Source organism: Phoenix dactylifera, chromosome 14 (genome assembly GCF_051530095.1).
Source record: "Phoenix dactylifera cultivar Ajwa chromosome 14, Ajwa_hap1_PhDact_Kaust_v1.1, whole genome shotgun sequence".
NCBI classification, from domain to species: domain Eukaryota; kingdom Viridiplantae; phylum Streptophyta; class Magnoliopsida; order Arecales; family Arecaceae; genus Phoenix; species Phoenix dactylifera.
In genome coordinates, this window is record NC_143203.1 from 7,179,140 (window position 1) to 7,251,228 (window position 72,089).

The following is a 72,089-nucleotide window of genomic DNA, read 5'->3' on the forward strand; positions in this document are numbered from 1 at the left end:
TCGAGGGGGAGATCTCCAGGCATCTGCTTCATACTGATACATACACTGCACGATCACTTATTCGCATGGGCTATGAGAAAGTGAACGGGCAGTGGGTTCATATTGGAGCAGGGATTCAGGGTGATGCACCAGATATTGGAGACCCTATCCCTGAGAATGAGGAGCATATGGATCATCCTACTGCACCTTCAGAGGCTGGACCATCGTCATCTGTTCCTGCGGGAGATACAGATGAGTTCTGGAGTAGGATGACAGAGCTTATGTCAGCTCAGGCGAGGACTATCACTGATGGGCTGACGAGCAGATTAGACATCATGTCTGCTGAGATCAGTGATCTGAGGGAGCAGATAGGAGCTCTACGGAGAGAGAGAGACTCATGGACCATCTGTGCCACAGGCTGCTGAGTCAGAGATTTCGGCACAGAGTCATCCAGCTCATCGTGCTCCACGCCAGACTCAGTCTCATCAGGCTCGACCTCCCCTCGCCACGTACGCTAGGAGGATGAGGACTAGATCCCAGCCATTAGATACTCCCTAGGCTGATATTAGTATTTCTGTTTAGAGCCTAGGATAGGTATCTAGTTCTCATATGTATTTTGTGTTTATCATGTATTTTGAACTTTGATTGAGGAACATTGTATTTACTTTTGTTTTTGGCATTATTGTACTAAAATGTTCCTATTTTGATCAATGAAGTTTGAATGTTTGTTACTTATCATATCTATTCCCATGCACCTATTTGATGATAACAAAAAGGGGGAGAAGTAAAGAAAGAGAAATAAGAAGTTGTGTAAGAAAAGAGAAATAACTTGTAAAACAAATTGAAAATTATAAAGGAAAGCATATACATTTAAGGGAGAGCAATTTGTAACAATGAAAATGATCAAATCAAAAATTTCTATCAAATTTCAGAATTTGGCACATAGAATTTCAGAATTTGGCACGCACCTTTCACACCTCGATACATAACCTGAAACTCATGCTTTATCTCAAATTTTTGGAGTTTCATCTTCAATGAAATATAAATGGAAGGGGGAGCAATTCAAAAAGTCAAATTGGAAACATTTGAATGACATAGGGGGAGACTTCACTCTCATATTTGAAAAGCTGAAATTCAGCAACTTGAGCCCTTTTAAAAACTGATTTTAAGATAAGTATCAATAGGCTCATACTCTATATTTTGTAATCATCAAAAAGGGGGAGATTGAGGATGATAGTGTTATTTTGATGATTAACAAGCAATAATCGAGAGTATGTTATAAGTTAATTCGATACTTCATTTATAAGTCTGTTACTCTCAGTATATTTGTATAATAAGTTAAAGATGCATTTCATTGTTTACTTGGATGAATCTAACCTTGAGTTGCAACAAAGTGTGGATTGAGTCGACCCAAAGGATGATTGAGTCGATCTCGGCACATCAAGAAAGCATTTGGCACACTTCTGCAAAAATGGCACAGATGAACAGTAAGTTGGGTCGACCCAAGGAAAGCATGAGTCGACCCAAACTTCAAGCTTCTCAACAACTCAGAAAATGGTTCTCTGGAAATACTGAGAGGGTCGACCCAAGATGAAGTTGAGTCGACCCAAGCTTGAGTCGACCCAAATCCTGAGAGGGTTGACCCAAAGGCAAGACAGAACAGATGACAGAAAAGGTTCTCTGGAAATCCTGAGAGGGTCGACCCAAGAAGAAGTTGAGTCGACCCAACTGAACCTTGAGTCGACCCAAAGAAATGTTGGGTCGACCCAAGTGAAGGAAAGCTGAATTGCAAGTTTCTGTGTTTCTGAGAGGGTCGACCCAAGGAAAGTTTGAGTCGACCCAAGTGAAAGTTGGGTCGACCCAAGGACAGGTTGAGCCGACCTAAACACGGACAGAAGCATAACGGCTAGTTCTGCAGAAGTACTTTTTGTCCTTCCAACGGTGAGTAACGGCTAGTTTTTGAATTCTAACCATTGGGGCTTGTCCAATGGATGAAGAAAAATATTTAAAGTGGCACTATTCATCAGAGAGAATATCCTTTTGCAAGAATATCAAAGAGTACACAAGAAAGACAAAGTGCCCTAATCTTCTTCATCGAAGTGCTTCATTCAAGAGTCAAAAGAAAGTGGTTGAGCAGATTCAAAGAGTCATTAAGAGCTCCATCCACCCGTGAAGAGTGAAGCATCCTTGACAAAGAAGAGAGAAGTCACATCAAGCGATAACTATTCTCTAAACTCTTCTTTGTAGATTATATTGTTATATTTGCTCATCTAGGAGCTTAAATCTTCTTCCTTTGTTTATTAAACTACTTGTAAAGGTGGGTTGGTTAGCCCGCAAAACCAACGGAATAGGTTGATTGGTGAACCCGGAAAACCAATTGTAAAGGTTCGTTGGTGAGCCCGTAAAACCAACATAGGTTCGTTGGTGAGCCCGTAAAACCAACATAGGTTTTTGGTGAACCCGGAAAACCAAAGTATAAAGGTTTTTGGATTGTGAGCCCGGAAAACAATCCAACTGTAATCCGCGGGATTATAGTGAATTCCCAAGGGGTCGCTTGGGGAGTGGACGTAGGTGCTAAGGAGAGCACCGAACCACTATACTTCTTGTTGTTTGCATTGTGATTTGTTTAAGTTCACTAACTCATCATTTAACACAAGTAAGATAGTTAAAATTAAAAGAAATCAATTCACCCCCCCCCTCTTGGCTTGTCACCTTGGGCAACAGGGCTCTGATACCACTGATGGTGTGCGTGCAGAGGGCTAAGCATGAATTTCAGAAAATTTTTATGCGGAAAGAATGGGTTAAACATTTTAACCCAAAACATGCTTGATATTTTAGATATTTTGACTCTGGTACCAGTCGAAGACAGTCTTCAACTGCACATCACATGTGGTGCGGGCTCAGTCCCAATACATAGGGTGACACCCGCGCGTGCCTATCAAAACACTCATCATATGAGCCCCCGGGTGGAGAGCCACACTTCGTCACACGATCACGCGTGAGAGTTTCCAGAAATTGGATAGTCTCCACTAATCCTTTGCTTTGACACCAAATATCACAAAGCCCTCAGATCCTGAGGATTGTATGATTCAAATAAATATGCATAAATCACAACTTCTTGTGATTTGAAGATTGAGATCATATCTCAATCGTAAAAGAGATCAGATCTCTTACCTTTAGAAGGTGGTTCCTTCAAGGATGCTTCGCAGCCGCACAAGCGTCCGGCCTCGATGACTCGTCCACACGAAGCTCCAGAATGATCAGCTTTCCGGGGAGTGCTAGCTCGCAGGAAGGCAGAAGGTTGGCTGAAAGGGAGAAGAAGGAAGAAGATGGACCTTCACAGCTCAAGAACTCCTTCTTGGGCTTTCACCTTCAGAACTACTCTCTCCTCTCACTCTCTTTCTCTGGTGCTCTTCATGTGTTCGAGAAGAAGGATGAGGGGTGGCCTATTTATAGGCCAAGAAGAGGGTGAGATGTCCCCATGAGGTGTCCGATGGGTGTCCTGCCAGGACACATGTCACACATGCAAGAAAAAGAGGTGTCCTGCTCCGCCACGTGTCACGCATGCAAAGGGGTGAGGTGGCCTGGAGGGTGATGTCATAGATGACCTCATGAGGCAGATGAGGTCATGGATGACATCAGGAGGAGTGTAAGGTGTCCAGGCCCGCCACATGTCACACATGCAAGCAAAAGAGGTGCCCTGCTCCGCCACGTGTCACGCATGCAAGCAAAAGAGGTGTCCTGCTCCGCCACGTGTCATGCATGCAAAGGGGTAAGGTGGCCTGGAGGGCGATCGGGATGTGGGTCCCACCTAGGCGGGACGTGGATCCCACATACAGTATGTGGGTCCCACCTAGGCGGGACGTGGGTCCCACATACAGTATGTGGGTCCCACATAGGGAAGGAAGTCCTAGTTATACTAGGATCATAATTGATTTTAATCCAATTTGACTCAAGCCAAATCTGATTTAGTTGGGGGCAAATTAGATATTTTCACCAAACCAATTTTGATGTCAATTACAGTTTTACCAATTTCAAATCATATTTGAATTTGGTCAAGCCCATTCTCTATTACTCAATCAAATTGAGTCTAATCAGTGATCCAATCACCAATTAACTTCTTCAAGTAACAATTGCATAGGGCAATCAGTCAATCACATTGACAATTTTACCTCTAGACGATTTTCAATCATCAATCAGCCATTTGATCAATGTAGAAACTTCTAAGCGTGTGACCTCACAGGTTCGAACCTAAGCTGGTAGTACAAGAACACATTCTGCACTAATCGAAGTAACCATCTAGCAATGGAACCCGACGACCGGATAGGCCGAATAGATGCAAAGCAACATTCTAGAACCTATGGACTATGATTACTGCATAATTCATCCTCTTGACCAGAAAATGCCCAAGATGGGTTCAGAGTCTGTCTACCCTGAAACGATCCATCCGGAAATATGTTTCAATTCAATAAGTCAAGTGATAGAGATTTGACTTTTCCTGGCCAGGGTACTACTTAATTGAAAACACAAGGCATTCATCCTTATTCCTAAGGAAGGTCAATCCCATCTTGATCTGCAACTGACTACCACAAGTACTTGACTGGACCCAGAAATCTTCCGTCGCTAGATTAGAAATTCAGGTAGTCCGGCACCAAAGTACAGTGAGTTGCTCGCAAGCCACCGGTTGCAATCTCAGGTCTAAAGGATACATATACCCATATCCACTCGGAACAACTTTTGACAAGAGAGAGTCCGTCAATTGGTCACGTTCAGTGAACGTACACTACCATTCACCCGTATATCATACTAGTATCTCTATACTCTTTGGTTTGGAAGACAACCAACAAATATGATACACAATGGCCTACGCCCGATAATACTATCGTCCTATTAATAATATATTATACGGTCATGAACATTGAAGGACTTGTGTGACAAAATCATATTTCATTACACAAAGCAGTCATAAGAACTTCATCACATCGAAGTTTGTGAAGATGTTCTGGTGATGAATAAATACCATGTTATTTATAATTGATTCAAATACATTTACAATCAACAATTGATTGGATTTAGGACACAATTCCCAACATCAACATGCTAGTGTTTTGGCTTTTAGGTGTTCGAATTTCAAATTCCAGGCATCCAGGCATTTGAGGCTTAGAATGAAGAGTTTTGATGTTCTCATTCCTTGGCTCTGATCAAGTTTTTGACATATATATGCTCTCACACCACTTTCTACCATCCATACCGAATCTGAAATTTTGTGCCCTCAAAATTGCCCACATTCTTGTGAAATAGTCTGACAAAATTCTAGTACTCGAATGCTAACTTAGGTATCCAAACCTTCAAACACTAGTCATTTGACATCTAATATGATATTCAAATTTTCAATTTTGGTGCACTCAGAGTTTTTCATGATTTCATGGGATGATGTAATGGCATTCAAGTTCTTGGATGAAAGAGGTTGGATGTTTAGATGTTTAGATGCTAGGGTTTTGACAGCAAGGCCTTCGTATCTCATATGCTTCGATTGCACTAATTTTTAAAATTTGAACAGAGAATAGAGCTTATCTAATCCCCTAAAGCCTCTATAAATAGCCTACAAATAGCCTTCCACTCCTCCCCTCTTGGGAGTAAAGAGGCAAATGGTTAGTCACTCTCCAATACTCCATTCCTATTCTTTTTAGACTCTTGGGAGACTCTCAAAGGATCGTGCTACAATGCCAAGAGGGCTGAACCATAAAGAAGGCCTATTTTCTATTGGTGGGTCAAGTGAGGTACATGGGCTTTATCTTTATCTAAGCTAGACTCTATAGGCCTTCACTCTCTCTCTCTCTCTCTCTCTCTCTCTCTCTCTCTCTCTCTCTTCTCAATTTCTCTTCATATGTATATCTTATTCACACCTCCCATGCAAGCATTAGAATAGGACATTTCGTCTACCTATAATATTTTTTAAAAAGGGACAAAGTGTGTCTTATGTTCTATTCCTCCTCCACCATCCCTTATGCCTTTGTAGTCTAATATTGGATCAACTTCTTTTCTTTTGCAACCATTTCCTCAAAGATCTCTGTGCTGAGCATGCTTTGACTCAAGGAGAAATAACCCACATCGATGACTACTGCAATTGACATATGCATCTTGACAATCAACAATTGACTGGCAATCACACATTTTAGTAGAGTAAGGCCTTGCACTAGAATCGGAGTATCATATAAGACCCAACTTTCCATCAAGCACAAAGGGCTACATACCAATCTCTATAGATGCCATGGCAATCATGGTGGCACACTCGAAATTTGCTCATGGGAATAGTTATACCATTCTAAACTTTCACATCTTTCTCGCGTAAGCATATATATGTAGCTTAGTAACTTTTATTTGTCTATTTAATTTGGGGTTAAGCTTGGGTTATATCTAGATTGAGACCAAAAAGGGAGGACTCATGAAAATAGGCAATATTAGTGTAACCATCTCTCAAGTTGGATAATATTAGTGTGACTATCCCAAGTTTCCTCTAGTCTCAACTAGATGAACCCATACCCTTCTTCCTAGATTTACTAACTTTGTAAGCACCCACCCTACTCCTAAGGACCCTATTGAAAGTGGGATATACTCTAAAAGCTCTCTGCATATTTAATATACTCGAGAAATTATGTCTATCTCCTCTTATAGTCATGTTTAATATAAGATATATGTCATACATTGACTATAAAGCCAGAAAAGAGACTATGAGCATTATAGGGATAAATCCAAGTGGATGGGTGTTATCCGTAAGGAGGATTGGATAGATCTACATATTTGAAACTCACTTATAACTAATGGGTGAGATTAGGCATTATACCTATAAGGTTGCCGAGGTAGAGAGTGACAAAGTAGAGTTTCTTCTTCACCATGGTCAGACCTTGCACTTACAATACACATGTGATATTACGTTGAGTGGTCAACAATGGTAATCCATGTTGATGAGAGCACAAAAGTGTGATCTACACATCACTTAAATTAGTAAATTGCTAACAAATAATGATAAAAGTGCTGTATTAATATTATATTTTTGTGGGGTGCAAGTGATCGTAAATTAAAGCTAAAACGCGTATTGGGTCCAAAAAGATGCATCACCACATGTGACCAGCCAACCGTATTGGTCAATCCCAATTGCATACTAGAAGGAGGTCAAGTTCAGCCGTCCACTTCGTCGCAGCTTTATTCTTCTGCAAGCCGGCATTTATCCCATGTGTCCACCCGCATGGAAGAAACGAGCATCCTCCGTGTCCCAGCTTCCACCCAGCATCCCGCATCATCTGAATCCTAGCATCCCGAGCCCAACATCCAGCCGTCCGTGGCGATTATCCCGCGACCAAGGCCCTGTTCCCAGCTCCATCTCCTCCTTCAGTTCGCAAGCGTCCGCATTGGATCTGTCCGCGTGCAATCTCCCGGATTCCCAGCACTCGTCCGTGCCCCATCTCCCGCGCTCGATCCAGTCATCCGAATCCGAAGCGCCAGCAGTCCAATCATCCCACGATCAGCCTTCCTCCCAGCCGAGATTAGCATCCAAGCCTTCCGCGATGGAACAACAGTGGATTCCGGACTCGCGATCATCCTAGCATCTCGTTCTTCAGCCAATCCAGCATCCAGATCAACGTCCGCGAGCATCCCGCATCTCTTCTCCTGCGTATGGATCTTCCAAGCCTCACCTATCCGCTTCTTTCGCTTCCGCGTCCATCTGAGCCCCAGCAAAGATCCTTTTCTTTCGTGCCTCCCAGCATCCCAACAAGCCTCCCGCGATGCAAGTGATCGCAATCAACTCCCGAGCGTCTCTGTGCATCCATTTGAAGAAGATCAGGATCCCACGTATCTCAGGCGCTTCATCTTCAGCGTCCGCATGTAATATTCTGAATCCCAGCCGTGTGAAGGTATTCATCCCATGCGCGTAACAGAGGGAATGGAGGGATGAAGTCGTATGGGAGTATATATATATATCATCATCTTCCTCGGAAGAGTAGTCCTCATTCGAAAAAAAATAGAGCTTCAGCCGTTTTGGAAAGAAAAAAAGAGAGAGGAAGAAACAGGGCATCCCCTGGTTTTTTTCCGAAAAGAAAAGAAAAAAAATGATGAGAGGGAGGATAATGTTTTTAATGGAAGGCTAAAGTCCTAGGTGATGGGTGAAGGAAGATCCTTTGATGTACCGAGTTCATGATGTAAATTCTAATCCTTTGCCTTATACGATTTATCTTTTGATTATGTCATGATTCTTATATGTTGAAATTTTTTTTATGATTTATGCTTATTGATACATGTCTTCCTCGATTATTTAATTCATCATTGACGTTATAAGGCACGTTGAATACTTAGAAAGAGAATTCGTGTTATCAAGAACATACTCCATAATTAAATTTTATCTGCTTATAATTCTTAAAGAAAATAAAAGAATCATAGAATTTATCGCATGAATTTGATATTATCAAAGGAGATTCTGGATCCCTACACCATCTTAATCTATCCAAACTTCGATTCTCTATTTACTGATTTATTTTCTATTTGCAAAACATCATCTTAATCTACAAATTTATTGAATTAATTAATCTAAAATTATACTAAATAATCTCATATATATTTCGTTCCCTGAGGATTCGATCTCGGACTTCCGAGTTATATTACTTGTGCGATTCTCCTATACTTGGGAGATTAGTTTCGCGAAAGCATTTTTGCGAACGCGTCACATGTCATAAAGCATTATAAGAGGTAGAGGTGTAAATTAAGTGCTGGAGAGTGGAGATTGCAAGTGGTCTCTTGACCTGCAGAACAGGATACCTTACTATATTCAAAGACCAGTAAAATTACAACCAAACTTATGTTTTGACTATGGCATCTTGAATATACCCTTGATAGATGCCAATGGTCTACTGGATTCAGATGTGAATGAGGGCTACATTGTCCAACATTGAAACTACCATAATGGCATAGTATCCATATTAGAATGGAATACAGTCAATGGTCAAACATATTAGACATTGCTAGGCAGTAATTTGAAAAATTTGAAAATAATTATTTTGCAAAATTATTGCAGTTAATAATTAACTATTTTTATAGGGATCCATGTGAACAATTTCATAAAAGAATGTATGATATGATCTAGGATTCTAACAGGCCATGAACTAGATGACTAAGAGTTTGACAATGCTATGCTCAATGGTTTGCATCAATAGTTATTACTTGTATTGGTTTGTATTTGTGAGTCTAACATGTAGGTTGAGAAAATTATATATGATCCATATAGATAGTAGCATGGGGTGATATAATATGTGATGCACGTTATGCTTTAATAATGATGGTTTAATTATTTAATGATGGACTAAATTATTATACTAAGAATCTAGAATGATTTTAATGCATAGAACTAATATATTTATTTGGCCATTATGTAATTAGCTTGATACTTGTCTTACTGCTTAAGGGCCACCATTTTTTTTGTATAAATCACTATAGGAAGCATCGCAAAGGCACTTCAAAAGCATGGAGATAGCACTGAAGCCGTATGATATGTGGATTAAAATTGCACACCAAGATAAATAATATATGCTATTTGATGACACAAAACTCACAAGGACCATCTTCTGTTATTATTTTTCGTTTAACATTGGATATCTTTCCATGAATTTACCCACTAGAGATGCATTGCATGCTTGAAAGTATATATCTTCGTATGCACACTGCATACATGTTTATATGCCTGTGTTTATTCCTTTCTCTAGATGTCGGTCACCAAAAGACTGAAGCCTATTATTCCCTCAAATAGGGCATATTATAAAGTGTATATGAGGGCTTATTAGAATAATATGAACCACCATGACACTCCACTATCCACTTTATGAGGTGCTAGCAGATGGTGGGTAACTGCATACTCATGCAGAGCCTAATCCTATTTTTGTTTGTACGCTTGAAATGATGCATGAATTAAAAAGGGACATATTGAATGGGAACACATGCCAAAGTAGACTTTATCATAAGATTTTGTCTTAAGATAGTGGATCATATTTAACTGATAGGCACAATGGCGACCATGCAATATTAGGTACTATATTCTATAAGGGCCAAGATACGAAGTTGAATATCCAACCTAAGGAATGGTGGTATCCATAATATTAGGTGGTATCCATAATATTAGGGTCCACCAAAGAATGAAAGTGTAGATGCTATCCACTACATCAAGTTTGTCTCGCTCATAGTGCACACATGAAATGTTAGCGTAGTGTATGTCCTTAAGCCCATTTGCATGTAATTTTAAATATTATATAAATTAATGCATGATTTTTTTTCTTTCATGACGACGGAAGCGATATAGGGCATGTGTCATACATCAGTTGTAGAGCCAAAAAAAAGTCCATGAGTGCTTCAATAGGTTTAACTAAGTGGTCAAAGTAGTTTTCATGGGGAGCATTGGACATTTAGGTACTCAAAATGCATTTACAATAATTGGTGATGTTGGCCAATACACCTATCGTATATCAAATTATATGATCTTGGGTCTCAAAATATTGAAAAAGGGATTAGAAACTACCAAGGATGGAGCATACATGGATACATTGAAAGTTGTATTTGAATACTGTTAAAGACTCAATATGAAACCCTCTATCTTTACAAAATCCCTAGAAGATTTATGGACCATTCCAATGGTAATTAAAGAGAGGATATGAGGTTGGCTCACAAGTGTTCAATGAGCATAAGTTTTGCAACTTAAATCAATAATAGATCAGATTACAATTTAGCATATATCATACCAAAAGATGGCACCTCAAGTTAAGTTCATCTTTTACTGAGTTAATTTTTTAACACATCTTGAATCACCTCAATCAAAGTTCATATGAAGAAGTTATGGCCATTTCCTTAAAGACTTCTCGTACCGACACATTTTTGATGAAGTTTGAGAGAATTATAAAAATATTATTTTGCAGTTTATCAATTTAAGGATGATTTTTCCAATGCTCTTATTAATCTTCTCTTTTCTTTCTCCTAGAAATACTTGTTAGAATCCTAGTTGATGCCCTTAAAGCAATATTTATTATAGAACTCTTTTATTTTTTTTAATAAGGTAAAGGCCCTAGAATCTATAACTATCCTTATGTACTCAAAATTTACAGTTAGTGAAGTATCTTTTCTCTTGAGTGCATGTTAACTTATATTTTTATTTAAAATCTTTTTGTATGGTGAATTTTGTGTATATTCTAGTAAATTATAGAGCGACCATGGTGAATTTTGGTGATGATGACACTAGTTGATGGAGTCCTTAATAATAACATGCTTTAATGTAGCTTGGTGGATTCTGAGCAACTTTAAATTTTAGTAGGAAGGTGAAAATATACTAGTTATCTCTTGAAGTTATTTAAGCTTCTAGCTTTTTCTTCTAGGTTTATTTCTTCTTTTAGTTTTCTATTAATTAGTTTTTGCTTTTAGTTTTCTATTAGTTAGTGTTGCTGGAAATTGGACCCGGGGGTGACCGTGGACCGAGGGGGAGGAGCTCCGGCTGGTGGTGCGGCGGCTGACGACTGTCTCCGGCGGACCTGCAAGAAGCCTATGGCCGGAGGTTCCGACTGTTGGGAATTGTATCCTAAGAGTCAATCGTCAGTGCGCTGATGATTAAATTTTGTAAATAAATTGATAAATTAATAAAATGTTATTTGGCATTGTTCATCATTTTATTGTACATCTTCAAATGAACTCTTATATGATGAAGTCCATAGAACTTGTTTTATGATAAAGAAGGATTTATCTTCAAGTCCTTAAAACAGTTTGCGATCAAATGATATGCTGTTACTAGGACGACAACATTATCGAGATTAGGTCGTTGTGTGACATATACGTTGGTTGTCCTCTTAACCAAGGAGTGTGGAGACACTGATATGTCACACAGGTGAAGTGTAGGAGTACATTTCACTGAACGTGACCAATTCTGAAATGCTCTACTGTCAAGAGATGTTCCGAGTGGATATAGGTATAAGTTTGGTCCTCTGACCTGAGACCGCAACCTGTGACTAGCAAGCAACTCACTGTACTTTGGTACCGGACTATCTGAATTTCTAATTTAGGGACGGAAGGTTACTGGGTATAGTCAAATACTTGCGTAGTCAGTTGTGAGTCAAGATGGAATTGATCCCTCCTGCAAACAGGAGATAATGCCTTGTGTTCAATTTAGCAAAATCTTTACCAGGGTAATCCTTGTGAGAAGTCACAGAATTTCTAAAGTTGAATCACATCATGGATGCACTTATTATAGAGTTGACAGAACTTTGAAGTCATCCTGGCATTTAGGAGTCATAGGGATAAATTATACGATAACCATAGTCCAAGAAATCTTGAATGTTGCTTTGCGATCATTCGGCCTATCCGGACGTCGGGTACCATTGCTAGATGGTTATTTCGATTAGTACAAGAAGTTGTTCTTGTGCTACCAGCTTAGGTTCGAACCTATGGGGTCACACGCATAGAAGTTTCTAGGTTGATCAAATGGCTGATTAATGATTAAGAATTATTCAGGGATAATTTGGTCAATTCGATTGACAAATTATCCTAAGCAAAAGTTGCATTAAAATAATTATTGAATTATTGAAGGGTTAATTAGTAATTGGATTACTAATAAATTCAATTTGATTGAATTATTGGACTTTAATTAAGCCAAATTGAATTAGATTCAATTTGGGCTAAATTAGGGTTTGACTTAATTCGATCGGGTTCGATCCGAGTCGATTGGGCATAACCTAATTGATCGGACTTGACCCAATTAGATTGGAATTGACTCTAGTCAATTAAGAGTAATTATTATGAAGAATTAAGTGGAATTAATTGCAATTGGATTGCAACTGGGCTGATTTAATGAGCCAAATCAAATTGGGTTCGACCCAAATTAATTTGGGTTCATGATTGGGTCAATTTGATTAAACCAAGGTTTGTGCGGATTTTAAAGATCACATGTCGTCGTAGGATGAATATGACTTAAGTCATGTTCACACTATGCGGACTTTAAAGTCCACATGGCATCGTAGGATGCATGCTCCCAAATCAATTTAATTCTTCTAATCCTAATATGATTAGAAAATTAATCAATTGATTAAGTGGACACATGTCATGCATCTATAAGCACAAGGATTGGACACTTGGCATTAATCCAAGGGTGGGTTATAGTCCCATACTCCTAATAAGATTAGGAGAAGCCCTAAACCTAATCTATAAAAGGATAGCAAAAGAGACATTATGAATGAATTCTCTCCTCTTCCTCTCCACGCCAAAGGTTTAGTGATTATGAATTTTTTAAGAACTTAGAGTTCTGAAAAATTCAGAAAAGGTTCACTTCATTACTTCTCCTCTTCTCCTTCTTCATCTTCTTCCTTCATCTCATAAGATCAATCAAAGGTTGATTGATTTTAGGAAGAACAAAATCAGCCATAGCAGGGTTCCGCGCAAGCTAGCACTTCCGCGGGATCAGATCAATCCGGAGCTTCGCGTGGATCATCCGTGGAGGCCAGATACGTGTATGGCTACGAGGCTCGACTTTCAGATCTTCAAATCCAACCTCTTCATCATAAGGTATGAGATTTATTTTATCTTAGTTAGGTTTAGAACTTAACATGAATTGCTGATTTTCTAATTCTATGATTAATCATGCTTATAGTTATTTTTACATAAATAGTTTAAATGTTCCTGTAATTTATTTTTGAGGCGGCGGCTTTTTGTTTTTCGAGGTGGTTTCGAGCTGTGGGTTCATGATGAAGCTCCAATATCCGATGAGACGCCGCTTCGATTCTGCTTTTAAAGCGTCGATCCAAGTTGATACACTACTTCGGTTTCTGAGGTCGGCACGTGGTGCGATCTGAATGGGAGGCGTGGCTTGCCCTTATCAATCTGAACCATAGGGAGGATCTATATAAACCCTGGCATGGCCCTAAAAGCCTTTATTTGGCCGTCGTAGCCCTTGTCTTCTTCAGTTTGGGTTGAACTTCGTGCATCATCAGTTTTCACTGGTGGTTCTGACATTTTTTGGAGAATTCCACTAAGTCTTCGTACTCAGATTTTTGAAGAATTTCGCTAAGTCTTTGGACTTAGTTTCAGTTGTAGTGTGAGTCAAGGTTAGGTTGTTGTTCGGCTGTCGGAACTTGAGTGCTTCTTGACCCGTAGTCGAATCTTCGTTAGATAGTTCCTGAGATTGGAGGAGCCTTTTGCTCGCAGCTGACTTGGTGGGGCGTCTCGAACTTGGTTGGGACGTCTTTAGGTTGTACCTGAGATTGTTGCAGCAGGTTATCTCGAACTTGGCCGAGACGTTGTTAGACAGGACCCGAGGTCGAGGGAGACTGTGCTCGAGGTCGACGCAGCGGGGCGCCCCGAGCTTGGTTGGGACGTCATTAGATAGCACTCGAGGTCATCACAGCAGGTCATCTCGAACTTGGTCAAGGCATCCCGAGCTTGGTTGAGGGCTTGGTCGGGCATCCGAGCTTGGTCGGGCATCCCGAGCTTGGTCGGGGCATCCGAGCTTGGTCGGGGATCCGAGCTTGATCGAGGCATCTCGAGCTTGGTCGAGGCATCTCGAGCTTGGTCGAGGCATCTCGAGCTTGGTCGAGGCATCCAAACTTGATCGAGGCATACCGAGCTTGGTCGGGGCATCCAAACTTGGTCGGGCATCTCAAGCTTGTTATTTTGTTTGGTTGCTTTGCTTTGAGGGTCGCCATATAGCATTGCTTGACTGTCACTTTATCCCCTCGAACTTCGTCGATTCCTCGCTCGGTAGGAAACCGCACGAGCAGATGGTAAGTCAAGACTACGGCTTGGAGGGCATTGAGTCCTGGTCGGCCAAAGATAGCGTTGTAGACCGAAGGCAGACGGACCATCAGGAAGTCCGTCCTCACAATGCTCTCTCGAGGAGCGAGTCCGGCCGTGATAGGTAAGTTAATCACGCCTTCAACCGGGACTGAATCTCCGATGAATCCGACCAGCGGAGTATTCATTCTTCGGAGCTGGCCCTATGTTATTCCCATTTTTTGGAAAGCATCATAATATAAAACATTTGCCGAGCTTCCATTATCAACTAAATGTGTTTTACATCAAATTTATTTACAACCATAGAGATGACTACAGCGTCATCATGAGAAGTTTCAACTCCTTTTAGGTCCTCGTCCGAGAACGAGATGGCTTCAGAGGTGCGCTGACGCTTTGGAGGGGCTTCCTTCTATGTAAACTCTTCTGCTGAGCTTTCCTTGATAGAGCCCATTCCTATGACATTGATGGTACCGGCTATAGGCCTGTTGTCATTTTGATTTTCAGGCGGTGCGACATTCTCCGCTGGTGCTCTTTCGTTCCGCCGGTTTTGTACGAACCGGTTGAGTATTCCGTAGCGAATGAGCGCTTCAATCTCATCTCAGACTCGGAAGCACTCCTCGGTGTCGTGGCCGTGGTCTCGGTGGAAGTGACAGTACTTTCTAGAGTGTTGCCGAGCTTCTGAGTTCCGCATCGGTGGTGGCGGTTGGAGATAGCCTCGGCCTTCTATTTTCATGAGGATCTCTGCCCGAGTTGCGTTGAGGGGAGTATAGTTCCCGTATCTCCCCGGGAGCATCCTTGGCCGAGGCGGGGATCTCGGCCGAGGTGGGGATCTCAGTCGAGGTAGGGACCTCGGTCGGGGCTGCACCCGCTGACGAGGCGGACTCCTCAAATGAGGCAGGTTCTTCTCTCGGCGGGAAGACCGACTTCTTGAGCGGCCGCGCTCCTCGCGATGTCTTTTCTGCCCCTTTGAGGCTTGCTCGGCTGTGTCCCGCTGGGAGGCGATGGCCTCCTCAGCCTTTGCATATTTTCGAGTTCGGGCCAGCATCTCGATGAAGTCAGAGGAAAAATTTTTCTCAATGGAGAAGAGGAACCTGTAGGACCAAGATCCTGTTTTCAGCATGGACATGACGATCGACTGATTGAGCTCGCGGACCTCCCAAATTGCGGCGGTGAAACGGTCGATGTATTCTTTGAGGGACTCTCCTTCCTTTTGCTTAATGTCGAGGAGAGAATCCGACGTTCGCCGCTGGCATCGGTTGGTGGCAAAATTGGTAGCAAACTACCTGCCCAACTGCTCGAAGGAAGACACGGTGCTCGGCTTTAGACTGGAGAACCAAAGCCGAACCGTTCCTCGGAGGGTTGCAGGAAAAACCTTGCAGAGCACACCATCCGAGGATCCCTGCAGTGCCATGAGGGCTCGGTAACTCTCTAAGTGGTTCGAAGGGTCGGTGGTCCCGTTGTAGGGCTCTATTTGAGGCATTTTGAACCTTGGTGGGACCGGTTTGTCCTCGATCTAATGGAAGAAAGGCGACTTGGTGGTGAACTCAAGGTCGCCCTTGAGCCTTGCCCTCCGGTCTTGGAGCACCTTGATCTACCGCTCGAGTTTCTCGATCTTCTTGTCGAGTTCTCCACCTTGGAAAGTCGCCATGGTGGTCTGTCCTGGTACTGATTGACTCAGGGTCGATTCGGCTTCCGAAGGTTGTGGCCTTTTATCCTGGTTCTTTCCTAACGGCTTTATCCGGAGAGACGCTCGGGTTGAACCCTGGTGATATCGCCGTTCTCCATTATTGACCCTTGAAGAGTCATGGGTATCTCGGTCTTGGGATACAGGTCCATCTGGAAGGAGCTTCGGCTGGTGGTGCGGTGGCTGACGGATGTCTCCGGCGGACCTGCAAGAAGCCTGTGGCCGGAGGTTCTGGTGCAGGCCCTCCGATGCTTAAGTCATAGAGGGGCTTTTAATAGAGAGAAGTAAAGGTGAGAAGTGATGGAGAAAAGTAATGGCTGGGAAGGAAGAAGGAGAGGTCCCCTGCCTAGAGCTCTCCCCCTTTTTTATAGAAGGGGGTGTAGCGGTTACCTGTGATCGGACGTAATTGTGCGAATTAATGAGTTATCGTAAATGGCCCGAGATTTCGGGCTAGCTGGCGATCCGTTGAGATCATGTGCATTCAAATGTTGACAGCCGTTGAGGTGGAGATCGCGGGATTTAATCCTGAATATGGAGGACTTGATTTTCGGTGTAGTGGGGAGGTCTACTTCTCCCTTTGACTGGGTCTTTCTTGGCCTTGAGGTCGATCGGGCTTAATTCTGCCGAGACCATGTCTGCCAAGGTCGTGCCGAGATTGAGATCGTGAGCTCTGTGGTCGTCGATGCCGAGACCGAGTGCTCTAAGTTCGAGCGTTTTGAGGTCGGGCGCTCTGAGATCGTGACTGCTGAGAGTATGCTTGCTGTCGTCACGTTTGTCATCAAGTGCCGGCGATTTGACCACGTGCTTTGAGTGATCTATTTTTCCCCCAACAGTTAGTATTTTGCCTTTAGTTTCTTCCATAGTAATTGGATGCTTACTATATATTACAATCATTAACATGTTAGCTATCCAGATTCATACATTCTGGGTTGGAACAAATTGAAAGCTAAGACACTTGAAGGAGATAAGTGACCATGGCTATCTTCTGCATTTCCCATGACCAAACAGCCCATATTCCTTTCAACACCAGTCCATAACTATGTTAGGTGTTGCAAAGGTTATGGCCTGCATGGTTCCTAATTTGGTGGTAACCTTATGTGGTGTCCCAGCTGCAAAGGTTATGGCCTGCATAGTTCCTAATTTGGTGGTAACCTTATGTGGTGTCCCAGCACCACCTAACGTATTTACTCCCTTAAATCACGTTTCAGCTCAAGATAAAATATATAGTGGTGCAACTCAGCTAATTCATCTCAGCCAATCCCAATTGAGAATATCCAGAGCTGAATGCCTGCTTATGTACAAGCCATCTCCATATGGTAGCTCAAAGCACCCAAACAACCCTTGACTATGGGGGGATACCCAAGTGCCGATCAGTGGACAGGACCCAAGTCCAACTAGAAGGGACGGCCAGGCCAGCGGAGGAATCCACCGCCTGTCACCCACTCCCCCGGCAGTCGCCACGTGATCCTAGGGTCTCACCACACTGGGTGTTCCCCAATCCAGCCCTCGGCACGTGTAGCTGGCCCTCCATCAAACGGCCCTTATAGCTCAGCCACCCACTGGGCACGTGGCGACCTCTCTTTGGATGGTATGGCACACGCGTCAGTAAATTCCCTGAGGAGGGCTGAAAGATACTTTTGAGTCTTGACACTTGCTCACAGGTGGACCTCAAACGGACCCCACACGGAAGCTGATCTCAGCCACCCAACGAGTCGAACAGTTCCAATCGGTGGGCCCCAAGCCTTCGATCCACCAAATCACAATGACGGTTATAAAGCAAGGGCAGCATCGTAATTCCAGCCAGCTTCCGGACCACCGCAAAGGGCAGGACTCGGACCGCGACGTGATACGAAAATGGGACATCATATATAACATCAGCACGCTTTTTAGTTCGAATACTCGATTGCTTTTTATTTCGTGTCCAGAAATAGTTATGCAAGATCTACCATTAACAGAGAAGCCCTAACAAACCACATCGGTCTCCCGAGACCCACATTTACACCCTCTCGACAACATGTGGGGCTCACAAAAGGCGTATGAATTATGGAGATAAAAAGACGGTGGATATCAAAAACCTACATAGTGCAAACAGTGGGTCCCGACGAGGGTTCAGCGAATAGGAGAGCGACACGTGAAGATCAAATGGACCGGCACCATTTCCGCCTCTCAGGCTCTCGGCAGCATTCGTTGAGCTGTGGGGCAAGGACAAAGAGGACCGAACGTGTCGCGATCTCATTCGCCACTTCCTTCCGAAAGCCACCAGATTCCGCGCGTTCTGAACTCCGCCCATATAAAACGCGCCCATCCGCATTCCCGTCGCTTCTAAAACTGTCGGCGGAAAACCACCAATCGTTTCTTTTCACAGGGAGATAGCGAGAGAGAGAGAGGTCGAGTGGGCGTTCGGGTCGCGAAGGGAGGGAGGCGGCGGATCTGGGGAGGCGAGGATCATGAGGAGAACGGGGTCGGACGGGGGACCGGCGGCGGAGTTGGAGGAGGCGGGGAGGGAGGTGGAGTGGGAGATGAGACCCGGGGGGATGCTGGTCCAGAAGCGGCCGGCGGATCCCGGGGCTGCGGCGGCGCCGGAGGTGCGAGTGCGGATCTCGTACGGCCCTGCCAGGTACGAGGTGTCCGTCAGCTCCCTCGCCACCTTCGGTAAGCCCACTACACCCCCTCCTGCCGGCTTAGCACTCCTCCCGCGGCGACCTTGTCTACTGGGGCAAACCCTAGCGAATTAATTACCGCAATTCTTTTCTTGTTGTTGTTGTTGTTTTCTCTGGTGAATTGCCAGAATTGCCCACAGTTTTGTTGACAATTCTCATCGGGACTGCTAGTTTCCAGTTGCTCGGAACTATTTTTGCTCTTCCAGCTCTTTAATTTCATATGATACTATTTCCTCGTTCTCCGCAACCAGAAAAATTTAGAATATAAATGCTAAACAGCTGGACTTTGAGAGTCGTGCACAAACATCAGTTTTTTTTTTGCTTGGTTTTATTGTATTTTAGCGAAAAAAATTAAAACTAATCTGATTATTTTTGTCAAAATGCGTGGTAATGTCTTACCGTTATTCCAGAAATGCCCTTCCCTGCGGTAATATTGAGTAGATCTTGTTTACCCCTTGCCTCGTATGTTCTTTGATCCGACGGTCGACATCGTCTGGAAATGGTGGGCCGTAATAATAAAGACGTCGGTACTTGATCGTAGTTAGACCATTCTTTAAAATTCGTACCCTCCACCGACAGCGGTTAATTTCGCGGTTTGGTGCGTGAATCCGGTCACCGGCAGTCGATCACCGGAATGCTGAGGTTGAATGCCTTTTGCTTTGGTCTGCATGCAGGGGAGTTGAAGAAGCTTCTGACGGCGGAGACGGGGTTGCAGCCGGGGGAGCAGAGGCTGATGTACAGAGGGAAGGAGAGGAGGGACGGCGAATACCTGGATCTTTGTGGAGTGAAGAACCTGTCGAAGATGGTGTTGGTCCAGGACCCGACGAGCCTCGAGAGGAGATACGTGGAGATGAGGAGGAATGCCAGGATCCATAGCGCCCAACGAACCATCTCCGACGTATCTCTGGAGGTCGACAAGTTGGCCGACCAGGTGTGGTGATTTCTACTTTGTGATCCCTCGTCACGTTTTTAGATTACAATTTATGTATTTGTTTCAAATTTGAATTTATGAATGCCTTATAATTCTTTATTACTTTAGTTTCCTTGATTCTGTGATCTCAACGGGAGGTGTGTATTGAATATTAACCCTGTCTAGTTGTGGAAAATGAGACTTCGTTTGAGTAAGACTGGAATCAACTACACTTGTCCTACTTCAACTTGTGGTAAAGTTATCCTGCCTTTCCAAATGAGTAGCTTAATCTTGATTTATCCGGTTGAAACAAGAAGAAATAGGCGTTTCAATTCTGTATAATGTTGTTTCTTGCCTCTGGAAAAGAGTAGGGGTGGAAAACACAAATTTGCAAATGGTTGCTGAGCAGAATAACCTGAAAACTGGTCATCTCTCTTTATTCTGCTTGGATTCCAAAGCAAACGGAGTCTAAATGTTAGGAGAAATTCATTTGAAGTTGGCTGTGACAAGAACTGAGCACACGCTATGCACAGGGTTTATTAAAGAGAGAGGAGCATGTTATGGATAGCTGTGATTCCGTAAATCATGATTGTTTGGAATATTTTAGAATAAACTTTAACTTCCTATTTTAGTCTATGTGCTTCTTTTTGCCTCCACTCTTACTTAGGAGGTGGGATACCACATTGTCATCTATAACTTTCAGCCACATTGAGCATATGTGTTATATAAATTGGAGATAGAGATGAAGATAGTATAATGTCTGATGTGTCAGGTGAAAGATGAGATTTGGCCCTTACAAGAAAATATGTGGAGGTTATGTATGGCTTGTAAATAAATGAGTTAAGGCTTCTCTTAGTTATTTCAATATTGATATAATTAATGTATCAAGATGTTCTATTGAATCGTTATATTAAAGGTTCGTCAAATGGGTTATTTGAAGATCAGGAGTTGCAGAGTACAGGACAGAGTGTTGAGCAATAATCAAGATGATAACGTTCCTGTGGGAAAAGAGGAGTGCTTAAAAATAAGGGACCTAGATTCTTTACATGAAAAAACTAAGTTCGAGTTGCCATATGAGAGGATGAAGACCATCATATTCCTACAGCCCCCACCCGAGAAGAAGGAAAGAGGAAAACGAAACGAAAGAAAAGAGTATAGAATTTGTCAATGGATTTTCCTACAGACACTGTCCCATAATGACGGTGAGAATTCATTTGTAAGAAATAAAGTTAAAATGATGTCACAGTCCTTTGATTGGTTACTGATGCAACTATAAAATTATTATAGCTTTTGATGTCAACACGACCCTTATGTACTGCTTCTAATAAATTTCAAGATTTTGATAATAGGCGTATCCCTTTATTAGTATTATGTATAACTTCATGTGCTTATTAATTGCCAAATTTCTTTTGTTTCCAGGTTACTGCCATAGAGAAATCTATATCCAATGGGAATAAGGTAGCAGAAGTACAGATCACAACATTGATAGAATTGCTTATGAGACAAGCAGTCAAACTAGATTGTATCCCTACTGAAGGAGACGCTTCTTCCCAGAAAAATCTACAGGTCTAGCACTGACTGTTCCTTTTCTTTTCCTTATTTAGTTATCCAAATATAGGGTTCTACTAATAATCCATATGGATGTGCCAGTGAAACTAATGACAGAAATGTGGCAAGTGCTTTATCCTAATAAACCATATATCAACTTAGAAACTAGAGTACAATCTATACCAAATGCCTTGATTTCAGAAAGAGTAAACTAAAAGTTAAAAATTCTAAAATTTGGCAGACATATTGATGTTATATAGAGATTAAGTTATTAATTGATATCCTCCTGGCTTGTGGTTTAACATATATTCCTATGCTCTGTCATTCAGCAGACACATTTAGTTTGCAGAATATTTATGTCATTGGCCTACCTGTCCATAATAACCCTGACAGTATATCTGAAAGCCATATGCTTGAAGGACAGAAACTCTGAAGTATCAGATCCTCTTTATGCGTATATTAAGTACATGTTAATGAAATTTCACCAGCAAATATCATAGTATTTGTGGAAAAAAAGGTGGTGAAAACTAGGGAAAGCATGCTAATGAAAATGTCAAGCTGAAAGTAGTAACATTTTTACAACTAGATGCAGATTGAATCTTGGAAAAGCCTATTTTCAGGTACTGATACCTGTTAGTGATCATTAGAGTGTCATAGAAATATATGCAACCTTGTGTGCATCTCATAAATTTTTACTTGTTATCACACTTGGGCAATTGAGAATGACTTGTCTTCTAAAAGTTTTCCTTCCAAAAATAGTCATCATCTATCCTTGACTTCATAAATTATTAAAGAGATTTGGATGACTGCTCCTGATCTTTGATGCGTGAATTGTTCACTGAATTATCAGTTAAACAGAGATTGTCCTGTTATTCCATTGAAAATCAAAAGTTTCATATTCAGTGAAAAGAAAGTTAATTGCCAGTGATTATTGATGACTCTCCGTCTTTTCTTTTTTTGTCACATAAAGGTTTTGCATGCTGATATTTCCTAGCTTAATTCATTTTTCATAGTCTACTTGAAGCAAAAACTGCATGAAGATTGAAGCATGAGACACTTATTTATTTTTTCACAGGCTAAGAGGGTGCAAAAGTGTGTTGAAATTTTAGATGTTCTCAAGATCTCAAATGCCAGATTAAATCCTGTGGTCATTACAACTAAGTGGGAAATATTTGATCCCCCAACAACGACACGATGGGAATTTTTTGACTGAAGATTCTCTAGTTTTACCCTGCTCATCTTTCATTCGTTTAATGTGCCTTATAGCTGATAGGCCATGAACAAGCTAAGTGTATTCATACCTTCTATCAATTGATTGACTCAATAAAAGCACTGTCTCTGCCATTCATGGTTTATCATTCTAATTTTATAGCGATGATATTTGTATCAGCCATGTCAGAAATTATAATTTGCAAAAATCACTTTGCCGAGCTTTTCTTGTGGTCATGAAATGAGGATTAGTGTGTTCACTATTTGAAAGCTTCTTCCCAGAGTGATCTGGCTGTGTGTCACTTGTGAAAGTTCTAGGTCTATGTGAACCAGATGGTACGATGACCAAAAGCTCCTTCTAAGGTGAGTAACACGAGTTTCCTATCAGATGCAGAGCAAAAAATCATGAAGTTCTAATTTCTAATACAATAAGATTTTCAGCAAAATTACTTGTCCTTTCTTTCTTTATAGCTGAAAATCATGCAGTTAACAAAAAAATATAGGTCTCGCCATGTTCTTCCAGGCTCTAATAGTTCTGGATAGATCCATCAGTGCATATTTTGCAGTCATCTAAAGAGTGTTTTCTTTGTTGAGTTGAGGGAACATCCTCTAATAAAATACAGGATAATTGCAGTAGTGTGCACTCTTTACTATCTGCTGGCTTCTGCATAACATGTTATATATTGGGTGTATCACCCATGTGCTAATTTACACTACTTGCCATAGTTAAGACCTAATGGATTCGACAAAAGATTTGCATGACTTTTATGATCATTATAAGGTTTGGTAATTGTAGTTGTAGTGCAGGAATCTGAAAGGTACCGAGAATCAAAATTCATCATCCATGCCTTCTGATTGTATTTGATTCACCATTCGGATCCATCATCATGCATAACATGCGAGTTCAAGTCAAGTTGAAGTGATGGTAGGAATGCCATCGTTTAAACATGAAATAAGCCAATTTCAATAATTTGATCGGAGAGAAGAAAGTAAATCTCTCAATCTGCTCAACTTAAATTTTGTAAGAAAATTTAAGAAAAGTAAAAAAATAGTGGAAAGTAGAGTTTAGGTTTCCTTTTTTTTTTCATTAATAAACTATAAAACTAAGTTACAATCTCTACTTATACTAGTGAGATCTGTCATTGCACAATTCGATTTGGATTTTTTTTCTAGTTGAAAAAGAGCATAGCTTTCTTGAAATAGACATTGCTAGTAGAAATAATCATGAAATTTAAAATCTCAGTTTCTACATTGATTTTATCTACAGATGCTCCAATTCTTCCTAGATTGGGAGATATATCCGGTTAAAGTTTTATTTTTTGCTTTGTTTGGCCTATTTGGAGCTTAAACAATGAAATTTGGCCTTAATTTCCAGTGTGCCACACCTTTTAGGAGGGATGTTACATCGTAGAACTCCAAAATGTCACCTGATTTTAGAAAATAGAGCACCTCAATTGGATGTTGTAGCGATAAGTAATGGCCTCCAGAAGTTTAGTACTCGATTTCTTTCTAATGTACCGGATCTTGCTCTTGGATCCTATTTAGTTTTCCTAATAGTAGTCAAAGTATTCCACATCAACTCTAATAGTTCTCCTGGATCATTTAACAAGCAATCCTAATTGGAGTTGGGGAGAACTAAATGTTTGTTTCTACAACCCAAGTCCTCTCTACCATGCAATCATCATCAAGCTGATATTTGAGCTGCCATCACCTGATCCAATATTCAAAATCCACCAACGTTATATGATATAACAGCCATAGCTGACTGGTCTTGACACTTCCAGTACATAGTAACTCACTAGGCTAAGAACAAGTTTGTTTAGAGATTATCAAAAGAAAATGAAAAATTATAGATTTTTGATAGTGTGTCAATCACCCTTAAATCCCATTCCATTATTAGCAAAATCTTCATTGACTCAATCCATGTAGCACACCGAGTAGAAACTATAGTAAATGATACAAATCTACCATAAACAAAATAGCTCAAAATACATTGATGATTGGAGCTTGGGCATACATAGATAGGTGCATATCGAGCAAGCTGTCATTGTGTTGGCAAGATATTAAGCATAATTAGAAAAACATGCATGAAGATGATATGAATTGAAGTGACTTAAACAATAATGTGATGTTTTTGTACCAACTCACAACACTAACACTAGGTATCATATAGTCATGATGTTTCTTCATATTACATTCTGTCTATAAGTCAATTAATGTTTCACAATCGATCACATCAAGGCTATCCATATTGCGTAAACTCCAAGTTGCTTTGCTTGCCCCAAGCCCATTTCTAGACATGCTTTCACTTAGCTAGCTGTTGCATCATCTTCTCATCTGCCTCCAACTTAAAAGATAAATAAGAAAAGAAAAAAACAATCAGTCATGAATAATATAACAGATCAAATAATTTACTGAATACCTTTTCATAAGGTCCAGTTGACTATTCTTAATAGTTGCTTTAATTACTTGGCATATAATATAAGATAAGTATAAATTTTGAAAGAACCAAATAGACTTTAAAATATATTACATTGCTACAATGACCCTCAAACCATCTTATAATAACTTTTCAAAGAGCTAAAATGATGTAGCATGTTTTTTGGTAGGGAGAGAGAGAGAAAGATAGGAATATCCTAAATATAATTATTATCGTCTAACTTTGCCTCAGCATTGCCTCTAATATTATATCAAACTTATCCATATAAAAATTCTGCAACACATGAAACAAAAACAAAATGATTAAAAAGAAACCTTGCGGAAGAATGTTGCAAAAAGAAAATCATAAAAAATGATATATTTTCTAAGAAACTACAGCTAAGGCATATTTTTGTCCGATTATAAAGTATTAAAAGCATCTTTTTCTCATTAAGAAATCTCATAGAAATATCCAAAACATGATGCTATTAAATGTGTTAAATTACGATATCTTTAAACAGCCAATGCAGGTTTTAAAGAAAAGCATTGAAAAATTTTATAAAATATCAAGCCTGTTAAGCCAATGTTTTATCAACATAATTTTTTAGTCACACTTGATGGTTTATGTGCATATATAAACATAAAGTAGCTACAATAAATTCATTGTTATGACTACTCCTAGAAGAGTAAAACATTAATAATTAAGGCTTTATTATAGACTCATTCCTAATAACAATTCACATAAAGCTTATAAAATCATAAACATATTGGAGATTAATCGAGTTGTAAACTCATTACGTATGAATCTGAGAAGTCTAATGTAAGTAATACATATGCCAAAGATTAAAAGTTTTTGATCTCAATTACCAAAGTTTCTGGTTCCTCATTGTCTTGAGATAGTTGGTCGATCTCTTGAGATAGTTGGTCGCTTTCTTGACATAGTTGGTCAATCACTTGAGATAATTTTGCTATCTCAACTTGTAACTGTGTTACCTAATTAGAAGTAGTCCACAAGATTGTTGTTAAATAAAAATGAGAAATAGTATGGACAAGCCATCTACATGAAAATAAAGTTCATATTCTGTAACCAAATAAGTAGAATTTAATAAATTTTCTTATATAACTAATAAAATGTTAAAGATCAAGTAGTTTACAAAATCAGATATAGGATAATAGATCTCAAATAGGTCTTGAATGCTTTGGAATCAAAACCACTATTCTACTCAAGAGAAAGCAAAGCTCAAGTAAAAGAATTCTTGGACCTTCGAGTGACTTTTTTTCTTGAATCAATAAAAGTTATTTTTCCTCCTTGTTCATCTCTTCAATTAAAATTATTTTCTTATCGTTGCGAACTAGGCAATATCTGAATTTAGTAGCTTGTTTTCAAAGACTAGATGATTTTTTTTCATGATAGAACTTTAGTTGCTTTTTTTTTTTTGGGTACCATATAGAACCACTTTTAGATTTGGTTATAACAAAGTTAATTTTATTATGAGATGGAAGGAACTTTTGGATACTAATATTAGGATTGAATGTCGAGATAAATATCAATGTTGTCTTCTCTAGATTTTTTTTTTTTAGAAAAGAATTGGGCAAAGCCCTTATCACATCCCCAACACACAATTTCTGGTCAGATGTGGCAATCGCCGCATACTCATAGGAAGATTTGCCTGCAAGCACGTAAGACATCTTATCATGATATCATAAAGTGAGTAGCGGTATCACATAATATTTAAATAAGTCAAAAATTGAAATAACTAAAAGAAGTCAAACTTTAATGGCTCAAAATATTCAGCAACTCGAAGGTCATGAAGCAGCTACAATAAATTCGTTGTTATGACTACTCCTTGAAGAGGAAAACTTTAATCATTAAGGCTTTATTATAGACTCATTCCTATTAACAATCTCCATAAGGCTTATAAAATCATTAATCAGGCATAAAGGAAATTAATTAATTGAGTTGTAAACTCATTACATATGAATATTAGTAGTCAAATGAAAGGAAGATATATTTGTACACCAAAAAAAAAAAGGAAGATATATGCCAAAGAATAAAAGTTTTTGATCTCAATTACCAAAGCTTCTGGTTCGTCATTCTCTTGAGATAGGCGGTCGATCTCTTGACATAGTCGGTCAATCACTTGAGATAATTTTGCTATCTCAACTCGTAACTGTCTCATCTAATTATAAGTAGTCCACAAGATGGTTGTTAAATAAAAATGAGAAATTGTATGGACAAGCCATCTACATGAAAATAAAGTTCATATTGTGTAACAAAATAAGTAGAGTTTAATAACATTTCTCATATAACTAAAACAACGTTAAAGATCAATTAGTTTACAAAATCAGATAGAGGATAATAGGTCTTAACCCGAAACAAAAGCTCCATATGATATTCCTGATCATTTTCTGCCCAGCATTTGGTTGATTCCCAATTAGATAGCTTGCTGCTGTACCAAAGAGAAGGAAAAAAAAAGAGAAACCAAACAATTGATCGGATGTTAATATGATGCCAAGTTACACTTAACTATTTTATGATGTAATAGAAAAGAAGCCTTGTGAATAAATCCATGTAATTAATAATAATTTATACTAGGAAAAAGAAAAGCATAAATGATCATGAAACTAATTCTAATATCACCAAAAAAAAGGAACTACTTTTAAATGTGAGATTAATAAACGCCTTATGTAGCAATAAAATAGGAATATCATCAAAATATATTTACCTTCCTGATTTGGTTTTCCAAAGAGGGTCCATATTTTTTGCAATCTCTATGTCATCACCTGATAGCTTGCTAGATGATTCTTTTGTAGCTCTAACATGTTGATCCCTTGATTTCTGCATAACATGAAAAGAAGAACAAGTGCCTTCTCATAAGGAACTTAGAGCATATATTTTAGTTCTGATGATGGACAAGCATAAAAACATCATTATCTACAAAAGTTGTTTTTGTTGAAAAGTTAATACAATTGTTGTTATTTCCCATTATTATAAGAACCACCAATTATTTCCCTTTAATGGTGGTTAATCAAGGAGGCCATATTACTGGGTTAATAGCATTAAATGGCATGTTCTCAAGATTTGGCCTAAGTGAATGAGTAACTGGGGAAGGCATTCGTTGAGTGACTGGAGGACCTCAGGGGTTGGATGCATGCCTTCATATGATTATAATAACACAAGTCGGGTTAGGAACAATGATGGAAAATCTTGGGGTTCTAAACTAAATATATCGGCTATAAATGACAGCATCATTAAAACGACCCTTTTGTTGCACTCTTTGGGGTGTTTTAAAACATGGAAACTTGATACACTCAGAAATCTGTGGATCACAGCGGATCACAAACACCTCAGTTTAGTTAAAATTGTGAGTACAAAAACAATGAAAGAAAAATTTAAAAAATATAAGATTAGGTATTGGTAAACTATAAAACAACGCTTCATCAAGATTATATCAGTAAATTACAAGACTATATCGAAAATTTAAGATCTAAGAAAAATTGCATGACCACATAATAATTCGTACATAGTATGATTATGTTATTAATCGTAAGTAATAAAATCAGCATAGTACATTTATATTGCAGCATATACATGCACATCGTGTGTCCTCTTTTGTTATGATTTCATAACGGTCCCAATGAAATCTGAAGGGGCCCTTCCACAGGTATTGCATCACTCTCAAAAAGGAAGCTGTGCTGCAGTGGGGAGAAACCATCCCCTGCAGCCAACTAAAAATTGATGAGCAACAGGGCACAATAGGAACTCTCTACAGGCCAAGATCATTAAAACAAAACTCGAACACCCACTTGAACCCGCCCAACAAGGAAAAAACAACAATAGGGTATTATAGATTGGTCTCAAAACCAGCAATCAGAAACCAGCCCTCAAGGCCACGATCATTAGATGAAGTGCTCTTACTTGAAAAATATAAATATATGATTAACATCAGGGCAGCAGGTTACCTCCTCGTCTTGCTTAGTTTCTTTCTTGTGTTTCCTGGGATTCTTCTCCTGTGATGGATTCATATTTGTGGCCTCGTCAAGAAATTTCTGGGACGCCGAACCCTCTACTCTACGCTCTCTCTTCTCTTCTTCTTCGTCTTTGATCGAGTTATATATATATATAGACGCACATATACATTTATTCTTTGGTTGACACAGCGGGGAAGCGTTGAAGTTGGTTCAGAGATGCTGAACCAGAAACAGAGTTCGAAACAGGGGATGCTGAAACTCTTAGAACAAAGTTCTTGTCTAACGTCGGCTGGAAAAACAATAGACGCCTCCTAAGACTTTAGCGATGCCTTATATAGGCTACGCATACCCTAACCCTTATTAACAGGGTTTATTGAAATACCCTGCGGACTCTAAAACAGGAAACCGAAACAAACAAAGGACTCCTAACCCAATCGGAATTCAAAAACAAACAGAATTCAGAAACACAACAGGAACAAAAATTAAACAACTCGGTCGTCAGCTGCTCCGGATTTCCTTGGGTGATCTTCTCGTCGAAACGCTCCGTCTCAGCAGTGATTTCCGGTCCTGCATCATTGGTCGATTTGTATATTCCCATTCTCTCTATATTTTTAGAATCCCGATCTCAGAGAAGTTTGTTTAATAGGGAACAACTTTCCATATTTTTCTAATGGAGAGAATCTCATGTGTATGACATTAATTGGTATAACAATATGTCAATATTGATTCACTTGTCGCATCATTCGATCCTAAAAAGAATGTAATTTAACAAATGGATTAGAAGATTACATCAATATCAAATTTTTAATTTTTAAATTTGTCCCATTATTCTGTTCATATTTTTATTACTACATGATTTAATTTTGTATTAAAATTATATATATATTTGTTTTGACTTGCAAGTTAACTCTGAGTCGTTGATCTACTCAAATTAGTAAGGCATCGCGCGAGTTGACTTTGCAAGTTGTTGTATAAGCACTGACCAATCTATTTTTGACATTGAAATAAGTCCATGGGCTTATTATCAAAAGTTTAAACCAATCCTAGGAAGAACATGACCCTAATCCTGGTAGGAATAGAGGATACTATCTCCATGAGAAGTCAAACAAGCTAGTTTTTCCTGTAAATTAATTACTCTTCCTTCGATTAGTTCAACAATAGAGAGAACATACTTGGATTAGGATCCTTCCGCATACTATATGAAAATTTGGTTTTAGATTTTTTTTTATAGAAATAAAATAATTTTTGCCTCTAGAAAGAGTTTGTATATATAATCGCAAAAAAAATTGTCACTACAGGAATATGTAGATCTATGGTGGTGACAAATTTGTCCACTAAGAAATTTCTATTTTACAGCTTGATTGTTTTACGAGTTCACAACCCAACTTGTTGTTTTTTTGAGATCACAACGAACCTAGTTGGTTTTTTCTGGATTATCAACTAGAACCAAACCCCAACCAAACTTGATTGAACATAGTCCAATTCACAGGCTTGGACAATGCCTTAACCCATTAATTGAATCTTCTGATTGAATCAAGTTACAAGTTATGAAATGATTGTTTTAAACAAGTATAAGCTTCTTTACAAAAGCATATATAATAATCTAAATAAAAGGAGTAAAGGAAAGAAGCCCTGGAAACAAGGATTGCTACTTGAAGAGCTTTGGCTTCTCCTTTACTTGACCCTTTTCTGATTGCACAGAAAATTAAGGATAACTGAGGCAACATTAATTAGAGAGAAAGCTTTGCAATTCACTCAAGATGTTTTTCTACTCTCTCTTTTACTTTGAATGGCTCTTAAATGCTCTTTTAAGGTATTTCTCTTAAATGCTCTTTATGATCACTTAGTTTCTCTTTTAAAAACTGTTAGACACATGTTCTTACAGTCTTCTACCAGAAAAATAGCCGTTAGGGGGTAAAATAGAGCCGTTCCGCCACTTTTGGAAGTTCTGACAAACTAGCCGTTGGAGTGCCAGCAGATTTGGAGATATCTCTGCCATTCTGTGAATCGGCTCGTCTCAGGTCGGAGACGTCTCGAGTCTGTCTGGATTCGACTCGAGATCAGACTCTTCAGAAGTGAATTTCTGTTAATCCTGCGGGAGACGGCTCGCGTAAGTCAGGAGTTGGCTCGTGCATTGCCTCATTAAAACTGAGTTTCTGCTTTCATCTGCGGGAGATGGCTCATGTTCTATAGGAGTCGACTCGCACACTGCCTCATTAAAATTGAGTTTCTGCTATCATCTGCGGGAGACAGCTCGTGCTTCTTAGTAGTCGGCTCCCGCACAGCTTGCAAAATACACTCTTTTGTTTTTTCTCTGAAGGAGATGGCTCGCGCTTCAAAGAAGATGTCTCGCATTCTGACCGGAGAAAAGAACTAATCTGTTCTCCACTACGGGAGACAGCTCACGCTCTGCTGGAGATGTCTCGCACACTGGCCCATTGAGACAGTCTTCTGTCTTTCTGCAGAAGTCGACTCTCCTTAGTCATGATTCGACTCGAGGGTGTGCCAGACCACTTTTTAAGTGCCAGAGACATCTTGTCCACTGTGGGAGACATCTCGTGGACTGTCCAAGTGCAAATAAGGTTCAAACTAAATGGTTAACTTATCTTAAATCCTTTGAACCTTTTTCTAATAGATTTCTCTTAAGTTTTTATGTATTTTCTCATGAAATACTCACTTAAATTCATTAGTACAATAAGAAATGTACTCATGTATTTTGAGCTCATCAAAATCAAATAGGAGGTCAACATTTTGCCTCTAGAAAGTGTTTGTATATATAATCGCAAAAAAAATTCCCTCTATAGGAATATGTAGATCTATAATGGCGACAAATTTGACCACTAACAAATTTCTATTTTACCAGATACTTTTTGTTCAGTAATTTTTTACATCAAAATATAAATACGGGTGTAAACTTCAAGGTTTGAGGTCCTAATGATGCCCAACTATCTCAATACCAAAATGCTACAGCGGCCGTTGCCCTAAAGGACTTATTGGAGCGCAATTGCTGTGAATGCTTTGGAATCAATACCACTTTTCTACCCAAGAGGAAGCAAAGCTCTAGGAAAAGAATTCTTGGACCTTCGAGTGACTTTTTTTCTTGAATCAATGAAAGTTATTTTTCTTGTTCATTCATCTCCTCAATTAAAATTATTTTCTTATCATTGCTAGCTAGTTAATAGCTGAATTTAGTGGCTTGTTTTCAAAGATTAGATGATTTTTTTCATGATAGAACATTATTTGTTTTTTTTTTTGGTACCATACACAACCTGTTTTAGATCTGGTTATAACAAAGTTAATTTTACTATGAGATAGAAGGAGCTTTTGAATGTTATTAATACAATGCCGAGATAAATGTCATTGTTATCTGCTCTAACTTTTTTTTTTTTAGAAAAGAATTGGGCAAAGCCCTTATCACATCCCCAACATTGGATTTCTAGTCGGGGTGTAGCAATCGCCACACACTCATAGGAAGCTCCGCCCACAAGCACGCAAGACATCTCATCAAGATATGATAAAATGAGTAGCAGAATCATATAATATTTAAATAAGTCCCAAGTTTAAATAACTAAAAAAACTCGAACTTTAAAGGCTCAAGGTATCCAGCAATACTCGAAGGTCAGATTTTTAATAAAGTACTAATCTAAAATAAAAGGACTAAAAACTTTGCTTCTAAGCACTCTCAAAATGCAAAACCCCCAGTGAGCTAAGTTCTCAGGCTCTGTAAAAATTGTAAAATATCGAATAATGAGCTAGATAGCCTAGTAAGTAATAAATTTACTAGCTTGTTTTTAAGCGATTCAAGGTAGGCCTAAAAGGAAAAGCAAAGAAGGAGCTTCACCATGTAGATACGTATAATAAGATCCTCTCTAGGATGGGTTATGATAAAGTGAATGGAGAATAGGTTAAAGAGCCACAAGGAAGGAAGAAGAAGAAGAAGAAGAAGAAGAATAAGTTCCAGTAGCTGTTTCTTTAGCTCTGGTGAATGATCAAGCCATTGAAGAAAGAAGAGAGACTGAAGGAGATTTTATTATAGATAATGCAGTTTTTAAAAGGACGTTTGAGAGACTTAACAGCGAAGGAACAACCATGATTGATGATCCATTGTTGGCTAAGAACTTCAAAAAGTTCACTAAGGAATTTTTCCAAGAGGTGCTGAATGAAGTAATTGAGAATCTCTATGATGAAATTGCTGAATTATATCTCCATGAGAAGAGGATAAGGAAAGCATCTCATGGGTTGTCCGCTATAGTTTCTCATAGCAGCACACTAGTTGAATTGATGACAAACATCAACTTTCAGCTCAGTATAGTGAATACCATGGTGGACTATCTACACTTGAGGATCAGCGTTCTGGAATCTAAGGTCAAGGAGCTCGAGAAGACATTATATGAATAAGTTCACATAAACCTCAAAGCAGCTGTTGGGAAGCTGGGCAATGAGGTAGAGGAGGTAATTAAGGTCAAGAAGCAGATCTTGAAGATAAATGAAAGCCTTCTTGTCTCAACAACCAAAGTAGCTCACAGCCTAAAAAGAATAGTGGAGCAGCTAAGCTGACCTTCCTTACCTACCCCTTAGCCACCTAGAGGACCCACTTTTATATTTGTAAACCTTAGAACAAGGCCTCGTCAGCAACCTTCCTCTAGACCACCATTCAGACCATTAGGACCATCAAATCCGAATGTCCATCTGCAAAGAAAAAGAAAGAAGAAAAGAAAAAGAAGGAAGCTATGCTGGCAACATGGGATCATAGTAATGATGAGTCAAATTTTGATAAAGAGAAAGATGAAATTGCTAACCTATGCCCCATGGCCAAAGAGGATAATGATGTTGAAGAAGAGGTAAGCGATTCTATCTCATTTGATAATTTGGTTAGCACTTATAATGATCTTGCAAGTGCCTTTATTGAAATACTAGACTTGCGAATGTTGTTGAAATATACAAAGAAGAAATAAGTAAATTAGCTTACAATGATGAGCATAAAAAAATTAAGGAAGGAAATGAAAATCTGAAAGTTAAGATTGATGCTCTCAAAAAGACATTCTCTAAATTTTTATATAGTAGTGAAAAACTTGAGCATATACTTGGCATGCAAAAATGTGTATTTGATAAAACTGGTCTTGGGTATGAAGAAATGAATAATGTAAAATATTTTCAAAAATTTTTTGATGAAAAAAGTAATAAAAAAATAGATATTCATCTATATGTTCATAAGACTAAATGTACTTACCGCTGTAAATTTGGACATACTTCAAAATTTTGTAGAATTAAAAAGTATTCTCTAGATAATGGTAGTAGGTATGCATGGGTTCCTAAAGGAACCAAAATCACTAACCTTGAAGGACCCTTAGGGGTATCTAAATTTAGACAAAAATTCTCTTATTGGTATGTCTTAAGGCCAAGAACATGTTTTATTTGTTAAAGGACTAAAACACAATCTCTTGAGCATAAGTCAATTGTGTGACAAGGGACATCATGTAATATTCGAGTCTTCACACTGTCTAGTTAGAAGCATTAAGGACAATGGCATAAAGTTTATTGGATATAGACACGACAATGTTTATCTGGTGGATTTAAGTCTGCCATCATTTGAAAATATCAATTGTCTAGTGTCTATAAACGCCAATGATAGTGGGTTGTGGCATAGAAGGTTTGGACGTATTGAAATAAGCACTATAGCTAAAATCTCGAAATGAATCTTGTTGTCGGTCTTTCAAGCATCAAATCTGAAAGTAACAAAATATGTGATGCATGTCAACTTGGGAAGCAAACAAGAGCCTCATTTGAGAGTAAAAATATTATCTCGACCACAATGCCTCTCCAACTCCTCCACCTGACCTATTTGGTCCCTTCGTACTCTAACCGATGTAGAACTAAACACACGCCCGCTGTTAGAAGTATGCCCTAGAAGCCAATCTGGCTAACACATTATTAATTCTGGGACATAATTTTGTACTTGACTTTATTATTATTGATTAATAAATGGGCATTCTTTTCATTCATATTGTTTATGTGTCTATGAATCGTCCAAGGAATTAATAAGATGATGATACATATTCTCAAGAGTTGAGAATTTGAGCCATGTATCATTGGTGATTAATTTCTAAATGCTCCTGATCAATGGATCATCACGAGGACGGTGATCGATCTGATCAGTGCACACATCGCTTTCCTTATGAATGGACGAGATTCGAGTCCACAGTGTAGGGACACTGAAGTGATAGTGCAGGTGCTTGTTAGAGAACAAGGGTACTGAGCGTGACCAACACAAGAAGTCACTTGGATGTCTATCCACTCGTCAGTGACTTGCTTGATGTTGCAGTAGTGTGACTGGTCCTTTGACCTGCGGTGCTTCAGCTACTCACAGTAAGGTTATTGTAGTTTGACTACACGTATACATGGTCTCTAGTCATATGGGTCCTTGTAGTGTAGATTGGCTGCAGTAAGTTCACTGTAGGAGTAGGGTATGCACTTACATGGAATCTATCGACCTTGATAGAAGAGGAGTGATCCTATGTGATTTGTTAGACTGAGTTCTAAGACCTTGGCCAGGGCAGTAATATAAAGTGGAGAAAGAGTTTTCCACTATCGAACTCGAGTCGAATAAATCTTGACATATGACAGACGAAGGGGTTTGACGAGTTATCCATGACCTCCGTCCTGTAGGGATCCACGATAGTAGGACTGTATCACACGATAACTGCACCTAGAGGTTCATCATTCTATTCTACTGGGTAGCCACTACATGCTGCTAGGTGTCACTGGTGGATGGTGGGACTCACAGAGATTATCTCGATGATCGATAAACCCTAAAGAGTAGAGTTGGAATCGTTCTAATCCATTGAAAGGAGTTTTCAATGATATTGTGATAGAGATCATAATATATCTCACTACCAGTCAGAGTAGAACCTATGGGGTCACACACACTAGAAGTAATGACCGATCCGATGGTTGAATCGTGATTAGGAATCACAAGTAATCAATTTGATTGATAATAAGTTGAAGAAGGAACAAAGGGAATTGATTAATTGGACTTAAAACAAGAGTCCTACTTGGAATAGGATTCATAGAGTCCTAATTGGATTAGGACTAGAAATCCTACTTGGACTGGGATTCCTACTTGGACTGGGAATCCTATTTGGAGTAGGACTAGGAGTCCTACTTGGAGTAGGATTCATAGAGTCCTAATTGGATTAGGACAGGAATCCTACTTGGACTGGGATTCCTACTTGGACTGGGAATCCTATTAGGAGTAGGACTAGGATTCCTACTTGGAGTAGGATTCCTATAATCCTAATTAGATTAGGAGTTTTGAATTAAATTTGGATTCCTACTTGGAGTAGGATTCCTAGAGTCCTAATCGGATTAGGACTTCGAATTCAAATTAGAGTCCTAATTGGATTAGGACTAGAATTAAACAAGTCCTAATTGGATTAGGATTTCTTAAGTCCCAATTAATTATTAATCCAATGAATCAAGATGGCTCCTAATTAGATTAGGATTGAAGAGTTCAATTGAGTCATGGTTCATTCAAGTTCTAATTGGATTAGGACTAGCATAGATTGAACCCAATTGATTCATGATTTGAACTAAACCAAATAGGAGCCCTAGATGCTATTTAAGAGGAGGCTTGGGGGCTGACCTAATTCATATGTGAAGCCCTCCTCCTCTCCATCACGTGGCCACCCTCCTCTCCTCTCTTTTCAGCCACCAACAACAAAGGGAAGAAAAGGATCTTGGTGGCCTCCTTCTTCCTCCACCGTTTGGTTCCAACGCAAGGAAGAAAAAGAAGGCTGCAGGGCTTCGTTCCTCTTCTTCTCTTCATCCTTCTTCTTCCTCCTTCCAAGCACAATCAAGGATTGATTGAAAGGGAGGATATCAGCCATCAAAGTTATCTCTGCAAGGGAGCTAGCACCCCGGGGAGATAGAAAGCTTGGATCGGTTTCTGCTTCGTGTGGATACCCGTAGAGGCCGGGCACTTGAACGGCTTCAAGCGAACCTTCATCCTAAACCACGATCATCAGTTTGCGGTGATCATCTACCCGCACAAAGGTGAAGATCTGATCTTCCTAATTGTTTAAAAAGTTTTAATCCTAATCCATCTACGAACGGTTTTTGAAATAACGTTCATGAGATGAACGTATGACCCCGTGCATGCCTCTTCCGCTGCAATTTTCTGCGGCATGGGCGGGTTTCCAACAGTGGTATCAGAGCCTAGGCTTCGTAGATTATGATTAGGATTAAAAGGATCAAGGCATATTAGATCTGAAAATTAAAGGATTATGCCTGCTGATTTTTATGCATGCAGATTTCAGGTTGCAGAATTTTTCTGCATGCTGAATTTTGGTATGCATTGATTAATGATTCTGTTATGTAATTAATATGATTACAATTATTTAAGAATCATCCCTTGCATGATCAGCGACTCATGAGATGAGGTAATCAATTAAGTTTCAGATCTGTAAATTAAAATTATGCATGTGATGCGAATGGTGATGATCATGGATGACCCTTTTGTGAATGTGCTGAAATGTTCTGCAATGCCTGAAATGTTCTGTGATGTTATGTGATAACATGTAAATCATTTTTCCAGATGCCTGCGAGCATCTTAAATTCATGTATTAGAGACCTGCGTGTCTCATCGAAAAAGGGTTGTAATTATTCTTTTATTTTGAATTTTATCTGGGATGTAATCTGTGATGTATGTTGCACGTCGATGGTTGATCGATGTATGCCTCCTACAAGCAAGCCTTGCGCGGATTGAGATCATAGGTTGATTGAAGATGGATCAAGGAGTTGATTACAATTGAACCTAAGGGATCAAGATCGAGTCAAGAGTTGAAGACGATCAAACCAATTGACGTGCATGTGCTTGTACTATGACCCATCCTGGATCCATGATCATCACCAGTTACATTTACTTTCTTATATATATGCCTGGATGTTTAATGTTTATGCCTATGCATAGCGGGTAGATAGAAGTGTGCATAAGATGCGAGTTGCCAATCGAAAGAGACCTAAACTAAAACCTCCTCAATCAAGTCGAGAGTGAACCAACATGAGCGGGTCATATTAGATTAATTGATCTAATTGGTGTCTAGAAAAGCATGAAAGGTGGTTACTTAATTAGGACCTTACTCTTTGAGTAAGGAGAGCCTCCCACCTGCTTACCTGGCCAATTGTTCGATTACCTCTTATGAAGAGCTCAAGTTGCAAACACTAAGACCTGATTAACCAATATTAAGTCAATAGGTCTTCCACTGTAGTAGAGCTGCTAAGGTCTTTCTGATGTTGATTTGTCTCGGCTGGATACAGTGGGCAAGTTGCATCGGGGGGCTGGACCTCTCTATAGACATGAGATGTTGTAGGGTAAAGGTGGGGTTGGGCACCAATAACTGTTAGGTGAAGACCCAATGACGACTTTATTCCTACGGTTATACGGTGGGTTTGACTTAACTAAGAAATGGGACCAATAACTGTTAGGTGAGGTCTTCATGGCTTAGAGACCAAGTAGCACTGCAACATGCTTGAGAAGCATTGTACAAGAGTTGTACATTCATCAATTTATGTGTCACCAATAACTGTTAGGTGAGGTGGCATGTAAATCGGTGGGACCGCAGTACCCACTAGAAACCCTAGTCGCGTAGGATTTCCGTTTCCCTACCAGGGGAGTGTGAGGGATTCGAGAAAATAGTGGGAGGTACATTTGTTCTAAAAGACCCTAGAACAAATTAGGATCAAGTACAAAATTCTAACTAGAATCTTTACTCTCTGAGGATTATAAAGTCAGCTTCTAGACTTTTAACTCATATCCTATAGAACAACCGTTTGACCAAACCCAATTATAAAGACTGGCTCAGCAAATTTCAAAAATAATTTTGAATTATGAAATTAGGGTATGTGCTAGACCATGGAATCCCTATGTTACCAATCTGTCCGATCACTGATCAGCGTAAGACGCATGCTAAAGTGGACGAACAATGACAATAAGGTTAGGTGCTGCACAATGGCATCCATGTCCAATGAATTACAATGCCAGCATGAGAACATGAAGACTGCCAGGAACATATTAAATCACCTGCAAGAGTTGTATGGCGATCAGAGTCGCGCAGCATGTTTTGAAGTGTCCAAGAGGCTCTTCAAGGCAAAGATGCGCGATGGACAGTCTGTCCATGATCATGGTTTGACCATGATAAAGGACTTAGAGAAGCTTGAGAAGCTCGGCATGACCATGCACAAGGAATTGCAAACGAATTTGATCCCACAATCCCTTCTAGCTTCATATGAACAGTTTATAGTAAATTACCATATGAACAAGATTGTATGCACCAAAACAGAATTGTTAAATAAATTGGTAACTACCTTAGGGGCCTTGAAGAGTTCAAGGGGCATCGTTCTCACTGTCGAGCTGGTTTCTACTTCCAAGAGAGAGTCTATTTGGAAGAAGAAAAAGCCTGCGAAGAAACAGAAGACCGAGAAAATGCCAAATAAGGAAGTTCCAAGAAAAAGGCCAATTGCAAGGAAAAATGTTTCCATTGCATCATGGACGGCCATTGGAAGAGGAACTGTCCTACATACATGGGAAAGCATAAAGAACATAAAGGGTGACAGACCTTCAGAAGGTATGTCAGATATGCTCAGGGTACTTAGGAACTGTTACCTGTTGCTAGCAGAAATTTGATTTCTGTATCTTAGCACAGAAAGATCTTTTTAAGACTGCTATTCCATTTATTTGAGAAATAAATTAGGTTCAATGTGGTTTTATGATTGACAGTCTCTATCACATACATATGGATGTATCTGTGAATATATCTGAGCAAACAATGAATACCATAGGATCTAATAGATCCAAAAATGAGATAAAACTAAAGTATTTGTGGCACCTCAGGCTTGGCCATATAGGAGAAGACAGAATAAACAAATTGGAGAAACATGAGCTTTTGGGCTCATTGACTTTCGAGTCATATTTGATTTGTGAATTCTGCCTTCAAGGAAAGATGGCCAAGTTATCCTTTGTAGGACACAGGGAGGTCCACTGAAATACTTATCCTAGTACACACTGATGTGTGTTGCCCATTCGATGTGCAGGCTAGGGGTTATAATTTTTTACTTCATTTACCGATGATTACTCACGATATGGATATGTGTATGATACACAAATCTGAAACTTTTGAAAGGTTCAAAGAGTTTAAATATGAAGTAGAAAAACATACAGAAAAACTCACTAAGGTTCTTCGATCAGATTGAAGAGGTAAATACCTTAGTGGAGAGTTCCGTGATTATCTCAAGGAGAATGGTATAGTTTTATAATGGACTCCTCCTGGTACACCTCAGTTCAACGGAGTGTCGGAGAGGAGAAATCGGACTCTATTGGATATGGTCCGATCCATGATGAGCTTCATTGATTTACCCTTGTTTCTTTAGATAGATGCCCTATTTTCTGCTATTTACTTATTGAATAGAATTTCCTCTAAAGTCCGTTCCTACTACACCATATGAGATATGACATGGTAAGAAGCCGAGTCTTGGTCATCTCAAGATTTGGGGATGTCCGGCCCACGTCAAGCGACAACAGGCGGACAAGTTAGAGGATAGGACAATTAATGCTCGTTTTATTGGATATCCTAAAGAGTCATTAGGATACGACTTTTCGTCCCAAAGGATCACAAAGTGTTTGTGAACCTAGATGCTATCTTCATGGAAATAGTTTATCCTTGACAGAGACAGTGGGAGGAAAATTTGAGCTTGAAGAGAAAGTCTCTAAACAACAACGAGCCATTGTGCCTATAGAACCTATTTAAGCCAGTACACGTAGTACCTCCTCCACCTCGAAAATATAGTAGGATCTCCCGTCCGTCTGAAAGGTACTTAGGTATGCTTACAGAGGATGTAGAGGAAGTGTTTCTCATGAGAGATAGGGATTAAGGTAAGGATCTTAAAACCTACAATGAGGCGATGTTAGACATCAATTCCGAGAGATGGCTGGAAGCGATGAAGTTAGTGATGGACTCCATGCATTCCAGCCAAATCTGGATCTTAGTGGATCCACCAGAAGGTATAGTACCTATTGGGTGTAAATGGATCTACAAGAGAACATTAAGTTTGGATGGCTAGGTAGAGACCTATAAAGCAAGGCTAGTGGCGAAAGGTTATAGTCAGTGCGAAGGCACTGATTATAAGGATACTTTTCACCTGTAGCATTGCAAAAGTCCATTCGAATATTGCTTGCTGTTGCAGCATATCATGATACGATGATGGTGATCACAAGGTCTGTAAGCTGCAAAGGTTCATCTATGGACAAAAACAAGTATCTCGGAGTTGGAACACTCGTTTCAACGATATAATCAAATCGTTTGATTTCATCAAGAACGAAGAGGAACCATGTGTCTATAAGAAAGTTAGTGGGAGGACTATTGCATTCTTCGTATTGTATGTGGATGATATCCTTCAAATTGGCAATGATATTTCCATGCTAACTTAGGTCAAGTTTTGGTTGTGTAAGAAATTCTCCATGATAGACCTTGGGAAAGCATCCTATATTTTAAATTAAGGTCTATAAAGATAGATCTAAGAGGATGCTTGTCCTATCACAGCATATGTACATAGAGGGAGTGCTGAAGAGGTTCGGCATGAAAGACCTCTAAAAGGGGATTATTACCCCTTAGGCATGGGATAAATCACTCCAAGAAGATGTGCCCCAACACATATGAAGAGATTCAACGGATGAGCAAGATCCCTTATGCTTCGGCTATAGGGAGCCTCACATATACCATGCAATATACGTGATTTGATATAGTACATGCTGTGAGTGTCACGAGCATATATCAGTCAAATCCAGGCAAGAAGTGCAAGATAGCTGTGAAGAACAGTCTTAAGTACTTGAGAAGAACTAAGGACATGTTCTTGGTCATTGGGAGAAGATCAGAGTTGAAGGTAGAAGGATGCACACATATTGATGATAGAAAGTCTACATTAGAATATGTGCAATGGTAGTTCAATAAATTGGAAGAGTTCCAAACAACCGATCATTATAGATTCTACCTTAGAAGCTGAATGTTAAGCCGTCTCTAAGGGTGCAGTGGAAATCTTTTGGTTTAAGAAGTTCATTGCAGAGTTAGGTGTAATGTCATCAGATGTCATAACACTCTACTACGATAACAAAGGCACCATAGCACTAGCTAAGGAGCCAAAGGTCTCACCAGAAAACGAAGCACATAGAGCGGCAATTTAACCTAATAAGCGACTACCTCGAAACGAAATAAGTAGAGGATCAGAGAGTAGACTCCACAGAAAATGTGGCGGACCCATTCACTAAGCAGCTAAGTCGGCAGAAAACTGAAGCGCATCTTGAGAAGATGGGGCTTAGGTTTATGGCTGATTGGCTTTAGTGCAAGTGGGAGATTGTTAGAAGTATGCCCTAGAAGCCAATCTGGCTAACACATTATTAATTCTGGGACATAATTTTGTACTTGACTTTATTATTATTGATTAATAAATGGGCATTCTTTTCATTCATATTGTTTATGTGTCTATGAATCGTCCAAGGAATTAATAAGATGATGATACATATTCTCAAGAGTTGAGAATTTGAGCCATGTATCATTGGTGATTAATTTCTAAATGCTCCTGATCAATGGATCATCACGAGGACGGTGATCGATCTGATCAGTGCATACATCGCTTTCCTTATGGATGGACGAGACTCGAGTCCACAGTGTAGGGACACTGAAGTGATAGTGCAGGTGCTTGTTGGAGAACAAGGGTACTGAGCGTGACCAACACAAGAAGTCACTTGGATGTCTATCCACTCGTCAGTGACTTGCTTGATGTTGCAGTAGTGTGACTGGTCCTTTGACCTGCGGTGCTTCAGCTACTCACAGTAAGGTTATTGTAGTTTGACTACACGTATACATGGTCTCTAGTCATATGGGTCCTTGTAGTATAGATTGGCTGCAGTAAGTTCACTGTAGGAGTAGGGTATGCACTTACATGGAATCTATCGACCTTGATAGAAGAGGAGTGATCCTATGTGATTTGTTAGACTGAGTTCTAAGACCTTGGCCAGGGCAGTAATATAAAGTGGAGAAAGAGTTTTCCACTATCGAACTCGAGTCGAATAAATCTTGACATATGACAGATGAAGGGGTTTGACGAGTTATCCATGACCTCCGTCCTGTAGGGATCCACGATAGTAAGACTGTATCACACGATAACTGCACCTAGAGGTTCATCATTTTATTCTACTGGGTAGCTACTACATGCTGCTAGGTGTCACTGGTGGATGGTGGGACTCACAGGGATTATCTCGATGATCGATAAACCCTAAAGAGTAGAGTTGGAATCGTTCCAATCCATTGAAAGGAGTTTTCAATGATATTGTGATAGAGATCATAATATATCTCACTACCAGTCAGAGTAGAACCTATGGGGTCACACACACTAGAAGTAATGACCGATCCGATGGTTGAATCGTGATTAGGAATCACAAGTAATCAATTTGATTGATAATAAGTTGAAGAAGGAACAAAAGGAATTGATTAATTGGACTTAAAACAAGAGTCCTACTTGGAGTAGGATTCATAGAGTCCTAATTGGATTAGGACTAGAAATCCTACTTGGACTGGGATTCCTACTTGGACTGGGAATCCTATTTGGAGTAGGACTAGGAGTCCTACTTGGAGTAGGATTCATAGAGTCCTAATTGGATTAGGACAGGAATCCTACTTGGACTGGAATTCCTACTTGGACTGGAAATCCTATTAGGAGTAGGACTAGGATTCCTACTTGGAGTAGGATTCCTATAATCCTAATTAGATTAGGAGTTTTGAATTAAATTTGGATTCCTACTTGGAGTAGGATTCCTAGAGTCCTAATCGGATTAGGACTTCGAATTCAAATTAGAGTCCTAATTGGATTAGGACTAGAATTAAACAAGTCCTAATTGGATTAAGATTTCTTAAGTCCCAATTAATTATTAATCCAATGAATCAAGATGGCTCCTAATTAGATTAGGATTGAAGAGTTCAATTGAGTCATGGTTCATTCAAGTTCTAATTGGATTAGGACTAGCATAGATTGAACCCAATTGATTCATGATTTGGACTAAACCAAATAGGAGCCCTAGATGCTATTTAAGAGGAGGCTTGGGGGCTGACCTAATTCATATGTGAAGCCCTCCTCCTCTCCATCATGTGGCCACCCTCCTCTCCTCTCTTTTCAGCCACCAACAACAAAGGGAAGAAAAGGATCTTGGTGGCCTCCTTCTTCCTCCACCGTTTGGTTCCAACGCAAGGAAGAAAAAGAAGGCTGCAGGGCTTCGTTCCTCTTCTTCTCTTCATCCTTCTTCTTCCTCCTTCCAAGCACAATCAAGGATTGATTGAAAGGGAGGATATCAGCCATCAAAGTTATCTCTGCAAGGGAGCTAGCACCCCGGGGAGATAGAAAGCTTGGATCGGTTTTCTGCTTCGTGTGGATACCCGTAGAGGCCGGGCACTTGAACGGCTTCAAGCGAACCTTCATCCTAAACCACGATCATCAGTTTGCGGTGATCATCTACCCGCACAAAGGTGAAGATCTGATCTTCCTAATTGTTTAAAAAGTTTTAATCCTAATCCATCTACGAACGGTTTTTGAAATAACGTTCATGAGATGAACGTATGACCCCGTGCATGCCTCTTCCGCTGCATCTGAAAAATTTTTAATTTTCTACGGCATGGGCGGGTTCCCAACACCCGCATGGTCCTTACATACTTTTCTCGTTTAGGCCCTAACATCCTCATCAGGCTAAAGGTTTAAATCCATTTAAATCTAATCACAAGCACCACGATCGGCCCATGGTCAACCTCCATGAATCTGTGCTATAGTATCCCTTAGTCTACATAGGATATGGGCCGAGTTCACTCTGATATTATTTTCCATAACTTAGGACCTCATCCAACAAGGCTAGTTGGAAGGTATTATTTGGGTTCTTTGATCCTATATAAGTACCCAAGATCTACCGAGCGATTAACCGATTTGAGACCAAACACATGCCCGCATGTGTCCTCACATCACCTATCCTAATCTATCTGTCACCTACATCGATGGCTTAGTCAAATTTTTGTATGTGTCCATGAATCGTCCAAGAAATTAATAGATAATGACACATATTCTCAAGAAGTTGAGAATTTGAGGCATGTGTCATTAGGGATTAATTTCTAAATGCTCCTGATCGATATGGATCCATCACGAGGGACAGTGATCGATCCGCTGAGATTAGTGCACAGATCACTTAGTCAGATGGACGAGTCTCAAGTCCACGGTGTAGAGACACTGGAGTGATTATGCGAGTACTTGTTAGAGAACAAGGGACCGAGCGTGACCAAAGATAGTAGTCACATGGATGTCTATCCACTCGTTAGTGACTACTTATGCTGTAGTTGTATGACTGGTCCTTTGACCTGCGATGCCTCAGCTATTCACTGTGAGGTTGCTGTAGTTTGACGAGCATGTAAACTTAGGCCCCAGCCATTCGGATCCTTGTAGTACGGATTGGCTATAGTAGGTTCATTTTGGAATAGGGTTGCATCTAGATGGGATCTATCGATCTTGATAGATTAGGAGTGATCCTATGTGATTTATGAGACTGAGTTCGATAAATTTCAGGCAAGGTATTTTGGAAAAAGAGTTTTTCATATCTCGAACTGGAAGTCGTATAAATTTGACATATGACGGACGATGGGATTTGACGAGATATTCATAACCTCCGTCACGTCGGGATCCATGATAGAGGGACTGTATCATATGCTAACTGCACCAAGAGGTTCAGACATTTCATTCTGCTGGGTTGCCACCATATACTGCTAGGTGTCACTAGTGGATTGTGAGACTCGAAGGCATTCACTTGATGATCAATGAACCCTGAGAGTAGAACTGAAATCGTTTCAGTCCACTGAAAGGAGTTTCAGTGAGATCTCAATATGTCTCACAAACAGTTAGAATAGAACCTACGGGATCACACACATAGAGGATTTAATTAGTCAGACTATCATAATTGTGATTTAGAATCTCAATTGAAGTCAATTATTAATATAATTGGTGATTGAATTAATCCACTAAGTATTAGTGAGTTAATGGAAGAAGAATTAAGTGGAATTGATTGCAATTGGGCTGAATTAATGAGCTAAATCAAATTGGGTTCGACCCAAATTGATTTGGATTCATGATTGGGTCAATTTGATTAAACCAAGGTTTATGCGGATTTTAAAGACCACATGTCGTCGTAGGATGAATATGACTTAGGTCATGTTCATACTATGCAGACTTTAAAGTCCCTATGTCATCGTATGTTGCCCAGATAGACAACCCAAGAGGGGGGGTGAATTGGGTTTTAAAATAATTTTGCAATTAAAACGTTTGAGGATGACTAATTAATACTTTTGCAAGATGATTAATTAGTTGCTATGTGCTGTGAGTGAAATGAGAGTGAGAGAGAGAGACACAAGCAATCACAAACACAATGTTTATAGTGGTTCGGAGCTAACCCTTGCTCCTACGTCCACTCCCCAAGTCTCACTTGGGAATTCACTATAACCCCTTGGATTACAGCCGATTGTTTTACAAGCTCACAACCCAACTTGTTGTTTTACGAGCTCACAACGAACTCGGTCGGTTTTCCCAGGCTCACCGACTAGAACCACCCCGATTATTTTTCCGGGATCACAATCGAACCCTTACACGTTGGTTTTACCCTCGGCTCACCAACCAACCTCTACACTCTTGATTCAATCCCCTGATTGAATCAAGCAAAGACAAGATGGAAAGAACAAGGACAAACAGAAAAACAGAGCTTCTAAAAAGCAGATATACAGCAATATAAACTAGAGAGAAGTTAAGAGCCCTCAAACACTTTTGAGTTGGAGTAGAGAAGGGCTTCTTGAACTGTGAGTCTCCTCTTGAATGTCTGGTCGACTTGAAGGCAGGAGGAGACTTCTTTAAATGCTGGGAAGAGGTAGCTGGATGGAGTTAATGGCGCTCTTCCTTCTTTTCTATTGAAAACCAGTTGGCAGAGATAGGATGCTTGATTTCTTTGAGTGGAATGGTGCTTCTCTGCCTTGCTACAGTCCTCTGTGGCTATTTAAGCCATCCCCCACGGAAACTAGCCGTTAGACACCTTTTTCTGCCCGTTCTGCACACTCTGCACATCCTGACAATATGTCCGTTGGGGTCGGAGTCGACTCGCGCGATCTGGAGTCGACTCGGCTGTAGCGGGAGTCGACTCATGCTTTTCTGGAGTCGGCTCGGCAACTGTTCCGGATTTGAATTAAAGTGACCTCCGCGACTGGGAGTCGACTCGACTTAACCCGGAGTCGACTCGCCAACTTCTGGAGCTGACTTGCCATTTTCGGAGTCGGCTCATCCCATGAAGTCCATGGAGCTAATTTTTCAACTTGGCCCACTCGAGTCGACTCGACAATCCTGGGAGTCGACTCGGCGCTCAGAGCCCGAACTCCCGATCTTCTGTCTTTTGGCTCGTCCAGTCTTGGAGTCGACTCGAACTGTTCCGGAGTCGACTCGGCTCTCAGTTTCCGAAACACAGCCTTCTGCCTTTTTGATGTAGCGCTGCCTTGGAGTCGACTCGAGCTGTCTGGGAGTCGACTCGGCTCCCAGAGACAATAATTCGGTCTTCTGTCTTTTTGGGGTCGCGCTGTCTCGGAGTCGACTCGCGCATTGCGGGAGTCGACTCGGATCTCAGAGTCCGAAAACTGCTCTCTGACTTTTGCCTTGTGTACCACTGAGAGTCGACCTGCCAACCATCGGAGTCGACTCGCGTTCCATAGGAGTCGACTCGAATCTCAGGGTCGAAAATTGCTCTCTGACTTTTCTGTCTGTAACTCCTTGGAGTCGACTCATACTACTCCGGAGTCGACTCGGTAATCATCGGAGTCGACTCGCGCACTTCAGGAGTCGACTCGCTGACAGGTTTTGAGTTGAGTCTTTCTATTCGTCTGTCAGTTCTCAGTCGGAGTCGACTTGTAATGATCCGGAGTCGACTCGAGCCCGTGCCAGTAATTCTGATACGCTTGGAGTCGACTCGTAATATCCCGGAGTCGACTCGAGTCTCAGACTTTGGTTCAAACTGACTTCTTAACTTATCCAAAATATCTTGAACCAAGTCTAAAAACACTTAGATAAGATTTTCACTGAAACACTCAATTGAATTCATTAGTAAACAAAAGATATACTCAAATGCTTTGAGCTCATCAAAATCAAATAGGGTTTTAATCAATCACTCCACAATCTCTCCCTTTTTGATGATGACAAAACATTGAGTATATGTAAAGTGAATTTCTCAATAAACAAGGAAATGAAATCTATAAATGAATTCAAGTGTCTGGTTTTTTAATTTATCCAAACTTGAAAGGTGTGAAACAATAAATTTTGGAGTTAAAGCTCCCCCTTTCATTTGGAATTATATAAGCCTTCATGTCATGCACTCAAATGTTTGGCTTATATATATTTAATGATTTGACTTTCTTAAAAATTCAGATTCTCCCCCTCAACATATGCATTCTACTTTGTTTTGATTCTCTGAATTTCCTTTTAATGCATTGAAGTTTTTGAACTGAAATTTTTGGTTTTTAGAGGGAAAATCTGTCAATTTGTTCTTGAGTAGGATTCAACTAATCTCCGAATATCCCTTGAATAGATTCTGGAGATTACTCCATTAGGAGCCCCAACAGAGAGATAATGAGCCTCGAGGTACCAAATCCACTAAGAACAAATTATGTTTTAATTTTTGATTTCTTTTATGTTGATTCCATTTACATATCTATTAAATATTTCTCTCCCTTTTTGTCATCGTATCAAAAAGGAAGTGAGTATAACACGCAATCATTTAGAGAGCAAATTGCACAAAATTGAAGAGAATATGTCTACTCATTGTATTGATGTGTATGTAAATACATTTGTGAATACAATAAGTAAAGCAAAAAGAATACATGTCAAAATATAAAAAGATATCTAAGGCTTCCTCGAGGAGGATGCGGCTCCCCGGGGCATGCGCTCTGCAAGTAGTGTGACTGCATTGGTGACGTGCTCGAGCTGTCGGATAATGGCCGAGGTGGCCCTGCTATGTGTCGTATCGAGCTCGGTCACCGACTGCTGAAGTGTGTCAAGCTTGGCGATGAGCACATTCGCCAAGCGCTCGGCCCCCTGGGTAGTGGTGCCCATGTCGTGTCGCATGTCATCGCGCATCTTCCGAGTGGTGCTCGTGACTTCGCTCATGCTGTGGAACTGGGCTTGGATCAGGAACCTTACATTGTAGATCTCTTCCCGCACATGGGCCGTCATCTCAGCCACGGCTGACAGGGAAGGGACCAACGCTGAAGAAGGTGCAGGAGAAGGAGCAGGCACTGAACCCCGGAGCTCCCTAAGTAGGTCGTCCCGGAGATCTCTAACTATCTCCTGCCGCAACTCCCGGAGCTGCTCAGGAGCGATCCGGACCTCCATGGGCTGAGTAGGTGGAGCTGAGGAGGAGGGTCCGGCTGAGGTGGTGGGAGCAGAAGTGGAGGGAAAGGTAGGATAGTCTGAGTTTGGGTCAGGACTGGGGGAAGGTCTGGTGGTATGTGTGGAGGTGGATGATTTCCTAACCCAGGTTCCCTCGACCTTCCGAAACCCCATCCTGTGTAGGGTTCCCGGACGCATGCGATCTGTCCATCGCAATGCGCGAGAGGGTTCCCCCTCAGGAATGGGAATCTCGGCCTCCCTAAATAGAAGAGTGAACATCATGCCATAGGGGAGGGTGAGCCTAGGTCTATCTAGTGGCTCACATAGGTATCTATACATCATCTTGGGAAAGTTGATTGGGGTGTCCTGGAGGATGTAGAACATAAGAGCTAAGTCTCTCTCAGATACAAAATCGAAGCGGCCAGTCTTCGGAAAGAGGGACCTAGAGATGATACTCAAGAGGAGCCGCATCTCAACTGAAAGTGAGCTAGCGGACACCTCATATAAGGGGGACTGAGGTGGATGTCCTAGAATGGCCGTAAGGGCCTCAGTCCTATCCTCGGGGTGTGTGGGAGCCACCCCTACTTGTGGAAGATGGAGGACCTGAGCAATGATATCCTCCGAAATGAACAATGGGACACCGGCTACCGTGCCCTCGATACCCCCATTGCCCCTATGTACAGTACCGTAGAACTCCCTAACTAGGCCAGGGTATGTGGGGAGATCTAGGGAACAAAAATACTCTAAGCCCTGGGCCCGCAGTCTCTCTCCTATAGTAAAGCCCTCCCGGAAGAGATAGTCGAAATCGACGTATCTCCCGGTGGAGACCGCCTTCCCGGCGCACGGCCTCGAGGGAACCTCCCTCGGCGGGGAACGAGCCGGAGGTTGTGGCCTCGCGGGATCGTTCCGAGCCTTGGAACGCCGCTCGGCACCGGTTGCGGGTTGGGGTCTCTTCCGGACAACGGCTTTACGAGGCATTTTGACCTAGGGAAGAGGAAGGAACCTAAAGAAGCGAGGAAGATGGACGGGAAAAACCTTAAGGTCGGCCGGAGACGCTCTGGGAGTCGGCTCTAGGGCTTGTGAACAGTGGCGGCGGTGAATAGAAGTGTTGAGTAAACGATGAAGTTAGGGTTAAAAAATCGGATCCCGACTGCGAGTCGACTCCTCTGAGTTGCGAGTCGACTCGACCTCGAGTCGACTCCAAAGTATGCGCGAGTCGACTCTCCTTATGCGCCTATTGACCTCGAGTCGACTCCCGACTGAATGCGAGTCGACTCCCCCTCTGCTGCCATCGATCTCGAGTCGACTCCCGTAAATGTGCGAGTCGACTCCCCGTTACGAGCCGACTCTGAAACTTGCTCGAGTCGTCTCGAACTCTGGCACGCACCTAAAAATCATGCTATGTTCGTGCCGAATGAGGGAAAATCACTAAGTTATGATCTGATTTGATGATCATTGTAAAGAAACTCTAAATTAGCCACAATCTAATCATCAAAATCAATGAACTAGTGGAAAATACCACTAGGATGGATCAATCACTCCCAATCCCCTCCTAAGCACACTAAATCTCTCTTCACTTAAGGGTTTTGTAAAAATGTCAGCTAATTGATCATCAGTGTAAACAAATTGAAGTGTCACATTACCATTCAGTACATGATCTCTTATGAAGTGATGTCTTATCTCAATATGTTTAGTTCTTGAATGCTGAATTGAATTTTTAGTTAGATTAATGGCACTTGTATTATCACAATTAATGGAAATTTTATCTTGTTTAATGCCATAATCTTCCAATTGTTGTTTGATCCACAAGATTTGAGCACAACAACTCCCGGCTGCAACATATTCAGCTTCAGCAGTAGATAATGCAACCGAGTTTTGTTTCTTGCTAAACCATGAGATTAAGTTTTCTCCTAGGAATTGACATGACCCGCTGGTGCTTTTTCTATCAAGTTTACATCCAGCAAAGTCTGAATCTGTGTATCCTATTAAGTTTAGGCTAGATTCTTTAGAATACCATAACCCTATATTCTTTGTTCCCATTAGGTATTTAAAGATTCTCTTGACTGCAATTAGATGAGATTTCTTAGGATTAGACTGATATCTAGCACACATGCAAACACTAAACATGATATCAGGTCTACTTGCAGTAAGATACAATAAAGATCCTATCATACCTCTATATAGTTTCTGATCTACAGATTTACCTGATTCATCTTGGTCTAATTTGCATGATGAGCTCATGGGGGTGCTGATTGACTTGTTCCCCTCCATATCAAACTTCTTAAGCATCTCCTTGATGTATTTAGCTTGATTGATGAAGATGCCTTCTTCAGATTGTTTGATTTGAAGTCCGAGGAAATAATTCAGCTCTCCCATCATGCTCATTTCAAATTCACTCTGCATCAAGTCAGCAAATTCTTCGCAGAGGCGATTGTTACTAGCACCGAAAATAATATCATCAACATAAATCTGCACTAACAACATATCTTTGTTTTTCTTCTTTAGAAACAATGTTGTATCTACATTACCCCTAGAAAACTCATGTTCTAATAGGAATTTGCTAAGCCTCTCATACCATGCTCTAGGTGCTTGTTTCAAACCATAAAGTGCCTTGTTCAATTTATATACATGATTAGGGTATTGATGATTTTCAAAACCAGGAGGTTGTTCTACATATACCTCCTCATTAATATACCCATTTAAGAATGCACTTTTTACATCCATTTGAAATAATTTGAAGTCCTTAGAGCATGCAAATGCTAGTAAAAGTCTAATTGCCTCAAGTCTAGCTACAGGAGCAAAGGTTTCATCAAAATCTATACCTTCTTCTTGATTATAACCCTTTGCTACTAGTCTAGCCTTATTCCTTATTACAATTCCAATTTCATCAAGTTTATTTTTATAAATCCATTTGGTACCTATAATTGAATATTCAGTAGGTCTTTCAACTAGATTCCATACTTTGTTTCTAGTAAATTGGTTTAATTCTTCTTGCATTGCATTTATCCAATTTACATCTTTTTCAGCTTCTTCTATGTGTTTGGGCTCAAAATGTGAAACGAAAGCTAGATGATTGTTTAAGTTCCTAAGAGATGCTCTAGTCCTAACAGGTTGAGATGGATCATCTAGAATTAATTCCTTAGGATGCCCGTGAGCAAACCTCCAAGCCTTAGTCAGCCCATGATCCATAATAGCCTCTTGGCTTGATGATGCATTTCCAATTAATTTTTGATTATCATCTTGTAATGTCATCTCATCTATCTTCTCTTCAAGAATTTCACCATCATCATCAAAATTAACTCTCTTGCTAGAAGAGATATCACTAAAATCATCAAAAACAACATGTATGGATTCTTCTATAACTAGGGTTCTTTTATTAAAGATTCTATAGGCTTTACTAGTTGTGAAGTACCCCAAGAATATACCCTCATCAGATTTAGAGTCAAATTTTCCTAGATTATCTTTTCTATTATTATGAACAAAATACCTACATCCAAAAATATGAAAATAGTTCACTTTTGGTTTTCTGTTTTTTCAAAGTTCATAAGGTGTTTTCTTTATGATGGGTCTTAATAAAACTCTATTTAATATATGACAAGAAGTATTGACGGCTTCTCCCCAAAAGTACTTAGGGAGGTTACTTTCACACAATATAGTTCTAGCCATTTCCTCTAGAGTTCTATTTTTCCTCTCCACAACTCCATTTTGTTGTGGTGTCCTAGGTGCAAAAAAATTGTGTGTTATTCCCTTTTTACTACAAAACTCATCAAATAAATGATTTTCAAATTCGGTACCATGGTCACTTCTAATAGCTATTACTGAAGTATCTCTAGCATTTGTTACTTCTTTATGAAATTTCTTGAAAATTGAAAATGCTTGATCCTTATGGCCTAAGAACATGACCCAAGTATATCTAGAATAATCATCTACGATAACTAGACCATATTTATTTCCACCTAGACTTGTGGTTCTAGTTGGTCCGAATAGGTCCATGTGTAGTAGTTCTAGAGGTCTAGAGGTAGAGACACAATTTATAGATTTAAAGGAGTTCCTTGATTGTTTGCCAAATTGACATGCTTCACATATTTTATTCTTTTCAAACTTTAATTTTGGCAAACCTATCACAGAATCTCTTTTAACTAGTTTAGATATGGTGTCCATGCTTGCATGACCTAACTTACGGTGCCATAACCAACTAGCATCATTATCCTTAGTTTCATTAACAACTAAACATGGGTTGTGTTTGGCAAGATCCTCAAGGTCTACAACATACACATTTCCACGTCTTATTCCTTTAAAAACTAAACTATTGTCATTTGGGTTTGTTATGATGCATAGTGATGGTTTAAACATAACATTATAACCTCTATCACATAATTGACTAATGCTTAATAAATTATGCTTAAGACCATCAACATATCGAACATTATCAATAAAAGTTGAAGGAGTAATTTGTACTTTACCTATACCAATGATGTGACCTTGGTTATTGTCTCCAAAAGTCACAACACCTCCCTTCTTAGCTTCAAGGGTGAAGAATTGATCCTTGTCACCCGTCATGTGTCTTGAACAGCCACTATCCAAGTACCACAATTTTTGTCGACCTTGGCTGCAAGACACTCCTACACAAGCAAATCATATAATCTTAGGTACCCAAGTTTTCTTGGGTCCTTCATGGTTAGTAATGTTGGTTCCTTTTGGAACCCAAACCCTCTTAATTTTTCTTTTAGTTTTCCCTTTCCTATAATTACACACATTTGCTTTATGTCCTAAAGTTCCACAACAAAAGCAGGTTATTTTCTTAGTTTTACTTTCCCCTGCTTTAACAAAGAAGTTACTAAGAAGTTTTTGCTTATGTTTAGGTTTATACCCTAAACCCGCTTTATTGAATACCGCTCGTTGACTATTAAGTATCATATTCAATTTTTCAGAACTATATGTAAATTTTTCAACCAAGGGTTTGTATTTTTCAAGTTCTTTAGTTAGTGTTTGTTTTTCTGTTTTTAGATCATTTAGTTCTTTTGTGAGACTCTCATTTATATGTTTATTGTTTTTGGATTCTAATGTTTCTTTGTTCAGCCTTTCATTTTCTTTAGTTAAGGTATTATTCTTTTGTATCAAGATTTGGTTACTTGTTTTAAGTTCTGCATTTTCTTAGATAAGAACATCTTTATCCTTAACTAATGAATCATACTTACGGAGATGAGTTTGGTTAGTTACTTTTAGTTCTTTGTTTTTAACGTTTATTGTTTTGTATTCATCCATTAATTCATTGAAAGCATCATATAATTCATCGAAAGTAAAATCTAAATGTGATGCGGATGTTACCTCATTTTCATTGGCCATGAAGCAGAAATTGGCCTTTTCTCCTTGTTCCTCATCCGATGATAATGATGATGTGTCGGAGTCCGATAGGGTGGTGACAAGGGCTTTCTTCTTCTTGTACTTGCTCCCCTTCTTCAGTAAAGGACACTCAGCTCTGATGTGTCCCGGCTTCTTGCACTCATAACATCCAATCCCCTCATTTTTTCTTTCCTTACCTTTATCCTTTCGATAGAAATTTGAGGGGCCTCTCCTTTGATGAAAGGACTTCTTTTGGTTGATGAATCTTCTGAACTTACGTACGAGAAGAGCCTCATCATCCTCTCCCTCGTGATCTTCTTCTTCACTGCTGCTACTGCAAGACAAGTCTTTGTTAGATGATGTAGATTTGAGAGCTATTACCTTTTTCTTATGGGAGGACTCTTCTTCGCTGTGTTGCTTCATTGTTAGCTCGTGCGTCATTAGGGATCCAAGAAGCTCCTCAAGTGGTAGCTTGTTCAAGTCCTTGGCTTCTTGGATTGCCGTCACCTTGGCTTCCCATGACCTTGGTAGACAATGAAGAATCTTCCTGACAAGATTACTGTTAGTATAGTTTTTGCCAAGGCTTTTTAGGCCATTGACAATGTCAGTAAATCTAGTGAACATGCAAGTGATTGTTTCATTAGAATCCATCTTAAATAGTTCATACTTATGAACCAATATGTTTATTTTGGATTCTTTGACTTGATTCGTGCCCTCATGGGTTACTTCAAGTCTATCCCAAATCTCTTTTGCAGAATTGCAAGTAGAGACTCTATTGAATTCATTCCTATCTAATGCACAGTAAAGCACATTCATTGCTTTGGAATTGAGTTGTGCCTTTCTCATGTCATGGTCATCCCAATCCTTTTCGAGTTTGGGTACAGTGACACCCTCTACATAGATGGATGAGATGTATGGTCCATTTACTACAATGGTCCACATCTCATAGTCTTGGGCTTGGATAAATATTCTCATCCTAGCCTTCCAATATGAGTAGTCGGATCCATTAAAGAATGGGGGTCTTTGGGTGGACTGACCCTCAATGTGGGAAGATCCAAATGGGGTTGTCATTTTGATCTTTTACTCTTAGGGTAGAAGAGTTTAGGCTCTGATACCACTTGTTGCCCAGATAGACAACCCAAGAGGGGGGGTGAATTGGGTTTTAAAATAATTTTGCAATTAAAACGTTTGAGGATGACTAATTAATACTTTTGCAAGATGATTAATTAGTTGCTATGTGCTGTGAGTGAAATGAGAGTGAGAGAGAGAGACACAAGCAATCACAAACACAATATTTATAGTGGTTCGGAGCTAACCCTTGCTCCTACGTCCACTCCCCAAGTCTCACTTGGGAATTCACTATAACCCCTTGGATTACAGCCGGTTGTTTTACAAGCTCACAACCCAACTTGTTGTTTTACGAGCTCACAACGAACTCGGTCGGTTTTTCCAGGCTCACCGACTAGAACCACCCCGATTGTTTTCTCGGGATCACAATCGAACCCTTACACATTGGTTTTACCCTCGGCTCACCAACCAACCTCTACACTCTTGATTCAATCCCCTGATTGAATCAAGCAAAGACAAGATGGAAAGAACAAGGACAAACAGAAAAACAGAGCTTCTAAAAAGCAGATATACAGCAATATAAACTAGAGAGAAGTTAAGAGCCCTCAAACACTTTTGAGTTGGAGTAGAGAAGGGCTTCTTGAACTGTGAGTCTCCTCTTGAATGTCTGGTCGACTTGAAGGCAGGAGGAGACTTCTTTAAATGCTGGGAAGAGGTAGCTGGATGGAGTTAATGGCGCTCTTCCTTCTTTTCTGTTGAAAACCAGTTGGCAGAGATAGGATGCTTGATTTCTTTGAGTGGAATGGTGCTTCTCTGCCTTGCTACAGTCCTCTGTGGCTATTTAAGCCATCCCCCACGGAAACTAGCCGTTAGACACCTTTTTCTGCCCGTTCTGCACACTCTGCACATCCTGACAATATGTCCGTTGGGGTCGGAGTCGACTCGCGCGATCTGGAGTCGACTCGGCTGTAGCGGGAGTCGACTCATGCTTTTCTGGAGTCGGCTCGGCAACTGTTCCGAATTTGAATTAAAGTGACCTCCGCGACTGGGAGTCGACTCGACTTAACCCGGAGTCGACTCGCCAACTTCTGGAGCTGACTTGCCATTTTCGGAGTCGGCTCATCCCATGAAGTCCATGGAGCTAATTTTTCAACTTGGCCCACTCGAGTCGACTCGACAATCCTGGGAGTCGACTTGGCGCTCAGAGCCCGAACTCCCGATCTTCTGTCTTTTGGCTCGTCCAGTCTTGGAGTCGACTCGAACTGTTCCGGAGTCGACTCGGCTCTCAGTTTCCGAAACACAGCCTTCTGCCTTTTTGATGTAGCGCTGCCTTGGAGTCGACTCGAGCTGTCTGGGAGTCGACTCGGCTCCCAGAGACAATAATTCGGTCTTCTGTCTTTTTGGGGTCGCGCTGTCTCGGAGTCGACTCGCGCATTGCGGGAGTCGACTCGGATCTCAGAGTCCGAAAACTGCTATCTGACTTTTGCCTTGTGTACCACTGAGAGTCGACCTGCCAACCATCGGAGTCGACTCGCGTTCCACAGGAGTCGACTCGAATCTCAGGGTCGAAAATCGCTCTCTGACTTTTCTGTCTGTAACTCCTTGGAGTCGACTCATACTACTCCGGAGTCGACTCGGTAATCATCGGAGTCGACTCGCGCACTTCAGGAGTCGACTCGCTGACAGGTTTTGAGTTGAGTCTTTCTGTTCGTCTGTCAGTTCTCAGTCGGAGTCGACTCGTAATGATCCGGAGTCGACTCGAGCCCGTGCCAGTAATTCTGATACGCTTGGAGTCGACTCGTAATATCCCGGAGTCGACTCGAGTCTCAGACTTTGGTTCAAACTGACTTCTTAACTTATCCAAAATATCTTGAACCAAGTCTAGAAACACTTAGACAAGATTTTCACTGAAACACTCAATTGAATTCGTTAGTAAACAAAAGATATACTCAAATGCTTTGAGCTCATCAAAATCAAATAGGGTTTTAATCAATCACTCCACATCGTAGGATGCATGCTCCCAAATCAATTAATTCTCCTAATAAGATTAGGAGTCCTAATGTGATTAGAAAATTAATCAATTGATTAAGTGGACACATATCATGCATCTATGAGCACAAGGATTAGACACTTAGCATTAATCTAAGGGTGGGTTATAGTTCCATACTCCTAATAAGATTAGGAGAAGCCCTAAACCCAATTTATAAAAGGGGAGGCATGTGCATTGAATTCTTAATTCTAAACCCCCACGCCTCCTCTCTCCCTCTCTTCTGATGGAAAAAATTAATGTACTGGGGCCCACTAGAATTTACATCTGCGTGCGCTTTTGGATTTGGAAACGGCCGGGCGAACCAATTGTGGGAAAAATTAATGGCACGCGGTTCATTGAACCGCGTGCTCGTTTGAAATTGAAAACGCCCAACGGGCGTTTTCATTTGCATTAAATGGACACGCGGGCGCCCGCTGGCGCACGTTGCCCACGTTCGCGTGAAGAGCGCGGACGCGTCCGCCAAAAAGACCATTTTGCCCCTGCGTAAAACCCCTATATAAACCCCCTATTTCATCTCTTTTGAAACATGAAAAATTTAAGAAAAATAGTGGAAAAATTCTGAAAAAATTCTTCTTCCTCTTAGCCACTTCCGATTTTTTGTTTTTACATTTTTATTCAGTTTATTTTGTTCTTTTCATTCCATTCTTTGCTGGATCTGCAAGTCCGATCGGGTTCGCTTTGACTTCTTCCGAGACGTGCCGAAGAAGAAGTTGTAGGGTCGTCGTATCTCCGAGAAGGATTGCCGGGTGACCCGTACGTGGGGGCAAATACTTCTTTGGGACAGCGTCTACGCGCTTCGACCTACCTTCAATCAGGCTACTTTCTTCTACTTTTATTTTTAGTTTAATATTAGTAGATTTGTAGGATTTGAATTTCTATAATATAAATTTATTAAAAGCATAGATTTATTTTGTGCTAGAATAGATTTATTTTGCATTAAAATAGAATTATTTGGATGCCGAATAATATGCATGTATATTATTCCCTTTAAGATTTTTCATTAATTGAATTAATAGATTTATTGTTTATTTATATGATATATTGCTAACAATCCAAAGAAGCATATTTTTTTTTTGTTAGTAATATATAATTAATTAAATTCTTTATTACAATTGTGGCATATTAGATTTTAATTGCAATAATTATTTTTGCTAGCACATCATTAATAATAAATTATTCTAAAGAGTTAATAATTTGGTTAACCCCCAAGAGGTTTATTATACCTCCATTTGGACTCCTCAAGGAGTAATTTTCAGATCCCATTCAAATGGAAAATTCGGAAATTGGTTGATATATAATAATTAATCTATTGAATTGACTTATTAGATCTCAATCAATTATTTTAATAAAGGAATAAATCTTATAATTCATTGAATTGACTTATTAGATCTCAATCAATTATTCTAATAAAGAAATAAATCTTTTAATTTATTGAACTGACATCTTAATTACAATAATTGATTTGCTACAAAATTAGTAATTAATTATTCTAATAAGAAAATAAATCAATTCTACTATATATAATTTATTGAATTGATAAATTAGATTTCAATTACAATAATTGTTTTGCTAGAATTAAATTTAGTAATCAATTGTTACTAATTCAAAAAGATCAAACGAAAAAAAATTTCAAAAATTAGTTAATCCATTTAAATTTGCATTTAGGTTATTTTAAATATTGAATTTGTGTGATTTCTAGTGGTTATATCCACTAACTAATAGTGTCTAAGAAAAGCTTGTCAAAAAGGCATACGTGCCTAAGAAAGGCTGGTACTTAAGTGAGCCTAGTGCTCCACCACCGATCTGGAGCTGATCTGGCTATTAATTTTTTTGGATATATCTATTAGACATCCAAAGTTCAATATAAATATTAGTGCAATCTTTTGACATAGATTTTTTGCCTTCAATCAGGTTTCTATCTCTATTCTGTAACCCTGATCCTATGGCCTCAAACACTAGTGACCACCTTAGTGCCAAACCTGAAAAATTTGATGGCCATAACTTTAGGAGGTGGCAGAACTAAATGCGGTTCTGGCTCACCACATTAGGGTTAATCTCAGCCATAGGTGAAAGTACTACCGAAGTTGATCATGGGTCCAACCCAACTACCTCTTCCAATACTGAACATTCTGCCTCCACTGGCACACCCTCTAGGACACCTGATGAGATAGATTATCATTGTACCCATAGAATCCTAGGTGCTCTTTCTGAGAGGCTGTATGATATCTATTACACAGCCAAGAGTGCCAAAGAACTCTGGGACACCCTAGATAGCAAATATGGTCTTGATGATGCTGGGGTAAAGAGGTTCAAGGCCTCCGACTTCAATAAGTTTAGGATGGTGGACTCAAAGCCTATGAATAACCAAATTCATGAATTTGAAACCCTGATCCACCAGCTTAGGGCTAATGGAACCAATTTGGATGAATCATTCCAGGTAGCCTGTCTGATAGATAAACTACCTACTTTCTGGTCTGATTTTGCTAAGACCCTGAGCCATACCCAAGGAGTTCTCACCCTAACCCAAGTCTTAAACTCCATTAGGATTGAAGAGCAGCATAGGCTCAGAAATAATACCTCTACTGGACCCAAGAATAATGCATATAATATAGAGGCCCCTCCTAAGAAAAATCAAAACTGACCATTCCGTAAGAATTTCAAAAAGAAACCCTACAACCCTAGAAACCCTAATCATAATTACAATAGGATACCTATTCAATCCCAGGAGCAGAGGAAGAAGAAAGAGGAAGGTGGTGCTCGTTTCTGTTAGGTGTGTGGTCGGACCAACCATTTGTCTCCACAGTGCTTCTATAAGAAGACTGCACCTCTTCAATCTAAGAAGAAGGGTCCACACACATCCAGTGCTCAAGTCAACATGGTGACTTCCGGCGCTGGCTCCTTTGAGACAGCTTTCAGGTCTGTTTCCTTCACTCCTGAAGTTAACATGACTTTACAAGCACTAGATTGGTGGATTGATACCGGAGCTGGTATTTATATTTGTTCGGATCGTTCCTGGTTTTCTTCTTACCAGATCTCAAGTGGAGGAGCTGTGATCATGGCAAACAGCTCGGAGGCGCGTGTGTTAGGAGTAGGACGTGTGGACTTAAAGCTTACCTCTGGAAAAGTCCTGTCACTGCACGGCGTCCAACATGTTCCAGTTGTTAGGAGAAACCTCATTAGTGGTTCTTTGCTTGTCCAGCAAGGCTTTCGTCTTGTTTTTGAGTCCAATAAGGTTGTAATTTCTCATGGTGTTATATTTATTGGAAAAGGATTCCTTAGTGAAGGATTGTTCAAATTGAATGTAATAGCTCCTTCAATAAATGAAAATCCTTTGATTATGAATATAGAGCCTCCTTCTATTTGGCATGGTAGATTAGGTCATGTAAATTATAATTCAATTAAGCAACTTATGAACCTAAATCTAATACCAAAAAGTGATCTTAAGAACCATGAGAAATGTCAAATTTGTGTAGAAGCTAAACTCCCTAGGAAGCCTTTTAAATCCGTTAATAGGGATTCAGATCTATTAGAATTGATCCATAGTGATGTTTGTGACTCTGGTAGAACTTCTAGAGGAGGTAACAAATATTTTGTGACCTTCATAGATGATCTATCCAAATTCTGTTATATCTATCTAATTAAAACCAAGGATGAGGTGCTCAGCAAATTTAAAATATTTAAGATCGAAGCTGAGAACCAACAAGAAAAGAAAATTAAAATTCTTAGATCAGATCGAGGAGGTAAATATACATCCAATGATATAACTCAATTTTGTGAAGATCATGGAATCATTCATGAAGTGACTGCATCCTATTCTCCCCAATCAAATGGAGTAGCAGAAAGGAAGAATAGGACTTTAATGGATATGGTGAACTCCATGCTTATAAGCTCAGGAGTGCCAGAAAATTTGTGGGGGGAAGCTCTTGTTTCAGCCTGTTATATTCTTAATAGGATTCCCTCTAAAAATAATGATCTAACCCCATATGAAGTTTGGAAACATAGAAAACCTAATCTTAGCTATTTAAAAGTGTGGGGGTGCTTGGCAAAAGTAAAAATACCTGATTTTAAGAGAAAGAAAATAGGGCCTAAAACAGTGGATGCCATATTCATAGGTAATGCAGCCAATAGTAATGCCAATAGATTTCTGGTGATAAGTTCAGAAGTAAATGATATTAGTAACAACACTATCATAGAAGCCAGAGATGCAACATATTTTGAAGACACCTTTCCACTTAAGACTAGAGTAGATAGCGGTATAGCTGTAGCTCTAGTAGAATAAGGACAAGAGAAATAGAAGTAGAAGCAAAACCTAGGAGGAGTAAAAGATACAGGGTAGAGAAAACATTTGGAGATGATTTTTATACCTTCCTAATAGAAGACTCTCCAACTACCTTTGAGGACGCAATGAAATCTTTGGATTCACCTTTTTGGAGAGAAGCTGTGAACAATGAGATGCAATCAATTATCCAAAACCATACTTGGGAATTGACAGATCTTCCTCATAGTTGTAAAACAATAGGATGCAAATGGATCTTTAAGAAGAAACTTAGGCCTGATGGCTCTGTAGATAAATTTAAGGCTAGATTAGTTGCCAAGGGTTTTACTCAGAGACCTGGTGTAGATTTTTTTGATGTTTATGCACCTGTAGCTAGGATTACTACTATTAGGGTCCTTATAGCATTAGCCTTCATTCATAAATTAGTGATTCGTCAGATGGATGTTAAGACAGCTTTTCTAAATGGAGACTTAAATGAAGAAATTTATATGGACCAGCCAGAGGGATTTAAAACCCCAAGCCAAGAAAATAAAGTTTGCAGACTAGTCAGATCTCTTTATGGTCTTAAACAAGCAACCAAGCAATGGCACTTAAAATTTGATGAAACCATAATGACATTTGGATTTGAAATCAATAGCACAGACGAATGTGTATATCATAAGAGAGTTGGACACAAATTTGTGATCTTGTGCCTTTATATAGATAATATACTGATCTTTGGGACAGATCTTCAGATAATTGATGAAGTAAAACAATTTTTAAGTCATAAATTTGATATGAAAGACTTGGGACAAGCTGACTCAATTTTAAATACCAAAATAATTAGAAGTGCAAAAAGTATTGAGTTATTCCAAAGTCATTATGTTGACAAGATACTTAATAAATTTAATTATTCCGATTGTCAGCATGTCTCTACTCCATTTGATCCCTCTACTCATCTTAAGAAGAACTTAGGAACTCCTGTCCTTCAAAGCCTATATGCTCAAATCATAGGCTCACTAGGATTCCTAACAAACTACACCAGGCCAGACATAGCATATGCTGTAAATAGACTTAGTAGATATACTATTAATCCAAATAGAGATCACTGGACAGCATTAGAGAGAATTCTTAGGTATCTTAAGGGTACCAAGTCCTATAGTTTGCACTTTAGTGGGTTTCCTGCCGTTCTAGAAGGCTATAGTGATGCCAACTGGATCAGCGATACCTTAGATGTTAAATCCACCACAGGATACGTCTTTCTTCTAGGAGGTGCTGCTGTGTCTTGAAAATCTACTAAACAAACCTTAATATCTAGGAGTACCATGGAGTCTGAACTGATAGCTTTAGACACTACTAGCACTGAGGCTGAGTGGCTCAGAGATATACTAATAGACCTTCCTGTAGATGAGTCACCTTTACCACCTGTCTCCTTACATTGTGACTGTAAATCTGCAATAGATAAGTGTAACCAAGAAAATGCCAATGTAAAAATGAACAGGCACTTAAAAGTGCGTCATAAATCATTAAGATATAAATTGAAAAATAATGAACAGGCCTTAAATTTTGTTAAATCAGAAAATAACTTGGCTGATCAGCTTACTAAAGGCTTGTCTAGAACAGTAGTTCTAGAGTCGTCGAGGGGGATGGGGCTTAGCCCATAAAGATAGATCACCACGGTGGGAACCCAACCTTAAAAGGTTCAATGGGTAGAAACAAACCAGAGTGTGACTAAGAGGAGCACTATTTCATGTTTTCCTCATCCCTATGGCGCTAGTGCTCATAAAAGCAAGCGGTAGGATGAGTTCGTTTGTATAACTCTTAATGAGTCCGAGACCCAAGAGGCAGGAGCTTCCTTGCTAGCTTCCTTATTAGGACTCACCTATATGTGCAGTCGTGAGGCCGCGATTATGGGAAATGGGCGATTCCCTAAAAAGCACATGATAGATATCTGCGCATGGCCATAACAGCGCAACCCGCTTAGAACCCAGATCGGGCTATATTATGTGTGTTGTTGATTTAATCTGAGCCATGGACCGAGGTTCAAGGTTAAGACCACCTTGGCTCCACAGATGTAATCAATTGTCACTAAGTGAAGGTTCAAACCGAAAGGTACCTACACCTATTACATAATATAAGATATCCAGCATTTTGTTTTGATTTTAAAATTATTTAAAAATTAATTTTTGTGGGGGATTGATGGAAAAAATTAATGTACTGGGGCCCACTAGAATTTACATCCGCGTGCGCTTTTGGATTTGGAAACGGCCGGGCGAACCAATTGTGGGAAAAATTAATGGCACGCGGTTCATTGAACCGCGTGCTCGTTTGAAATTGAAAATGCCCAACGAGCGTTTTCATTTGCATTAAATGGACACGCGGGCGCCCGCTGGCGTACGTTGCCCACGTTCGCGTGAAGAGCGCGGACACGTCCGCGGAAGGCGCGGATGCGTCCGCCAAAAAGACCATTTTGCCCCTGCGTAAAACCCCTATATAAACCCCCTATTTCATATCTTTTGAAACATGAAAAATTTAAGAAAAATAGTGGAAAAATTCTGAAGAAATTCTTCTTCCTCTTAGCCACTTTCGATTTTTGTTTTTACATTTTTATTCAGTTTATTTTGTTCTTTTCATTCCGTTCTTTGCTGGATTTGCAAGTCCGATCGGGTTCGCTTTGACTTCTTCCGAGACGTGCCGAAGAAGAAGTTGTAGGATCGTCGTATCTCCGAGAAGGATTGCCGGGTGACCCGTACGTGGGGGCAAATACTTCTTTGGGACAGCGTCTACGCGCTTCGACCTACCTTCAATCAGGCAACTTTTTTCTACTTTTATTTTTAGTTTAATATTAGTAGATTTGTAGGATTTGAATTTCTATAAAATAAATTTATTGAAAGCATAGATTTATTTTGTGCTAGAATAGATTTATTTTGCATTAAAATAGAATTATTTGGATGCCGAATAATATGCATGTATATTATTCCCTTTAAGATTTTCCATTAATTGAATTAATAGATTTATTGTTTATTTATATGATATATTGCTAACAATCCAAAGAAGTATATTTTTTTTTGTTAGTAATATATAATTAATTAAATTCTTTATTACAATTGTGGCATATTAGATTTTAATTGCAATAATTATTTTTGCTAGCACATCATTAATAATAAATTATTCCAAAGAGTTAATAATTTGGTTAACCTCCAAGAGGTTTATTATACCTCCATTTGGACTCCTCAAGGAGTAATTTTCAGATCCCATTCAAACGAGAAATTTGGAAATTGGTTGATATATAATAATTAATCTATTGAATTGACTTATTAGATCTTGTTGCCCAGAGATGGTCACCCAAGAGGGGGGTGAATTGGGTGTTTTAAAACTTTTTGCCTAATTAAAAATAAAATACACAAATGTATGAACTAAAGTAAAGATAGAGGTATGAGAACAATCAATCGCAAACACAAGGTTTTATAGTGGTTCGGAGCTTCCACTGCTCCTACATCCACTCCCCAAAGCACCTTTGGAAATTTCCACTATAATCCAAGATTACAATCCGGTAGTTTTGCGAGTGCACTACCCAACTCGTTGTTTTACACCGGGCTAACAACGAACCCTATAACCCCCAATTTCACCTAGGCTTGGGATGCCTTTCCCTTGTTCCAAGTTCCTTGACTGGAACAAGCACAATATTGAAAAAGTTTTACAAGGATTTAAAAGCTCTCAAGAAGCAAATAAAACAGTGAGAAATAATAGAACCCGGAAGAACCCTTTTAGCCGTTGGAAGCGTGGGAAATGGTGGTTCTTCCGATGTGGATCGCGTTGGCTTGAATGTGAGCTTTGAATGCCTAGCGGAAGAGAGTAGTTGAGCACGAAATCACTTGGAAAGCTTGAAGGCACTTGATTTCTTCACTTAAATGCACTAACTCCCTTGAACCTCTTTTTCTTTCTTCTCTCTTGAATGATCTTGTGTTGGGTTGGTGAGAAGTTGTTGGAAAGCACTTAAGAGCTCCCTTTTATAGCCCAAAAAGCAAATATAGCCGTTAGAGATAAAGTTAAGGGAGTTTGAAATTCAAACCAAACCTGAAAAAGTTGTCAGTCGCGTCCCAGGCGCTTCGGAGACGTCTCCGCTTCAACGCGAGACGTCTCGGCTGTAAGATTTTACTTTTGACGTTGTTTGGGGTCGACTCGGCGCTTTACGGGGACGACTCCGATGATGAACGGTTTGAATTCTTATTTTTCTATTTTTCTGAGAGGGTCGCCTCGGCACTTTACAGGGACATCTCGGCTTGTTTGCGCTTTTTGCATGGGGACGACTCCGCTGCCTTGGGGACGACTCCGCCGTTATATCTCCGAAAAACAAGTCTTCTGGAATTCTCTGAGAGAGTTGACTCTGCTCTTTCAGGGGACGTCTCCGCTGCCTTATCACCGAAAAAGACATCCTCTGGAATACCCTGAGAGAGTCGACTCCGCACTCTCTGGGGACGACTCGGAAACTCAGCTTTTACTTGCGGGGACGACTCCGCGTACTGTGGAGACGGCTCGCGCGCATCTCTTGAAATCGGCCTTTCTGCCGCCACTGAGAGAGTCGACTCCGCTTCTGAGAAAGTCGACTCCGACCCTGCGAGACACCTCGCCAGGTGCCGGGGACGTCTCCAAACGTGCCAGTTCTTCCTGTTTGTGCCAGAGACGTCTCTGGAACAAACCGGAGACGTCTCGGCTGTCCCTAATCTGTTTTCTTCATCTCAAAAATTCTTCAATAAATTCATAAAAATTATGGGAACTTGCCTAGACATTTCTTAACAATATTCTTAATTAAACACATGAAATCCTCAAGTAAATTGTTAAGATAAATGGAATTATACTCTAGTGTTTTGTATTCATCAAAATCCATTAGGGGGTCAACAATCTCCCCCTTTTTGATGATGACAAAACACTGAGTATATGCAAAATTCGAAATTTAAACATATACACAGTATTTGATCAGATGTACAAGTATAATGTTTTGATTAGAGCTAGATACAGTGTGCATAATTCAAAATAGTCAATTTTCAGTTCTATCCTTATGCATAAGATTGATCTTAATAGCTCTTAAGCAATTTTAGCATATCAACTGAATTTGAATCAAGTTAAAATGAAATATTGGTGCTAAAGATAATTGAAAGCTAAGTTCTTTTTGACTCCCCCTTTCTTTTCCAGAAGGGTAATTATCTTAAAGCCAATATTCTTCAATTTTATCTTTTCTAATTCAACTTTAAGTATGAGTGTAAATTTTGCATTCCATATTCAGGTTCTACTCCATATATAAGTTCTATATATCTACTCCCCCTTTTTGTCATCAACAATGAAGGGAACAAATTATACGTAGGTACTTAAAGCACAATTCCTAGGGGAATTCAGCATATTACAATGAACCACTCAAGGATATTCAAGTTATGCTCCCTCTGTCTATTGTTTTATTAATGAATTCAGAATTCATTTCACTCCCCCTTTGATATTCAGGTTGTGCTCCCCCTGTTTCATATGCATTGATAAGTTGTGTCAAATTTGAACACTTAAGGTATGTTATGAGATTTTTATGGCACAACACAGATTTACATACACAAGGTTTCAAAAGGAATTGTATGTCATTCATTGTAAACATTTGAAGTCATTACAAGGTTAAAATGGAAATCATTACAAGTATTGATTCCTAATACAAAAGAAGTTTCAAAATGAGCCTAGGGTTTTACAAAAACAGATGAACTCTAGATGTCTACAAAATATCCCTCATCGGCGACGTTGCTCATAAGCCCTAGCAGCTGCATCTATAAATGCATTAATTGAGTCCAGTAGAGTTTTGAACTGCTCTCCTTGAGATTGATGGAAGGCTGCCACTAGTGCTTCAAATTCAATGCTTGCCCTTTCAATTCTTCCTCTAAGTTGGGCAGCCACGGTGCCCACATTGCCTCCAGGGCTTGTCAACTCTTGAAGACCATCTGAAATGTTCCTCAAGCTGTCTTGTAGCTCAATTGATCTGAAGGTTTGGGTGGCACTCACACTAACTAGTTCTTGCGCTGTAGCTTCTATCTGAGTTCTGATTTCCTTCAACTCTTGTAGAAGCCCTTCATGTGAGGCTCTGATAGGGGCCAACTCAGTAGAGATCATCGATCTCATTTCCTCCCTCATTTGCTGGCATATCACAGATGCTAAAGTGCGCATCTGTTCTTCTGATAGGGAGAAGGGCCCAGTGACTGTAGGAGGAGGTGGCATAGAGGTAGAAGGTCCAGCTGAGCTGGAGGGTATATCAGGGAAGTCCATGTGGCTGAGTGGAGGAGAGTGGTGGTCAGGCTCCTGATGTGGGATCTCAGGGTCTAAGATTTGAGCTTTTCTTTTTGGTACCTTAACCCATGACCCATCTACCTTGTAAAACTCCATTCTACGCATTGTGCTCTCATTATAATAGTCGGTGTTTCTCAAAGGTTTTGCAGGTTCATTTTCTGGAATGTGAACCTTAAAATGTTTGAATACTAGGGTAAAGATCATCCCATAGGGTATGCTAAACCTAGAATACCTATGACATATAGCAATGTAGTTCAACATAAGTCTAGGGAGGTTTAGGGGAATCCCTAGTAGGATGTGGTGCATGATAACTAGGTCTCGCTCCGAAACAAAATCGAAGCGACCGGTTTTTGGAAACAAGACCCGGTTGACAATACTCAAAAGTAGTCTCATTTCGGCATTTAGGTCTTGTGAGTTCACTACATCAAGAGGCCCGCAGTCCTCTCGTCCTAAAAGCAAGTTTAGGGCTATTTTCCTTTGGGGATGTGAGGTCGGAGCCTCACCGTCCTTAGGGATTTGCAAGACGCTAGATAGGACATCCTCATTAATCTCTACCAACGTCCTCCGGACATGTGCAGTGTACCCTAAGTCCCCTAAGGCCATATTACTAAACATCTCTCTAACTAGGCCGGGGTAGGTCGATGTATTGAGGGTACAAAGGTATTCCCACCCTTGGGCACGGAGTTTCTCTCCAATAGAGAACCCCTCACTATCTAGAAAATGGAAATCTATGTACCTACCGGTGGTTACTGTGCGATTCGCACAGGAAATGGTCGTGGTTGGCGGAGCAACCGGAGGGGACGGCGCGGATGGCTCTTCCCTCCGTTCCTCACCGTCGGTTGCTACCCTAGGACGCCTCCCACCGGTTCGTCTAGCCCTCTTAGGTGCCATGGATGCTAGGGTTTGTGATGGAGAGCAAATGGAGGCTAGGGTTTGTGGTGGAGAGCAAATGGAGGCTAGGGTTTTTGTTTTTGTCGGGGATGGAAGAGAATAGCTCGGGTCGGCTCGAGCTGTTTCACCTATTTAAAAACCCTCGTTAGGTCCCCGAGACGTCTCCGCGACTGATGCGAGACGCCTCGCCGGGGGGACGTCTCTGTGATTTGCCAGAGACGTCTCCGGCACTGAAAAATTTCAGACTAATTTCTATCTTTTCCCAATTTATTTTACTCAATCACACTAATCAACATGATTTCTTTTGGTGAATACAGAGTGAGTTTGTTTGTGATCCTCCCCCTTAATAATACATCCTATAAAAGTTTGATAATGATTTTTTGAATTATTAACATTGAAATGAGGAATGTTTGACCAAATTTCGAATACCTATAAAATAGGCTCTGAAAATATCTCCATGAAGAGTCCAAGGGAGGGTAACCATCCTCCGGAAAGTCGAACAATTCGTCATTTAACTTAGATAGATTCATGCTTTCACTTATGTTGACCTTGAGGTGGATTACTAGTTTGAGTAGCAAAGCATTGCAATGCAAGTTCAATTTAATTGCTAGGATCATACAAGCTCAATGCATTCCTTAAGAAGTTGAACCTATCTTTACAAAGGGGCTTTGTAAAGATATCGGCCAATTGATTTTCAGTACATACATACTCAATCATCATATCATTTTTCAGCACATGATCCCTAATAAAGTGATGCCTAATCTCTATATGTTTTGATTTTGAGTGTTGGACAGGATTTTTTGTTAAATTAATTGCACTTGTATTATCACATTTAATTGGTATATTGTCCATTTTGATACCGAAGTCTTCAAGTTGTTGCTTAATCCATAGAACTTGGGCACAACAGCTTCCAGCTGCAATGTACTCAGCCTCAACTGAATTCTGTTTCTTGCTAAACCAAGAAACCAAATTAGCACCCAAGAATTGACATGTGCCACTTGTGCTTTTTCTGTCGAGTTTGCACCCGGCAAAATCAGCATCGGAATAAGCAATTAAATTTATGTCAGATTGTTTAGAATACCATAAGCCTACATTAGATGTCCCTACTAGATATCTAAAAATTCTTTTAACAGCTTGCAAGTGTGATTCCTTAGGACATGCTTGGTATCTAGCACACATACAAACACTGAATAATATATCTGGTCTACTAGCAGTAAGATAAAGTAAAGAGCCTATCATACCTCTGTACAATTTGCAGTCTATACTTTTACCTTTTTCATCTTTGTCAAGCTTGCAACTTGAGCCCATGGGTGTGCTGATTTCCTTTGCATCCTTCATCTTGAATTTTTCCAACATCTCCTTGATATATTTGGACTGACTGATGAAGATGCCTTCCTCTGATTGTTTTATTTGTAGCCCAAGGAAGAAGTTGAGCTCACCCATCATGCTCATTTCAAATTCTCCCTGCATAAGCTTGGCAAACTCTTGACAAAGACAATCATTAGTAGCACCAAAAATTATATCATCCACATAAATTTGCACAAGCAATAAGCCATTTCCTTTTCTTCTAATGAAGAGGGTTTTGTCCACATTTCCTCTCTTAAATTTATTTTCAATTTGGAAATTACTTAATCTTTCATACCATGCCCTAGGGGCTTGCTTAAGTCCATATAATGCTTTATGCAATTTAAAAACATAATCTGGATGTAAGTGGTTCTCAAAACCTGGAGGTTGTCCTACATAAACTTTCTCCATTATATAACCATTTAAAAAGGCACTTTTTACATCCATTTGATAGAGTTTGAAATCCATAAAGCATGCATATGCCAAAAGTAGTCTAATAGCCTCTAATCTAGCAACAGGAGCAAAAGTTTCATCAAAGTCTATTCCTTCCTCCTGATTGTATCCTTTGGCCACTAGCCTAGCTTTGTTTCTTATTACTATTCCATCTTCATCTAGTTTATTTCTATATACCCATTTGGTGCCTATAATTGAAACATTAGAGGGTCTTTTCATTAGAGTCCAAACTTCATTTCTTTCAAATTGGTTTAATTCCTCTTGCATAGCATTCATCCAATTATCATCTTTTTCAGCTTCTTCTAGTGATTTAGGCTCGATTTGTGAAACGAATGCAAGATAATTACTAGTGTTTCTTAAAGAGGATCTAGTTCTTATTCCTTGTGAAGGATCACCAAGGATTAGATCCCTTGGATGACCATGTGCATACCTCCATTCCTTAGGAAGATCTTGATTTCTCGATGGAGGTTGATCTTCTTCATCTTGCTAAATTGTATCTTCTTTGATCTCATCCTCATGTTGTTTGTCTTGTATGGAGAATTCCTTCATTCGGTCTTCAAGTATACCTGCATCACCATCTTCTTCTTTTCTAGAAGAATCTCCATTAGCTTCATCAAAAACAACATGAATGGATTCTTCAACAACGAGAGTTCTCTTGTTGAAGACCCTGTATGCTCTACTAGATGAGGAATAACCTAAGA

The 72,089-nt window shown here is 39.9% G+C and overlaps 2 protein-coding genes across 4 annotated transcripts; one reads left to right on the forward strand and one right to left on the reverse strand.

The window, feature by feature from the left end:
* The first annotated feature begins 18,753 nt into the window (after window positions 1–18,753).
* LOC103716262 (BAG family molecular chaperone regulator 1-like) lies at window positions 18,754–22,927 on the forward strand. Of its 2 annotated transcripts, XM_008804193.6 has the most exons (4): window positions 18,778–19,117; window positions 19,800–20,056; window positions 21,455–21,601; window positions 22,659–22,927. In XM_008804193.6, exons 1-4 carry the CDS (start codon window positions 18,913–18,915, stop codon window positions 22,794–22,796), a joined length of 747 nt encoding a protein of 248 aa, XP_008802415.1. In that variant the 5' UTR covers window positions 18,778–18,912; the 3' UTR covers window positions 22,797–22,927. The 2 variants fall into 2 exon arrangements, with proteins under 2 accessions (XP_008802416.1, XP_008802415.1); XM_008804194.6 differs by lacking the exon at window positions 21,455–21,601 and having other exon boundaries at window positions 18,754–19,117.
* Window positions 22,928–24,876: 1,949 nt separating this feature from the next.
* LOC120106877 (uncharacterized) lies at window positions 24,877–29,523 on the reverse strand. 2 transcript variants are annotated; one of them, XM_039119977.3, is made up of 6 exons: window positions 29,174–29,523; window positions 27,937–28,049; window positions 27,582–27,660; window positions 27,286–27,390; window positions 26,078–26,203; window positions 24,877–25,139 (listed from the first exon to the last, which is right to left on the reverse strand). In XM_039119977.3, the coding sequence occupies exons 1-6, from the start codon at window positions 29,234–29,236 to the stop codon at window positions 25,098–25,100; spliced, it is 528 nt and encodes a 175-aa protein (XP_038975905.1). In that variant the 5' UTR covers window positions 29,237–29,523; the 3' UTR covers window positions 24,877–25,097. The 2 variants fall into 2 exon arrangements, with proteins under 2 accessions (XP_038975905.1, XP_038975906.1); XM_039119978.3 differs by having other exon boundaries at window positions 27,582–27,657; window positions 29,174–29,522.
* Between the last annotated feature and the right edge of the window lie 42,566 nt (window positions 29,524–72,089).

Coding starts and splice junctions, on each gene's coding strand:
- LOC103716262 (XM_008804193.6), top strand. CDS start 18,913: ATGAGGAGAACGGGGTCGGACGGGGGACCGGCGGCGGAGTTGGAGGAG. Junction 19,118..19,799: donor CAGCTCCCTCGCCACCTTCG/GTAAGCCCACTA, acceptor GTCTGCATGCAG/GGGAGTTGAAGAAGCTTCTG. Junction 20,057..21,454: donor TCGACAAGTTGGCCGACCAG/GTGTGGTGATTT, acceptor TTTTGTTTCCAG/GTTACTGCCATAGAGAAATC.
- LOC120106877 (XM_039119977.3), bottom strand. CDS start 29,236: ATGAATCCATCACAGGAGAAGAATCCCAGGAAACACAAGAAAGAAACT. Junction 26,204..27,285: donor ATGACGAACCAGAAGCTTTG/GTAATTGAGATC, acceptor ACTTCTAATTAG/GTAACACAGTTACAAGTTGA. Junction 25,140..26,077: donor ATGAGGAACCAGAAACTTTG/GTAATTGAGATC, acceptor TTATCTTTTAAG/TTGGAGGCAGATGAGAAGAT.